Raw genomic sequence first — 69,206 nt, 5'->3', positions numbered from 1 at the left:
CGAAAGACTCCGGTATGTGGTCATGACATCCCGGAGAAGGGGCTAGCAGCTTGGGCTGATGTCAAACCCCTTGCAAGGAGCCTGCCCCGGCCAGGGCCCCGACGGCTCCCTGAGTGGCCCAGACCTTCCCACGCCCACGCGTGGCCACACTCTCCCCCCTCTCTTCTCTCCACCCAGAGTCCTGCCTGTCCCTCAGGGCACAGCTCCCAGGTCACCTGTATTAGTCCTCCATTGCTGCGTGCAAACCCATACACTTGGCCGCTCCCCCCCACAGCCCTTTCCGACCTCACCGCACCGCACCGCAGTGAGCCCGCTGAGCAGGCGGGGGTCAGGGGGGCCTCTGGGGGCCTTTCCCGGCTTTTCCCCTGAGGCTCTGGGGTCCGCTCTGCTCCCCAGCTCGTCCAGGCTGCCGGCCGACCTCAGTTCCTTGCAGTCGTCGGAAGGAGGTCCCTGTTCTCAGTGGGGGAGCTGAGACAGAGAAACAGAGGGGCCCCTCGGCTGAGACGCCCCCACACCTCACGTCTCCTCCTTCTGCCACAGAAGACTCGGGGGTTCGACGGGGCCACACGGACAAGCTCCCTTGTGCAGGAAGGCAAGACCGTCCTGTTCCACCCACGCTCAAAGGACGTGAGGTTACGAAGGGTGGGGGGCCACTGGGGTCACTCCTAGAAATCGGCCACCGCACCCGTCCTCCAGGAGTTCTTCTACGGCCCCTCTCAGCGAGAGCTGTCTCCTTCCTCTGAGCCTCGACGTCGCGATAGTGAAGCCACTGTGTCCCCCCCTGAGCCACCGTGATGCTGTCCTCGCCACGGAGAATAAGGGCACTGGCCTCACTGACCCACCGCTCCTCTTCCCCAGTGCTGGTTCCTCGTCATCTCTGAGTATTTTTGTGCCACAATGTATTTTGGTTTTGTACTAGATTTAAATGCAGAAAGGCTCATAAAGGGCACATCTTAAAATGTTAAAGAAAAAGCGCAGAGCCAGGACAGGAATGAAGTCCCGTGGGAGAGGAGGTGAGTGCCAACACTCCAGGATGGCGACCGAGGGGCACGCGCTATGCCCTAGGACGCCGTCCTTCGGGGACTCGCACACACCCGGGCAGTTTCGCGTGTGTTCCTAAAGTGGACATGAAGATTGGAACCTCTAGATCTGCATGATTTTGTGGGGGTTTCTGGGTCCGGGGGACAGCGATCCATTTTCAGAGATCACTTCAGGCCCGTACGGGAAGGGGACCAGTCACTTACTCTTAAGTGACAGTTTGGTTGAGCGTATGACCTTTTTTCTGGGAAAGGATTCCCGTAGAAAGACCTTTTTTTAAAAAAACACCAGGGGCGGGGCGCCTGGGTGGCTCAGTCGGTTGGGCCTCTGACTTCAGCTCAGGTCGTGATCTCACGGTCCGTGGGTTCGAGCCCTGCATCCGGTTCTGTGATGACAGCTCGGAGCCTGGAGCCTGCTTCCGATTCTGTGTCTCCCTCTCTCTCTGCCTCTCCCCTGCTCATGCTCTGTCTCTGTCTCAAAAATTAAAAAAACCCAAAAAACCCCACAAAAACCACACACCAGGGGGCACCTGGGTGGCTCAGTTGGTTGAGCGTCTGACTCTTGGTTTTGGCTCAGGTCATGATCTCACAGTTTGTGGGATCAAGCCCCGCGTCAGACTCTGTGCTGACAGAGTGGAGCCTGCTTGGGATTCTCTCTCTCTCCCTCCCTCTCTTCCCCCCCTGCTCGCACACTCTCTCTCTTAAAATAAATAAATAAACTTAAAAAAAAACCTCAAACACTCAGAAGATGGGAATATAGCCATAAGTTGCCCACGGGACACGTCTTGTACATATGGTGACTGTGAACGAGGCTCAGAGGAACGAGGAACGAGGAACGAGGAATGAGGCTCAGAGGCTCAGAGGAAGCCTGAACGAGGCTCAGGCTCTACCGTGTTTGGCCCACGGTAGAAACTTTATTCAGACTTGCCCCAACAGTAACGTTAAAATTTAAATCCAGCCACTGTACAGAGTTCATAATTACACGAGAATGTGTCATTTTTAATCCAATGGGACTTTATTTTTGCAAACGTTTTGAGTTATAACTTGTTAATTCCATTTCTTATAGTCTGAACTATTTGTACGATCAGACCGTTTGCAAAGTGTTTTTACAACTGCAAGTAGTTCCCTGGGCCCTTCAGCCCCTGGAGGCACCCAGACTGGGAGCATAAGTCCGCTAGTCCCTGGGGCCATCGTAGAAACCGCCAAGAGGCGCGCCTGAACTGCCTCTTTGCTGCTGGGTCCCGGTGCAGTGCCCCATGGACCCGGATTAGGTCCGTGTAGCGTCATGACCAGTACGTAACCTGAGAGCTAAGTGTCGTTTGCCATTTTACAGATGAGGACACTGAGGTTTCCAGAGACTGAAATCAAACGGTCCAACGCCACACGGTTATTTAAGTGGCCGATGCGGCTTCCCACCGGGTCCTGTGTGACACCAAGTCTGTGATTTTAGACACCCTGGTTTATAAGTTTTCAGAGACTGAAGTTCTTTTTTTTAATGTTTATTATTTGAGAGAGAGACAGAGAGAGACAGAGAGAGAGAGAGACAGAGAGACAGAGAGCAAGCAGGGGAGGGGCAGAGAGAGAGGGAGACACAGAATCCGAAGCAGGCTCCAGGCTCCGAGCTGTCAGCGCAGAGCCAGACACGGGGCTTGAACCCACGGACCATGAGATCGTGACCCGAGCTGAAGTCGGCCACCCAACTGACTGAGGGCCACCCAGGCGCCCCTCAAAGACTGAAGTTCTTAAACACCAAATAGGCTTTATTTTAGAGGCAGGCTTTGGCCGGTGAACTCAGGCTTGTTGAAAATTCCCTCGATTTTTTAGTGCCCTATATCTTTTCAAAAAGACTCATTGTCAGACGGGCTTAAGATTCCTGACTTAGGTTGCTGGCGTTACCCGATCCCGTCCACCATGATCTGTGCACGCCTCTCGCCGTCCTGAGGCCGGGCCGGTGTTGGGGGCACAGACTGACCGACCGCCCCATCTACTGGTCACATTCGGCCCATGTCCCCAGCATCACAGGCTGCTTCTCCAAAGACACACGTCCTAGAGGTGATGGTGTCACGGTGCGTGTGGCTTCTGAGAGCAGCTGTGTGGCTCAGCTCTGGGTCCCCTGTGCCCCGGGGAACAGCCAGGCTGTCATGTGGTTCAGCGAGTCTGTTAGCCTCCCCAGAGAGGCTCCCCCTGGATGCCCATGTGTCCCTGCCGGGACTGTTGAGGCCCTGCCAAGGGACACTGTGGCTTGTAACCCTCTCGTGGGCGCCTGGGACTTCTGGTCCCACCTTAACTAGGGTGGAGAATCTGCTCGTTAGTGGACACCTGTGCATTTGTGTCCACACAGAGAGCCAGATAAGTGGATTCCAGTCCTCACATGCTTCTAGGGGATGATGAAACCCTTCTTGAGGGTTTTTAGGGCATCAACCCCCCCCCCCAAGGGTGCACTTGAGCAACCAGCAAAAGTGATTGCAATCCTGTGGGGACCCACAGAGTTACCGCTGTTGCTGTCTCTGCTCAGGCATTCCCCCCCCCCCCAGGCCTCCCCTCGCTCCAAGAGACCCACTCACTTCTGGCCAGAAGCATGAATTTCACTTCTTGTACTTCTGGCCGAGTGATCGGGATGCGAGCTGCCTTCCTGCCAGAAACAAGTATTTCTATTTCAGACACTTTAACAACGCACAGTCCAGGGCTGTGGTCCTGAGGAAAAAGAAGCTCGTGAGGTCAGCCCCGTTTGCCCTGACTCTGTCTGGGGATACCTTTTGGACTTAGTGTCATCAGGCTCTGAGCTGGGGAGGCAGAGGTCAGGTTTTAAGCTGTTGGTGTGGCTTGAGTCCAAGGCTGAGCAGGGGACCGGAGAGGAGGCAGTGGGGGGCCATGGATGCTGTGGGACATAGAGGTCAAGGGACAGCATGGACGGCTCAAAAGTAACCCCACATGTATGTGGTTAATTGATTTTTGACAAAGGGGCAGAGATAATTAAACGGGGAGAGTATGGCCTACTTCACTAGAATAAACCGGAGATCCATACGGGAAAAAAAAAAAGCTTATGACCTTATTTCATAATACACACACAAAGTAACCCAAAATAGCTTGCGGGTTTAAATGTAAAAGGCAAAATCATAAAATTGACATAAAAAATATGGAAGAAAAACTTTTGAAACCTTGCGTTAAGCAAAAAGCACAGAAGGCACAAAACAAAGAAAAAAGTGATAAATTGAATTTTGAATTAGAATTTCACTTTTTGAAAGACACCATTAAGGTCCTCTGTCCCCCCTCTCTCTGCACCGCCCCCCCCCCGCCCCCACTCACACTCCCTCTTAATCCAATGTAATATGACAAGCAACGCAATTAAAATGGGCTGAAGACTTGGTTCGATGCTTCACAAAAGAAAATATACAAATGGCCCAAAAGCACACGAAAAGAAGCTCCTCATTAGTCATGAGACGATGCAGACGTTCCCAGGTATATGTAGCACCTGGTGCTCCCGTACGTGGCTGGCGGGAACGTGAAACGGTATAACCACTTTGGAGAATGGTTTGGCAATTTTTTAGAAAGGTAAACAGACATGAACCAAACGACCCAGCAGTTCTGTTTCTAGATGTTTACCAAAGAGAATGAAAATCCATACTCAAAAAGACTTCACCACGTGAATGGTCACAGCAGGCTCGTTGGTAGGAGTGGGGCCAGGGAACAAGCCAGATGTCTGTGAGGGGAACGTTTGGACAATGAGTGGTGGTCGGCAGCAAGAAAGGGTCACCGATAGAAGCAGGAACGTGAATTTCAGCAACGTCACGCTGAGCAAAAGAAGTTTGTAGACATGGAAGACACAGCAGCGTTCATGCTGTTGGGTTTCATATCTCTGACACTAGAGCCCGTTAGTATAGGAAGTGGATCTGTGGTTGGCAGACGCTGGGCTGACCGGTGTGCGGGGGTAGGACGTGGCTGTGGCGGACCTGCCGGTGTTTATGAGAGTTTATGCATTTGTCAAAACCCAAACAACTTCCTGCTTAAGATGTGCGACGCCCTGAGTGGCGCTGATTAAACGGGTAAAGTGTGCATAGCGGGGACAGCTTCTCATCTGCACGAGATACTCACGTCTCTGAGTCCCCGTCTGTCTGTCTGCAAACTGGGACGATCACTGCATCGATTTCACAGGGGTGTTGGCACAGTTTAGTAAGATGCAACGTGCTGTCCTCTCAGAATCTGGCATGGAACTTATCATCAGTGGGGTTTTCCCAATGACATCATGCAGGGATGTGGTTCCTGGCTCATTCACTGACCAAGAGCTGCCTCTGCAGACCTGGGGGTGGACAGGCACGTCCGCCCACCAGCCATGGGTCACACACATCACACCCTGGACAAGCTCCTCCTTTTATGCCAGCTCTCAGCAGGGGAGTGACATCACCTTCCTGCCCCAGCTGCGCTGTGACATCTGCATACCTCGATCCAGAGAAGGCACCCAGCCTTGTGGGAAGAAGTGAACTTTCTTTGGGATGGTGGCTGCCCCGGTGAGACCCAGGCTCATGTGATTGCAGTGGACTCATCGGACCCAGCGACGTATCGGCACAACACGTGTCTCTGGGATCCGTGCGTGCTGTCCTATGTCACTGAGTGTTGCTGCCCTCCTTGTCTGTGACTCCTGCCCGCCGTCTGCCCTGACACTCGCCTCAGGATTCCTACCCCATGACAACGCCCGTGTCACTGGCCCCCGCCTCCCCTGTGCACTCCCGCTATGTCACTCCTGAGCCGTCTGCCCCGCCCCACTCTCCTGGAGTTGCCTCCAGACTCCAGTTCTCTGCCCACACCTGCGAGGAGCTGGACGGGTTTTGTTTTGTCTGTCTGTTTGTTTCTTTATTTTTGAGGGGGGAGGGGCAGAGTGAGACAGAGGATCCGAAGAGAGCTCTGCGCTGACAGCGTCCCCCCCACCCCCATGCAGGACTCGAACTCACGAACCCGTGAGATCATGACCTGAGCGGAAGTCAGATGCTTAACTGGCTGAGCTCCCAGGCGGTCCTGGAGGGGCCGTTGACCTCAAGCCAAGCTGAACTCCTGACCTCAGGCATCCGAGCTGCCTCCCCTGCGGCCCACATGGGGTTTCATCTAAGATGAGCGTGGAGGGCGCGTCACAGGGTGAGGGTGAGGCCCAGGGCGGGGTGCAGGGGTGAATAACGGGGTGAGGGTGAGGCCCGGGGCGCGAAGCCGGGTCTGGCACTTCGTTTGTCTTTGTGTGTCCCGTCCGAGGGAAGCCCTTCCGCGTGCGGCTTTCCTCTATTTTGACTCTTAATTCCCCTCCTGGGGTTCTGCCCAAGTTAACTTAAAAACACAGCAGGCCATGACAGCAGACGGAATGTCGTGCTCGTTCCTTTGGGCAGTTTGCCGAGGGGCAGAGTGTGGCCTCAGGCAGACGTGGATCCGACCATCAGCTCTGCTGGATATCAGCTACACGACCTGGGGTGACATCTTCCACCAGCCGCCAGCCGCCCTGGGCTTTCTGCACCCAGGGCGCTGGGCTCACTTCTGCCCCAGGGTTTAGCATTTGCTGTTCCCTCTGCCCGGCCCGGCCCGTTCATCCCAGTCTGCTGAGGGCGGTTCCTTATTCAGATCTCACTTTAAATGCCATGCCTTCAGATGGAACTTTCTGGACCTCCATTTCTAAAACACTCACCTCATCTGATCTCGACGGCGTCGTCTTAATTCCTTCCCAGCACGTGTCCTACTTACCGGTCACCCTCGGTGAGAGCGAGAGCATCCAGAGGTCAGGGCAGGGTGGCATCCGCCTGTCTCACCGCGATTTCCCCAGGGCCTAGGGTTGTCCTGGCACGTGTGGTTCTTAGTAGTTACTGAGTGGATCAGAGAGTCTGTGCCTCAAAGCTTTAGCTTCTCTGTCTGTACGATGGACGTAATCGTACGTCCCTGTAAAGTTGGCGAAAATTATAAGAGAAAACGTTGTGCACCTGAGTGCAGGTGCAGAAGGGGTGAAGGGCAGCAGGGCAGTGAAGGGTCAGCGGCATAGTGATTAAGAACACAGACCCTTAGGGGCACCTGGGTGGCTCAGTTGGTTGAGTGTCCAACTTCGGCTCAGGTCACGATCTCGTGGTTCATGAGTCCGAGCCCCGCATCGGGCTCTGTGCTGACAGCTCAGAGCCTCATCTGCCTGCTTTAGATTCTGTGTCCCCCTCTCTCTCCGTCCCACCCCTGCTTGTGCTCTGTCTCTCTCTGTCTTTCAAAAATGAATAAATGTAAAAAAAAATTCAAAAAAAACAACACACACAGACTCTAGGCTCAAATCCCAGCTTCTGCCACTCATCAGCTGGGACACTCCAGGCCAGTCACTTAACCTCTCTGGGCCTCAGCTTCCTCATTCATAAAATGAGGATAATTAAAGCACAGCCTCACGGCTACCGTGGCGATGAAAAGACTCCCAGCACACGGGGTTTTTAAAGTCACGCCTTCGCCTCAGTAAGCGGACCTCATTCCACACAGATGCGTCCCAGGAAGGTCTCGGCTCATATCAGACATTCGGTAGTGTCTACTGAGTTTACCCGAAAAGCTGTACGCAAATTTATTTTTTTTGATAAATAAAAGCATATATTTTTTAAGTTTTCTTTATTTACTTAAGTAATCTCTGCACCCAATGCGAGTCTCAAACTCACGACCCCGAGATTAAGCGTCGCATGGTTCCCTGATGGAGCTGGCCAGGGGCCCCAGCAGAAGCATATTTAAAAAAAAAATTTATTTATGTTTATTTATTTTTGAGAGAGAGAGAGAGAGAGAGAGAGAGAGACACAGAGCATGAGCAGGGGAGGGGCAGAGAGAGAGGGAGACACAGAATCCGAAGCAGGCTGCAGGCTCTGAGCGGTCAGCACAGAGCCCGATGTGGGGCTCGAACTCTCGAACCACAAAATCATGACCTGAGCTGAAGTCAGACGTTTAACCGACGGAGCCACCCTGGTGCCCCGCCAGTATTCTAATATTCTAAGAGAGACCAGGAAGAAATGCATGTACACTTCTCACTGTGGAATAAGGGCTCCTTTGCGCAGGGGGCACGGAGGCCACGGCAGCCTCTGCAGATGGCCACGGGCTTCATGGCGCCTTCTCAGTGGAAGCATCTATTGTCTGCACGTTAGAGCTAGATGTCTCTTGCCCGTCCACAGTGAAGCCTCAACTTAACCTTCTGAAATGTATCTCATCAAGGAGATTTTCTTTATTTTCAAGCACTGTTAGAATTATAGATACAGTTCTTCACGGACGCCGCCCCACGGGCAAGTGGCGTTCCAGCAGTGGGCTCGGTTCCGTGGATCTTCTGTCCCCTTCAACCCGAACCTCCTGTAGGCATTTATGAGATGGTACTTTGGGGTGATAAATATAATCTGTGGCCAAGGGATTGGGAAAACGTACAAAACATTGGCTGCTTAGCGGACTGAGCCACTCAGGTGCCCCAGAACATTGGCTGCTATGGACTAGTTGTGTCCCCTCAAAACTCACGTGTTGAAGCCTTAACCTGCAGCGTGATGGTATGTGGAGGAGGGGCCTTTGGAAGATAATCACGCTTCTGTGAGTCACGGGGGGTGGGGCCCTCGTACTGGGAACACCATTGGCGGGCACCTTGGTCTTACACTTCCTGGCCTCCAGAACTGTGAACAAATAAGTCCCTGTAGTTTCTGCCACCTGGTCCGTGATTTTCCGTTACGGAAGCAAGCTGACTACTGCGGTGGCTCTGACCACATGAGCTACAGACAGACCAAATCATTCATCGTCCACTCTTTTGTTCGCACGCTAACCCTGCACTAGCGTGTCCCGGGCCCCGTGTTAGGTAGTGAAGAGTCAGTAGTAAACAGGGATGCGTCCCTGCTCTACCGTTGGCGGTCCTGTGGGAGAGACACATTAACTGAATGACACTGGTGATGCAAACCAGTCTGAAGAGGCAGTGGTGACAGGTGAGGTCCTTGGGGCTATGCTGCAGCCTGGACTGGGGGCACCAGGGGGGCAAAGACGCTGTAGCTGGGTCTCAGAGTGGGAGGGGTCTGGGGAGGGGGACAGACACTCAGGGCCTGGACGAGGCGTTAAGGAGGGGCTGGAAGCGGCCCGTCCCCCAGCCCACGTGGTAGCACGAAGGACAGCGGTGGTGGTGTCCCTGGGGACACGGCGAGTGGACAGAGCTCGCGGCCAGAATGCGTGTCGGAGGTGAGGACAAGAACGTCGAGCATGGTTCGGGCGTGTCTGGCCTGAGAAAACGGATGAACACTCGTGCAGATACCGTAGAAGCCCGGGACTGCGGAGAGGGGCCATGGGTTGGGTTTTAGACAAGTCGCACTTGCAATGCTTTGAGATGGCCAAGAGGACCGTCCAGCAGGAGCTGGACATGACTGGACAGGGTCCCCAGCCCGTTCAGTGCAACTTTCTGTGACGGTGGACGTATTCCGTACCTACGCGGTCTAGCATTGTAGCCATGACCCACACGGGGCCATGTACATTAAACTAATTAAAATTAGCAGTTTACAGCTAAAACTAATCTAACGCTGTATGTTAAGCACACTGGCAATAGAACGTAAAAAGTTAGGATCTTAGCTTCTTGGCTGCACCGGCACATTCCATGGCTGTACGCGGTTTGGGACGTCGCGCTCGGCAGTGCATTTCTGGAGCCCAGAGAAACCTTCCAGGAAGAACACACAAAACTTCAATCCATGGGGAGGCAAGGTCAAGGCTGGTGACGAAGAACGCCCTTCAGAGACAAAGAGAAGGAGCGGTCAGAGGAGGAGGAAGAAACCACTGGAGCGCTGTCCCGAAGTCAAGTGTAAAGTGTGTATCGCGAGGAGGGGACAGGCAACATCTCCGTGCTTCTGGAAGGCCAAGGAAGACGACTGAATGTGTTTACTGCACCCGTGAGATGAAGATCCCTGGTGACCTTGGCTGTTTCAGGGGAGGCCTGGGGCCGACAGGCCAGCTGCATAAGGGGAGGCGAGGTGCTGGAGAGAGAACTGAACGGAGCGTAAGACGTCGCGAGCTCCTTGCTCCCTAAGTCGTCAGTCAGGCAGGGAATTATTTAAACAAATCAAGGGACGGCCAATGGCACAGACAGAGGTCTTCGAAGCCCCGAGAGTGTCCTACAAAGTTACCAAGCTTGAGTCTTGTCAGGAACACAGGGAGGTACCCACCGCGGCTGGTCCTGCGGACCCTAACTCTCGGAGGCCAGGCACGAGCTAGCCCAGGCAGGGCCTCGGAGGCCGCGTCAACAGCATGCTGTCCCAACAGCACTGCACAGCAACTGAAGGCTTTCATTCTTCTGTTTTGAAAACATCGTATTATCTTGGGGTGCCGGGGTGGCTCAGTCGCTTGAGCGTCTGACTCTTGATTTCGGCTCAGGTCGTGAATCTCACTGTTGGTGAGTTCGAGCCCCTCATCGGGCTCCCTGCTGGGCCAGGAGCCTGCTTTGGATTCTCTCTCTCCCTCTCTCTCTGCCCCTCCCCCTTGAACACATAATAAAAACATTGTATTAGCTAGAAGCTAGAGCAAACACAAGAAGACAGAAAAGTATAATAAACGTCCGAGCACGACCCCAGTGCCCTTCGACCCTCTATCCTGCCCATCACAGGCCCACCTGCCTCACTGAAGATTTTTAATCGTGGCAGTGACACCCTTCCACTTCTGCTAAAAAGGTCATTGTTGCTGCTAGAGCAGGGGTGGGGGGGGCCTTCCTCTTTAAGGAGCCAGATGGTACATATTTTAGGCTTTGCAGCCCACACAACTGCCATCACGACTACTCAGTCCTGCCTGCCGCGGTAGATGATACGGAAACAAGTAAGAGCGGCTGTGTTCCAATAAAACTTTACTTAAGGACCCTGAAGTTTGAACCTGATTTTCGCTTGTCACACAATCTCCTTTCTTTGCTTCCTCCCCGCGACCCCAACGGTTGAAAAGTGTGGAAGCCATCTTTGCTCACAGGCAATACAAACATGGGCGGAGGGGCCGGATTTGGCCTAGAAGTTGCCAACCGCTCGGGTGAGACGACACACCCAGGAAGACCCTCCCCAGGCTCCTGCGGGAGCTGGGGACAAAACTGAACCAAATCCGCAGAGAGAAGCGAGAAGGTAAGCTTACGATGGTGCTATTTAGGTACCATCAATTCCACATTTATTGATGACCTACTATGCCCTAAGCGCAGTGTTAGGGCTGAAGATAGACAAATAAATGAATAGCAAATGGTTTTTGCCATCGAGTCAATTTGGGGTGACAGGTGGCTTGTTTTCTATATCACATGGTAAGTCCCATGATAAATAAAAAAGCAAACAGTATACACGTGTACATATTCATATATCCATGCATATATATATATATATATATAAATGGCCACGGAATATGATGAGATCTGGATTAATTCTGCTTGAGAAACATCAAACATGACCTCCAGGGAAGGAAGGGCCTTCGGTTTAGGTAGGCACTTAAAGATGAGTCAAGGTACGGCAAGGGGGAAGGTATTTAAGGCAAGGGAAAAACATGGCTAGATGTCAGGAGGCTTCGGACAGAAGCCTGGGCCCCATCTCACTCTTGAATCATGGTCGCCTCGAGGGGACTTCAGGACTAAGTCTGGAGGCACCTGGAAAAACGGAGACTCTGACGCTTCAGGAGGGAGGGCATTTGGTGAAACCTTAAATGGTGTTACGTGGTCCAGGCCGGCTGCTTCCTCCACCTCCGATCTGACAACTCCCCTCCTTGGTCGCTCGGCTCCAGCCCCGCTGACCTTTTTGATGCTTAGGACGCCGCACACTCCTCCTCAGGCCCTTTGCCCTTGCTGTTCCCACCACCTGGAGTCTGAATCCCCCCTCCTTTGTCCTCAGATGCCCTCTCTGACCACCCTGTCTTACACAGATAATGTTCTCTTAGGTTTACCGGTCGCTTTCCCCTCCCCTTCTTTTACCGTCTAGCTCCCCACTAGAACACGAGCTTCATGACGTCAGAGTGTGTGTGCCCTTTGCCGTTGTGTGCAGACCAGTGCCTCGCAAAATACAGACATAAGAATGTCAGTGGGAAGAAAGTCTCGAAGGACACAGGAGGGTGGCCAGGAGTGCCAGGCCCGGGAGCTGGCCTTGCAGGGGCTAAGGAGGCCCCTCACCTCCCGAGACAGGGCAGCAGTGCAAGGCTTGGACCTGCCGAGGGTGTTGGGCGCTCAGGCCCAGAAGGTAATTAATTAATCGCACTGGGGGTGAGGTGAGCTTGTGCTACACCATCCAGCCTGGGCTGATCTCTGGAGGCTGCGGACGGAATCCCAGAGCAGGGAAAAGCGGGGAGAGGCCCCGGACTGAGCAGGCAGGTGCCGGCGGGAGTAAACAAAGTGAAACTTGGAAGGGACAAAGCAACCCATCCGAGAGCCAGACACGAACTGCACGGCATTCGAGAGAATGAAACCAAAGCGGAGACAAGATTTGTTTGGTTTCACGCTTCTATGATTAAAAAAAAAAAACAAAAAAAGGAAAACAAACAAAAACCAAACCCTCAACACAGGCAGCAGGGAGTTCTCATCGCTGGGAGTGAGTTTCGGGACGAGGTGCCAGCTGTTGGCCCCGCCCCTGTGTCCTTCCCTCTGCGCCCTTGGCAAGGGCTTTTGTGACAACAGACAGTAGTAGGACCGTGCCATCTTATTACAGATTTCCTTTCCTTGCTTCTATTTCCATTTTGGTCACTTAATTAATAAGTCAGGACTGTCCCTGCTCGTGCTAAATATAAGGTACTGTAGCATGTGACCTGCTGCGGGGGGATAGAGACAGCTTTTCCATTGTTGAGGACTGGAGGTTTAGGGACCAACGCCCAGAATTCTTTTTCTAGAAGACTGTGGATCATGGTATCTTAGACTGTTTCTGAGATTTCTTTGTGTGCAAGAAAATAACGAAAACCAGTGTAATAGGAGGTCTTTTTTTTGTGTTTTATTTAGGGCTAAATGGTCCCTTTATGAGCTGCGGGCTGCCAGAAAAGACTCCCTGTGCACAAACGTGCTGGCCCTCAGGGTGTGATGCCCCGCTCACGGGCTTCATCCCCCAAGATGAACACTTTGGACTTCTCCCTGCCTTCTCTCTCTCATAGTCCGTGTCTAACCTGTCAGGAAATTCTATGGGGCTGGCCTTCAAAACACACCCCAAACCTGACCCCCTTCAGCACAGCCAGGGGTCCTGCCCCAGCCACTTCCCAAGAGCTTTGCGCAGGTTCGGAGACAGGAGTCGGGTCATCTGTTCCACACCTCCCCAGGGCTCCCCATTTGGGCAGGAGCGAGGCCAAAGCCCTCAGGCCGGCCCACAGGTGGGAGCGCCCGCGGCCCGTGGGTCACCCTGCTGTCCCCCTGTGGTCTCTGCAGCTGTCCCAGAACAGCCAGGTGGGCTCCCAGCGAGGCTTTCACACTTGCCGGTCCCTCTTCCCAGAAGCCTTCCTTCCACTGCCAGGCTCAGGTGGCTCAGGTGGGGCTCAGGTGGCTCAGGTGGGGCTCAGGTGGCTCAGGCGGCCTGCCTGGTCACCGTCTGCCGAACCGCAGCTGCTGGCTCCTCCCCTGACCCCCTTAATTCTGTCCTTATAATCGAACTGGTAATTCATGTAATCGTTGGCTATTGATCTACTTCGCTATTGGTTTTCCCGTCCATCCGAGTTCTGTTTGATGCGTCGGTGGCACTCGGGACATCTGCACTCAGAACACGTGGCCAAAGTTTCATAAATTCTTGCTGAAACGAACCACGCGGTGGAGCCCCTTTGCTGAACTCAGGACCATGAACCTCGGGTTTGGAGAAGTCTGCTTTCTAATGGGATTAGCACACTTCGCTACTGCCAGGTGTGGAGACCGGGTGTACGGCGTGGGGGAGGGGGGGGTGTGTGGTCCTGGAGGCCAGGCGCAGGCAGGTGCTCTCCGCACCCCACTTCTCAGGCTCTTGGAAGAGGCCGGGCTCCGCGGGAGCGCCCCCCACCGGGGTTACACCATCCCCCACTCCGGGCTGCGCCCCCCCCAGGAGGTGACCCCATCGGGACTGCACCACCCTTCCGGACATCGCGCCTCCCCCCGGGGCTGCCCCCACCTGAGCATCCGTGAGCCCTGCAGCCCCCCACGGCCCGCCATCGGGGGCTGGGGTAGCGAGCCGAGTCCCCGACCCGCGTAAGCGGCAAAGAAGCGGCCCCTCCGAAGTCGCTCCACACACTTTTAGGCGTTTTGGAGGCTTGTTTATTGCGACTGCGATAAGAATACGCAGGCTCCACCCTGGGAGTCACTTTTTTTTTTTTTTTGGGACAGAGAGAGACAGAGCATGAACGGGGGAGGGGCAGAGAGAGAGGGAGACACAGAATCGGAAACAGGCTCCAGGCTCTGAGCCATCAGCCCAGAGCCTGACGCGGGGCTCGAACTCCCGGACCGCGAGACCGTGACCTGGCTGAAGTCGGACGCTTAACCGACTGCGCCACCCAGGCGCCCCTGGGAGTCAGTTTTAAGTGTATTCGTGTCTAACCTAAAGCCACGCAGACCTGAGTCCTACACTGGACGACGGGCGATGACCAGGGTGAAGGCGGGCAGTCGCGAGCCGCCGCGGTGGGACGCGGAACCCCGCCGCTCTTGCGCAGGCGCGTCCTCCGCGCCCGGTCTCGCCCCGCCCTCACAAGACGTGCGGAGGTGGGTGGGGCGGGGGAGCGCGGGGGGCGGAGCGTGGAGGGCGCGCGGGGGGCGGGGCGGAGGGCGCGCGGGGTGGGGGGAGCGCGCGCGCTGGGCGCGGGGGGCGGAGCGCGGGCCGTCGTGGGCTCTGAGGAGACAAAGCCGCGTCGGGGCCGCGGGGGGTGGGCCCTGGGCTCGGTGGCGCCCCCGCCCGCGGGGAGGGCTGCGCCGACCGCCGACGCCGCGGCCGCCTCGCCTCGCAACAGGTCGGCCGCCTTCCGGGAGCCTCGCCCTGCGCCGCCGCCCCCCGCTCCCGAGACCCGGGCGCCCCGCTCGGCTCGGGCCGCGGCTCCCATGCGGTTCGGGTCCAACATGATGCCGGTAAGCGCGCGGGCCGGCGGCTAGTCCCCAGGCCGCGGCCCCCTCTCCCATCCCCCACCCGCCCCCTCCCCCCGGCCCCCCGACCCCTGCGGGCAGGGAGCCGCCGACGCGCAGCCGCCCAAACTTTCCTGGCGCGTCCGCCTGCGTCCTCACTCCGTGCGGGTCTCGCGCGTCGAGACTTGGGGCCCCGGGCTGTCGGGTGCTTTGTCTTTTTAAAAACTTTTTGTTGGGAGTGAAGCGGAGCCTGTTGAGGTCCGATTGCCTGTCGCTCCTGGTGTGCGAGGGCGCCCCTGCGGGGTTGGGGGGTCGTCAGGTCGCTGGAGACCCGAGTGCCCGCGGCGCGTTCGGCCCTCGGCCCCCCCCCCCCGAGGCCCCCAACCCCCCCCCCCCCCAGCCCCCGGCTCCTCGAGCTTCTGAACCGCCCGAGCCCCAGGCCCCCCCCCCCCCAGCGCCTTGCTCCCCCTCCTCTGAGCCTCGAACCGGCAGGTTCCCTGATCCCGACCCTCCCCCTCCTCCAGACCCTGGAGGCCCCCGGCGGCCGCAGGGCTGACGCAGGAGCGCCGAGGCGCTTCCCTTCGGCGCCCGCGGGTTGGGTGGGGGGGCTGGGCTGCGGGCTCGTGCACGCGCCCCCCACCCCCCACCCCCACCCCCAGGAGGTTGTGCTCGCGCCTTTCCCCGGGTCCAGGGGTCTTTCTGCGGCCCGCGGTGTTTTCCTAGGGCTTCCCGTGTTCAGACAAAGGAGCGGGCAACTTTCCACCGTCTGCGGAACGGAGCGACGGCGCGTTTCGGTCGTTCGCAGTTACGGGTGCAGGGCAGAAAATTCTGTGCCCCGGCTGCCCACCTGGGTCCTCACTTTCACTGCCTCGGCCGACTTAGTTCATTGCGCTTGGTAATTGACTTTCGACGGCTTTGGGATGCTGTTTTGGCCCGCGAGGATTCAAGGAATTAGAGTGTGCGCGGTGTCCTGCACCCAGTTTAATTTAGTACCTGCTTACGAAGTCAGGTTTGTGATGTGAATGGACCATGGGGGAGGGTGAAGGAATTTGCAATTAAAATATGTATCCTGGGATTTACGTTTTTCTTTCTTTGGAAGTGACTTCTGCAGTCGTCTCCGAATTTTCCTACAAATTAAGGAGCAAGACCAGTACTGGTTGTTGCAAGGTGATTTCTTAAGGATGGTTTCACGGTATCCTTTGGGCTTTCTTAAAACTTGGGAGAGTTTTGGGGCGTCTGGGGGGCCCAGTGGGGTCCGCCTCCGACTCTTGATCTCAGCTCAGGTCTTGATCTAGGGTGCTGAGTTCGAGCCCCGTGCTGGGCATGAAGCCTGCTTAAAAACAAAACAGGAGACTTTTCCTTGTTGCCGCCGGACACCGGCTGACCAGTTTGTAAAGAGCTGCTGGCCCTGGAGGCTGGTACGGTTCTTCCCATCCGTGCACACCAGCCTGGAGCCAGAGCCTCGGTGTTTGCTCAGCCCCCTTTGTGACCAGAACTGCCTTCTTGTTTTGAAAAGTGATGCGTCTCCCGGTCTCACCATCTGCAAAATGGGGACGATGGTAACACCAGCTCTCAGGGTGGTTGTGAGGAGCGGGGTCCCTGTTTCTGAAGCCCCAGCTTGGGGTAGGTGCTAGATAAGAGCTCGTGCAGGATTTGCAGGACTGGCCACCTCAGACATTTGTAGCCTGTGTGTCACATAACCACGTGAAGCAGGTGTTCATTCGGTAACACCACTCTCTCTGTGTCTTTATCCTGTAATAGTTGGGGTGCCTGAAAATGAGCCTATTTTCTTAAATATATTTCTCCTCTCTGGCTTTTAATATACAGCACTTGGATTTTAATTTCAGCATTGAGCGAAGTTTTGCATTTTATTACTTAACCAGTTATTAAAAATCTTAACCCAATTTATTAGGAAAAGCGTTGTGATTAATATGAACAGATGGATCGGCGCAGGATGTCGACCGTTGTCTTGATGTGCTTTTTTTTTGTTGTGGTTAAATGTACATAACAAAAATTGCCCTTTTAACCATTTTTAAGTGTGTAGCTCTGTGGCATTAAGAACACATTCCATGCATTGCCCTTAAAGACATTCTGAAGATAACAGCTGGCTACTTAGACAGTGTTATATTAAAAGTGTACAGATAAATGTGTTTGTGTATTTTCTCACCAAATGGTAGAGAGTCAAGTGACTTTCATGTGGGACATGAAGTGATAATTGGACCCAAAACCAGAAGGGGACGGTGCATTTTAGTAGGCTAACTAAAAATAAGTAGGCAAACGCTGAGAGTCAGGGTAGAGGTAATGATAGGGTACAGCAGAGCAGGCGAGATCATTAACACTCGTTTCCAGATACCCACCACAGTGTCTCTGATTCTCTGATAATTTCTACAACTTGGTAAGAAGAAACGGATTAATGTTTCATCCTTGACACTTTATTTTCCCTCATTGAAGAACGAATTGTTTGCAGGTTGAGTGTCACTTTTTTTAAGTGAGCCATCCTCGTTGTATTTGGTTATCAGATAAAGATAATTTGATTAAAAGCAAAATTTCTCAGCTATTTAAAATTATATCGGATATCTTGTTTCATACTTTCATTTTGGAAAGCATTATATTCAAAGAAAGCACATATTCAGAAATATTTCTATGAGAGAGGTTAGCTAACTGAAAGCGTTCAGATATGACTTGATAAACATTTGTACCTGCTACCAAAATGGTAGATTAAAAAGAGCAAAAACCGGGGCGCCTGGGTGGCTCAGTCGGTTAAGGGGCCGACTTCAGCTCAGGTCACGATCTCGAGGTCCGTGAGTTCGAGCCCTGCGTCGGGCTCTGTGCTGACGGCTCAGAGCCTGGAGCCTGTTTCAGATTCTGTGTCTCCCTCTCTCTGACCCTCCCCCATTCATGCTCTGTCTCTCTCTGTCTGAAAAATAAATAAATGTTAAAAAAAATTAAAAAAAAAAAGAGCAAAAACCAAAACTACACACAGAACCGCACAGAGTATTCTGCAGAACCACATGGAGGGCCAGAGGACTCGAATTTGTCTCTGGTAGATATCCTCTCTCGGGCATGGATGTCCCGTGTCCCTGTGGCCAGCATGGGGGCCACCAGCCACCTGCAGCTTCAGCACTTGGCGTGTGACTAATGGGACTGAAATTTTAAAAAGATTACTTAGTTTAAATATATCTAGATAGCTGATGTGCCTGGTGGCCACTGTGTGGGCAGGGCAGTCTGACAAGGTAGCACAGAGAAGAACTTCACCCTTGAGTGATGTATTTGCAGCTTCACGTTCCCGTTAACGCTTTAAAACCAAATAGTGATGGCCTGTTTACCACTAATGACTTGGAAAATGTGTTTTCCAACTATTTGGTGTTCTCTTTGAACAAATCTCATCATACAGCCCTGCTGCAGATAATGTTTTCAAGAAAATGATTGCTTATTTTAAAAAGCTCAATTGACCTGATCATGGTTTAAGTCTTTTTTTTTTTTTTTTAAGTTTATTTATTTATTTTGAGAGAGAGAGAGCGCGCGGGAGGGGCAGAGAGAGGGAGTGAAAATCCCGAGTAGGCTCCACACTGTCAGCACAGAGCCCTATGCGGGACTCAAACTCCCGAACCGAGATCGTGACTTGAGCGGACATCAAGAGTCGGAGGCTTCGCTGAAAGCTACCCAGGCGCCCTGATCATGATTTAAGTTTTAAATTTGTGACATTTTACCTTCCAGTGCTGCAGAGGTGTCCTGATTATCTCTAGTTATTCCATGATGCTGCTGTAAGATAATATCTGATGGTCTGAGCTTCTAGTTTGGGGAGTCTAGCAAAAAAAAAAAAAAAAATGGGCATGGGGCACCTGGGCGGCTCAGTCAGTTAAGCGTCCAACTCATGATTTCAGTTAAGGTCATGATCACACACGGTTCGTGGGATCCAGCTCTGCCTGGGGCTCTATGCTGACATTGTGGAACCTGCTTGGGATTTTCTCTTTCTCTCTCTCAAGATAAATTAAAAAAAAAAAAGTGAGCCAACTTCAGAGTTAAAATAAAAATGGGTTCTTACAGTATCTCCTTTAGGAGTCTGACACCTGCTCAGTAGGATTTCTGTATTTCTATAGGAGACTGCACCTGGGGCACCTCACAGACCAAAGGCATGACTTCTGCTCACATGCTCATATTATTTTCATGTAAAAAAAGTCTTATTTGCACATATTTCCAAACTGAAATTAGGTGTTGAGATTACAAAGGTTTCAAGTTCTAGCTTTAGAACGTTGTATTTGTATGATTATACCTTGTGGTGAAAGAATTTCTTGTTGTTGAGTAAGCAAGCTTAGGTTTTATTCCAGAGTAAAGTTTAAGGTAGGTTCTCTGTCTTTATAGGATTGTAATTCTCAAAGGCTCTTAAACACATCCTCTGTTTTAAAAAATGTGGCAAAAACCTCACATTTTATGTGCTATAGTGAGATTTGTTGCCTTATGACTTCCGCTGTATTAATTAAAAGCTGAAAAGCATTAAAAAAATTTTTTTTTGCATTTTTATGTTTCAGGGGAACATTTTAGACTTTACAAAGAAACTGAGCACAAGCATACACCTGCTTGTATTTTAACAGCTGCATAGAATTTATTTATCTGGAAGGGACATTTATCTGCAGGACCCGAAAACAGAGGGTCATTTAGTCATGCACTGCTTCCAGGAAGAGCTGTTTTCTCTCCCTCTCTGTGTCACCGTCCCCCAAAGGTAGAAAGCAGCAGCAGTAAAACACGATCTCTCTCTTCTGAAGCCTGTAAGGAATGCCGAGACTTTTATCGTCCGGTGACCTGTCAGGGTGTGTGGCAGGCATTCCCTGAGTCTGTCCAAAGCCGACCTCACGCATCCTCGGCCCTGCCGGTGGGGGGGTGCCATCCTGGGCTGTGAACCTCTCACCAACTCCCACTACGTTATCAAAGGATAAGGAGAGTGGGAGAGAGAGTTTAGGAATCCAGAGTGTTCTTTTCAGCTCATGCCACTTAGTCAAGTCAAACATTATTTAAATACTTGCTTTTTGATGGTGTGCTATGGACTGAAGAGAGCATTTTTCTTTAATGAGTTGTAATTGAGAAAAGAAAACACAGGTGATAGACTCTGAAATATTTACTTACTTTGGAGTGCCGAGTGAGACATTAAAATTTTACATTTTGTTGGGGAGAGCCAAGGAGAGGCTGTGGTCAGGAGGGGATCCCCGCAGAAGTACTGAGCCACACGGAGGCATAACTCCAAAAACTTTCTGTGTAAGGTCTCAGCAAAAGAAAGTTATTTCAGCGGAGAAACGCAAATTGTAAACATAGATCATCTGTAGGAAAAGTAGCTTCCCACAACTTGTGGTCATTTTGATTTTTTTTCTACATAAAATATATCCAAAATCAAGTGACTTATTGGGATGCTAATAGGACTAGACATTTATTGAAAATATTTATTGAGCCAGTAAATACTGAACTTTTACTTCTGAAATGCCTACCTCACTGGTGTCTCTAGAAACAGGTTTTTAACTTAGTACTACTTTAAGTTTCCAACATTTCAAATAAAAGCATGTAAGATGCAAGTTGAGAGAAGCAGTAGAAAACCATAATGATGAACTGTTGCAGGATTCCAGTTTAAAGTGCTTTCCAGTCGGAGCTGGGTGGGACAGCTGGCTCGTCCCCGCAGCGGAGAGGACACTTCCTGAGTGACGTGTGTCCTGGGCTCCCGCTTTTTCCCCCGGGACGGGAAGCAGCCTCTCCTGAGACCGCACCGTGCCCGCTGGTGTAGGCTGGCCATCCTGTCTGGTTTCTGTGCGACCATGGGGGGTCACTTTCTCTTCAGGGTTCTGTAGACAGGGCTCCAAGGCGATGATGCCGATGATGCGGGGAAGGAAGGAAGGGTCGGGAGCGGCAGGCGGAGGGACGGGGACCTCCCAGCGCCTGCGAGAGAAGGGTCCCGGGTGGCACAGCAGTGGCCTGCCCAGCACGGTGTCGGCAGGAGGCCGAGATGGGCGCCGAGTGAGCAAGGAAGAGCGATTCAGCCCGGTGATGTGAGTTTATCGGAAGTAAACAAGGGACTGAATTTAGATGGAATCCCCTTAAATCATGGTGCCTCATTCTTCCCCATTTACCTATTGGTTGTATTTGGATGGCCACTCTGGGCCAGCTTCTGGTGAGAAAATACTTAGTAACCGTCTGCTGTGTGTGGGGGGCACTGGTGGGTGCAGGAAAGGGTACCCCACTTGCTGGGAGCTCCCCTTCCCTGAGCTAGTTTCGGGGTGGAAAATACGGAAGAGAAGGTGAGGCTGGGATTTCAGCAGGATAAGGTGGCCGGGATGGTCACTCTAGACTGGATGCGGGTTGGGCCGGGCCTGCTGAGACGGAGTGGAACCTGTCACCTAGTCAGAACCGCGGGCCTATGGAGCCTGTCACCTAGTCAGAACTGTGGGCCGCGTGCATAGGCCGAGTGGCCTGCAGGGAATGCAGTGCCCCTGAGGGGGGACAGCAGGGAGGGGCCGGCATCTCCTCGATGAGCACAGACCCCTGCGCTGCTGTGTGGAGAGTAGGTTGTGGAGGTGCGGGGAGGGAGGAAGGGGAGGAGTGGGGGTGGAAGGTCCATGGACAGCTACCTGGAATGGGAAAGAGCCACACCTTGTCACCCCAAGGGCCCAGCACATAGTGTGAACTGGGCGTGAACTTGTCAACCTTAGGTAAAGCTGGCAGGAATGTGTTTATTTGGAAATAACAACAGAGAATTGCAGGTTGGGGACAGGCTGGCTTTGGGACAACCATAGGCAAGTCCAACAAAGAGGAGAGGAACGTTATTTTATGGACAAAAAGGAAGTTGGGAGGGGTTGTTTTGAACCAGAGTCCACTGGAGAAGCAGCGGGGTTGAGGGTGATGGTGGTTTCTCAGTGGCTGAGCTGTGGGGGGGTTGGGGAGGGGTGTCTCTTCTCGGAGATGCCCGCACATCTTCCCCATGGCGCCTGGAATTCAGGATGCTTTCCTGTTGGGTCTGTAATTGACAGTTCTTCCTGTGATTGACCTTGAGCGGTACAGCTCCCCCTTCCAGCCTCCCCTTCTGCATCCAGAATCCGCTTTAGGGATGTTTCTCTGTATTAATCTTCACAACACTCAATTGACACATCTTGTCACCTGCTTGAATAACTTGCTCGGGTGGTACAGATGTGGAGAAGTGTCAGGCTGAGAGTGGAGACAGGACGGCCTGCCTGGGGTTGGGAACAGGGCCGGATGTAGTAAGGGGAGACCTCTCCGAACCCACAGGCTCCTCCCTGCGGGACTGAGGGGAAACCAGACTTCGTAGAAGAAGAAAGTTCTAAAGAGCTCAAGACGAGCCTACGTCTCTGTGGTTCTGTGAAACCGAGCGGGGCCAATCCGGTTTCCTGAGGAAGCCCTAACCTTGAAAACGTTTGACCACGGGACTACACCACCTGGACGGCTTCTGATGGTTTCACCTAAAAGTTCCTTTACCAGTTGTTTTTAATTCCAAGATGCTTCGTTTTATTGCAGAGATACGTGTAGCCTGACATCTGGGAGATTACAGTCCGAGTTGCCGTAGTTCTACAGGGTGTCCTGCCATTGCTTCTCTGAACCACAGCAAGATGTGGAGGGCTTGTGATACGTGGGTAATTGTTAGTAACTTGCTGATTTCCAGAAAAGGGGCACTGTTTTGGGTCACTTTCATTTTAAAGGCAGAAAAGTCTTTTCCCGGTACCTGTGGCTTGCTGCTCTCAGCAGCTGGAGACCTGGGTGTTGTGGCCATTTCTTTCTGCTTTTCCTGTTTTTTAATGTTTATTTTTGAGAGACAGAGAGAGGCAGCGTGAGCAGGGGAGGGGCAGAGAGAGGGAGAGACAGAATCCGAAGCAGGCTCCAGGGTCAGAGCTGTCAGCACAGAGTGCAGTACGGGGCTCGAACTCCTCAACTCGCTGAAGTTGGATGCCTAACTGACTGAGCCACCCAGGCGCCCCTTCTGCTTTTCCATCCCCCGCGCCACCTGTGTCATGGGCCCTCTCCTGCGCTGTCACTCCGCTGCCTAGGCCCTCTTCTTGCCATCTTTGTCCCTGCCCTGCTCTCTGCCCCTTTAGTGTGTTCCACGCACTTCCTCCGTGTGGTTTTTCCTGAACCGAAGTCTGTGTCTTCCTTCTCCAGCATGCTCCAAGACCGATTTCTGTTATGGCATATGGGAGAAGCTCCCTCCGCAGAGACGGAGTGTCCGTCATCCAGCCCAGTGGGTTTCGGCCCTTTGGTGTCATCCGGACACTTCGTTCCAGGGTGTCAGGCCTCGCAGAGGAAGTGGTAGAGTCAGAACACTGAACAAGGCCGTGTCGGTCGTGCCGCCACTCGCTGGCCTGCCTTCGGAATTGTGTTGTCCTCCTAAGATCCGCTCACACCTGGGGTGTGCTCCCTGGGGGGGTCTGCGTGAGGACCGTGGGCAGGACTGAGGCCTGCGTTCCTCTTGTCACAGCAGGCATACGCCGTCGTACGTTTCTGCCCACGACGCTCTGCTCCCCGTGACCGTGACCATGCTGTAGCTGTGTGCGTGTGTGAGATGAGGCCCGTGCGCCGGGGCGTCCGCAGCATGCCTGTGCCTCACGGGCCGAGCGGTGACCCGTCCCTGCCTGTCCGTCCAGTCTCACTCCGCCTGCACGTCCCAGCAGCCCCGGAGTGCAGTCGTCACCGCACGCCGCTGTGCTTGTGTGCTGTGTCTCTGCCCGGATGTTCCTCTTCCTGCTCGGCTCACTCCTTTCGGTTCCAGTTCAGCGGCACGGTGACAGGGTGGCCTGTCTCCGTCCCAGGACGCTGTGCGCACCCCGCGGGCGGTTCTCCCGTGCGTCCGCCTGTCGGCCCTGCGTACACCTGTGCGTTTTGGCACCTGGAGCGTGCTGGACTCTCGTGGGGACTTGATGCACATCGTTCCGGCGATTGTCCTTGGGGATGCTAGTTCTCGCCCGCTTCGTTTATGTCCATCATTGGCTTGGCTTTGAGCTTCCTCAGAGTTCCCAGAGCTGACGTCTCGGAGGACGGAGTCGGAGGCGCTGGGGGGAGAACTGGAAACAGTGGGTTGCTCGTGCTCCCGGTGTCCTGGTGGATCAGGAAGATCGTGTGCTCGGTGAGGAAGAGCAAAGAACAGGACGAGGAAGTGCCTTTACGTGAAATGGCTGCGGTGCCCAGTTTAGAGGAGAGCATTGGCAGCGGTAGGGAAGGGGGGGTTGCAGGTGCGGAATGACGTAGTTCAGATTTTAGTCCTCTTACTTTATTTGTTGTTTATGACGGATGGTGAGTACAGAGTGGCCTGGAGCGAGTGTACTTGGGGTTTGAAGTCTGTCTAAGTCTGGTGTCGGGCACGGTTGAAAAGGAGGGAACAGGTTTTCCTTCTTTATCATTTTTGTTTTTAACTTTAGAGACCACAAATGGGGGAGGGGTAGAGGGGGAGAGAGAGAGAGAGAATCTTAGGCAGGCTCCATGCTCAATGTGGAGCCCGACGTGGGCCTTGAACTCGTGAACGGTGAGATCATGACCTGAGCCGAAGTCAAGAATTCAACACTCAACAGACTGAGCCACCTAGGCGCCCCTGGAACAGATTTCTCAAGTTACCCTCAAATAAGCAGAGTGCTCTGTTTCTTCTTTAGAGACGCCGTCTGGCTTTGAGAAAGCTCACGGAAGTTGCACCGTGTGTTCGTGTAGTAGCTCACTTTTTTTTTTTTTAAATGTTTCTTTATTTTGACAGAGAACCCCAAGCAAGCTCTGCTCTCTTAGTGCACAGCCCAAAGCGGGTCTGCATCTCATGACCCATGAGATCATGACCTGAGCTGAAATCGAGAGTCGGATACTTGACCGGCTGAGCCCCCCCAGGTGCCCCGGAGCTCACTCTGGGTCGTGTTTTGCTCTCCTGCTGACTCCCGTGTGCCGTGGAGCTTCGCATCTCTGACCCACAGTGTCCGTGCAGCTCAGCGAGCATGTTTGCGGTTTGTGATACTAAGATAGCAAGGTAGTTCGGGGGTGGAGGAAACCTTACGGCCAAAGCCTCCGGTCCTAAAGGAATGTGTAGACCAGTGAGGCAGATAAGACAGGATACAAACAACTGCAGTGTGAGTAGATGTTGGACAAAGAAAGTTTTCTTCTGGCTAGAGGGTGTGTGTGTGCGTGCGTGTGTGTGCGCGTGGAGGAGGAGGAGGAGCTGGAGGCACTTTTAAGGTCTCTGAATTATCCTAGAAGGATGGGGTGGCTTAGACGGTAGGGAACAGGGTGTAGGGAACAGCTGAGCTAATCTAGGGAGGTGAGTGAGGAAAATTGTGGGTGTTTAGATTTCTCATTTGGTGATTTGAGGCTGTCACTTAAACTACGTTCCATGAAATTTGGACTGTGCAGAGATAAATGCCAGGGCACATGGAGGTGGTGTTTCCATAGTGTTATCAGGTTAGCTCCTGGCGCCGTGATCGTTCCCGACTCAGCCCTCGTGTGTGGCGTCTTCCCCTGGAGCGTCCTCGCCCCTGCTGGCTGTGACAGAGGTCATTCAGCAGTTGGGACTGGGAGGGCTCAGAACCAGGAGCTTCTCCAGAGGGACTCCCGTTGGGAGGAGGACCAAGTCCCGGAGGTGACTGCTCTGTCGCTGCGGGTACGAAGTGGGGGTGTGATCTAACATCCGAGACCAGCGTGCAGCGTTCTGAGACCCTCTTTCTGTATGTAGAGAACATTTCTCCACAATAAAGTAGCCACTTCTACTTGTTTTACCGTTTTTTTTCTGGCAGGGTGATCATCTCAGACAGTGACGGCACTCTGGATGACACTCAGTGGGTCCTGAGTGTTCAGTGATTGGTATCGAGACTTCATGTGTTGTTGATTTCTCGATTCTATTCACTGGCTGTAGTGACCAAAAGAGTAAAAAAAAAGACACCCAGTGATGATTTTATGATTTTGTTTTAAATAAGTCAGATTTGGCCTTAGAAACTGATGGACTGATTTTGAAACACACCATAAGAAAAAGCAGTGCGCCTAGCGTAGGTCTCAGTGTCGCCGGCCCTTGGTGGAGCCTGGGACATGTAGCTCCTGGAAATTGGGGGGTTTTAAAAAGCAGCTTTAGGGCCTTGAGAGTAAACTGCAGGCGGGAGTCCTCGCGGCTTTCACGGCAGCGGTGCTGACTCTGAACACGCAGGATGGCGGCCGGTCCGGGGTGGCCAGCCTGGGAGGGGGCGGGGCGGAAAACCCCAGGAGCCGCGGAGGCCCTGAGCCTCATTTCTGCCTGGGCCCGGTGTCTGGGTGCGTTTGAGAGGTTGAAGAAGCTTTGGCTGATGTTCCTCGTCTTAATCGAGTCCCCTCTCTAAGTGATCGTGTGGAGGGAGGTGTTTGTCTTGAGCAGGTTACGGGAGGCCTGGTGGCAGTCTCTTCTGGAAGGTACTCGGGGGCCCTCCTCCAGGAGGGGTAGCGCACAGTGTAGAAGTGAGGTGACAGTTCCCGTTTCTCTCTGCACAGCCGAATATTAAAGCCCAAGCCATGCAGACCCTTCCCTGATCTTCCAGCTGGGAAGTCCTTAGCTGGCTGTCCTTCTGGCGAGTTTCCTGTGCGTTGTAAGGTCTGGGGAGGATTCATATCACCCCTTTCATTTTTCTTGAAAGGACATTTTTTTTCCCGCTCGTATTCTTTTTTCTCTTCGGTAGACCTGAGGCATTTCAGTTTTGAGAAGTCAAAACTCGAAGGTGTTGTTGCAAAGCTTTGTTGCCTTTCGGTGACCAGGAGCGTCTTCCGCTGCTGGTTCCTTTTTCTTTCTGTGGAACTTGACGTGGCTCTTTAAATCCCAGGAATAAAGTTTAGCCTCTGGCACAAAGTTAATTTCTTGTAAATGCCGTAGCCAGTTTTTTTGTATTTCCTCTTGGAAAAGTCTTCCAAATTTTAATCGGAGATAATGCCTCCTTGAAGATGAATCATTCTTATGTAAATAGCAGAACATTATAGTCACAGCGAATACAAGTCCTCTAAAAAGGGAGCTCTTAAAAATAAGTCTGTGACCCATTCTTTTTAAATGAAAATTGTCTGGGACTTTGGATTTTTGGAAGGGCAAGTCTCCTTCAGACGTGACTTGGGCACGAATGGCTGTGCAGAGTGTGGAGGGCTGGGCGCCACTTAGTGTGAGGAGTGCGTGTCTTCTCCGGAACCTTCTTTCCTTTCAGATGGAGCACCTGACGAAGTAGATGCAAATAATGATCGCAGTTGCATTTTTAATGAAGTGTTTTCACATTCTTTCATCACAGTGTATGTTAAGGGTACTTTTCAACTGAAATTACCGTGAAAATATATTAACGTTGAGATTGTAAAAATATTAAAGTGACATCTATCCCTTTTCTCCTAATCAGTGATTTTGTTTATTCCATACAAGCCAGTTTGTATGTATGTATAATTTAAGTGCTTATAATCCACAACTTGACGTGATTCTATTTGGTAACTTTATTTTCACCGCTGACCCCGTATTCATAGTAGTTGGTCGCTGGATCATAATCCTTCCAGCAAAGGTATTTAAACTTACTTTCTATGTCGCTGGATATTTAGTTTTCCAAATTACTGTTCATGGATCTAACACTGTAGGGAAAATCTTCAGGCATTTAGAACTTTTCTTCGTTTCAATTATTTCTTTGGGATGCATTACCGGATGTAAGGTCGTGAGGTATACGTAATTCTATGGCTTTTGACACATGACCATTTTACTTTCCAAAAGGGTTTTGACAGTTTATGTACAGTGCCATCATCATGTCAGGGGTGAACCACTGTCCTACAGTCTCATCTCTGTTGGATCTTTTAATCAAATTATGAATTTAATAGTTGTAAGCGGTACTTCATTGTTGTAATTTATTTAAAACCATTATGTTCTCCCAGGGATTGCCATTCGTGTTACCTCATGTCCTCCGTCTGTTCTGTCCTCTGCTCTGATAGAGTTTATTGTTCATTGAATAATCTCTTTGTGGCTCATCTGATGAAAAGTGAAGTTCCTGATTGACAGGTTGGGCAGGTTGGGCAGGTTAGAAAGAAGTCAGCATGTCTCTGCCCCTGAGAGGGGCTGGTCTGGGGTTGGCTTCTCCCGTCTCCCATGTTGTCCACCCCAGCGGTTCACGGTCCTGGTGCTGTAAGGTGCATCTGCGAGGGCTCACGGGCCTCCTTGACCTGGTTGGTGCCGCACACCTCGTGATGAACGTGGGTCACCTCCGAGGCTCCAGGAGGTGCAGCTCCGCCTGTAGCTGGGGTTGGCCAGAGCGGTCAGGATGGGGGAGCGGCTTCTGACGGCCCCATTTCTCTTGCTTCCCTGTGGGGAAGGATGTGATGACGTCATTTCCGTGTTCTTGAAAATACAGTGTTTTACCAATGTGTCGGGAAAAGATGGCATATTTGGAAGTAAGCTTACTATAGATTACTTTTTATTCTTATAATTTCCATTAATTTGTGCATCTGCTGAAACGTCAGTGTGTCTCCAGTCATGTTCGGTTTTTTCATTTCTGAATTTACATGTTACCTTCAGTCTCCTCCATCTAGCTTAGTAGTAAATTGTTGTCTCCTGTTTCCATGGGCAAATTTTGTCTCCCTTAGATTTTATATCTTACATAGTGTGAGAAATGAGCCCACCGACCCATTCAAGGGGGGGAAGCGGAGCCTCGGAGCACAGTGAAACGAGGCTTTAACGAAAGTTCTTGCAAGAGCAGGTGTCTGCCCGACAGGCACACCCAGGGCCGTTACAGCAGACAGTTTATCCCCGAGCGGGACGCTGCACCTCTGGCTCCTCATTGGCCGATACTGCAGAGGTTACAGCCTTCCCCGGAAGTCGCCTGTGCCCACGGAAGGCGAAAAGTAGTCTGATTGGGACAAGCGTACATTCCTTGAGGTGACACAGAGACTTCAGTTCTTTGGCGCATGCTCATTGCAAAGCCCGTGAAAATAAGCCCAGGAAACGGAGGGGAAGAGCCAGGAAGTGAAGTTTCCAGGGGTTTGGGACTCCATTGTGGGGAGGGAGAGGGTGTCACAATTTCCCATGGGTTGTAAACCTGTTGTTTACTGGACAGCACAGCTTTTATTCAGTATTTCCGAAAATGAATCATCTCATTTCTCACAATCCTCTTTGCTAAGTTGATTCGCTTTTCATTTATAGGTTATTTTGGGCACAAGACACAGACATTTGTTTCTTAAGAGGAATCTTACGCCCGAGGGGTTTGCTGTGGTCAGAAGCTCCCACCCAGCATTGTTCTAGAATATGTGTGCTTTGTTTTTTTTTTCCCCCCACTCAGGGACTTGAGGGCCTAACCTTTTCCCTCTCTGCCTACTGAACTCCATCTTTTCTGTCATATTCCCCCCTTTGAACATGTGACTCCTAACTGCCATTAGGAATTGGGACAACCCACCGTAACTGCTTCCTGCTAGAAGGGGGGCGGTGACAGGGGTATGGCAGTCAGGGCAGGTTCAGAGGTCGATCCAGAGGTTCAAAATAACGGGAGGGCATCAGGAATGTCTGGGCTAGTAGAATTTTCTTATTTTTCTGGCATATGCAGTGGCTTCTACAAATGACATGAAAAAAGAATATTAGACCAGCAAGCGTTAATGTTCCAAATGCAATGCCTCCTAGGGAGGAGGTCACACTATGGGAAGTAGCCATCCAGAGAGTCCCTGACGTGTGTGGTCAGGTTTTTGTTTTTGTTTTTTTTTTAATTTAACTAGCTTTTCCTCCCTCTTCCACATTTATTTGGATCTTTTGATATTATTGCTTAGAATAATTAAGCATTTGAACTAGTTTTTGGTTCTCGATCCTCAATCTTCCTTTGGCCATCCGGTTTCCATAGGAATAGCTCCACAAGGAGTATTTAACTTTACCTCGAGGAAAGATTGATCTTCGATATCCCGATTACTCTAAGTTCAAGCAGTTGTTTATCCGTCCTGGAGCTAGCAGCACTGTCGTCCCTAATTCAGTCAAGTGTCCCTTTCTAGCAAGGGAGTGGGGCTCTCTGACATTATCAAAAAAGAATGTGGGAAAAAAAAATCTCTCCACATGCACCCTGGGGGCTGAGAGAAAAATTTAGTCATACGTTTTCCAGAAACGCCTCTGTTAACGCTGTGTTTGGATGGTTGGCCTGGAGTGGAAAGGAGGACAGAAAAGGCGGCTCCAGAGTCAAGAAGGAACTCAATTCCTTCTGTTTCCAGAGTTACCTGAGGCTCTGGGTTTCCAGTGGACAGTTGGTTCGGGGGAGCCACCATGATGAGCCCCCAGGACCCATCTATTCCCTTCAGGGACACGGGTTATCTGAACCCTGGCAGATTGAGATCCCCGAGGGCATGCAGATCTCCAGTGACTGTCTCCACACAAGGGGCACAGCTTACGGGGTTTCCACTTCTGTTGTCCCCTCTGAGAACATTCTCGTTTCCAGTGCCCTGAATGGCCACGTAAATGGCGCTTGGTGCCAGGACCTCGGTCAGGAAGTCTGATCTGACATAGTACGCAAGGTTGCGATGAAGGCCTTAGATTTTTCTTTTTAGGCCTCCTTTCCTGTTCCTGATTCTCCTCTTGATCTCGGTTGTAATATATCCACTTGTTAGCTCATAAGAGCTCCTCCAGGGTCCCTTCCGGGCCAACAGCCAATTTTTGCAGCTTCCTTCGAATATCTGGGGCTGGTTGAGTGACAGATCTGTCCATTAAAATCATCTCAGCTTCAGGGGGTCTCGGCTAAATATAGCCGTATTTTAACCTTTAACCTTTCCAGGAAGGCTCTCGTCCTGCGTCTGTAAAATAGTGACCGACTTAGCATAATTTAAGGGTTTTACCTCAGGCCTCCTTTAATTTCTCCAACATACAAGCTTGGAAATGGTAGTGATACAGTTCCCCATTGGGATTATCATAGTTCCAAGTTAGGATGTTGGGGCAGACTCCCTGAACCCCAGTAGGGAACTGGGAGTTCTTGAAGGACCTCCAGCCCCATGGTAATTAAGGAGCTCCTCGTCCCCATATCTCTCAGCGGCTGCCAGACCACCACGCTTCCCTGTCTCATTAAGAGTCTGATTCAACAAAAGCATTGTATCTTTCCAGGTCAACTCAGGAACATAAGTAATATTCTGAAAAGTCTCTATATACCCATGAGGGTCATCAGAAAACGTACCTATTCTTTTATCTGTCTTAAATCTTGCAATGAAGAAGGTACTTGTAATCTTACGGTGGTGCCTCCCTGTGTCCCCCACTTCCTGCACCCTAGCTTCTTGTAGGGGAAACACACCTGTTACATTACGGGGAGGGCCTGGGTAAGGTGGGCAGCAGGGAGCAAAAGTGCACGGTTTTTAAGTCTGGATATGTAGATTGAGGACCTGAGCAGGAGGAGGTGGAGGTGGAAGTCTTCCCCTCCCCTGTCTCTGGTCTGCTGTGGGTGCAGCAAGGCGCCCTTAGTTCTCTCCTTTCATTGTTGTGGGCCCTTGGAAAGGGTTGCCAGTAGGCCGGGATCGACCTTGTACGTCCCTCGATTTTCTCTAAGGCTCCAAAAACACTGAACCTAGGGACCTTCTTCCTGTTTCCCTTCACATTTGCAAAACAGGTCAAACTGTAGGATAGCATTATAATTGATAACTTCCGCCTGGCGGCCAGGTTTCTTCCTCCAATTTGTATCAGGGCCAGGCCTCGGTGCAAAAGAAAAGGAGTCCCTTTTTCTGTAGGGTTTGTGGATCAAAACCGTGCCAGGTTTTCAGAATGCATCCTAAAGGGGTATTGGCCTTGGTTGGGGAATTGCCCATCTATCGGAAGGAGGAGGAAAAGGTGGCCTTCATCTCAGTTTCCTATAGCTGGCCAGGAGAAGCCTCATCTTTTGACCCTGTCGGCCAGGAGAAGCCTCATCTCCTGGCCCCGCGTTTTGGCTGTTTGACTGGTAACAGAAAGCCCTACTTTCTGTCAGTCTTGTGAGGTGCGGAGAGCAGTGGCTCCTACCCAGGCTTGACTCTGCCTCCGAGAGCTCATCTGTCTTCCCCAGTTTCTCCTCCATGCTGTATCCCGCCTACAGGACATTGGGGGGGGGGGTATGGACTGTGACCAAGCAAGACTCCCCTTGGTTGTAGGATGCACTGATTTTCTTTTGGCCCAACAGTAATTTACATATCGATAGTCGGCTGTTGAGGAGGGGTTAAAAGGGCCAAGGTCTTTAAAGGGGCCAAGGTCTGTTCCCCTGCCTTTTTCAGCAGTGCCCTCGGAAACATGTTCCAGCCATGTGGATATGCATTTTCGGCATACACTGGGCTAAGTGTAGCAAAATGGCCCCATGAATCCCAGTAAAAGCCCTTTGTCCGTCCCCCATGTCGTTCTAGTATGCTGGAGGAAAGGGATTATGCTCTCTGAGACTGAGGACATGTGGGATCTTCTTTAGTCCCCAAGGACTCTCCCTTGGGATGCCTTTTAACCCACTGGAATCCATTCAGATTGCAAGATCTAAAAACAAAACACGATGAAACTGATCTTTTTTTTGTGATACTGGCCTCAGTACTCCTTAGGAGATGAGGAAAAATGGCCCATTAACAGGACACTGCATTTTAATACAGATCTCTTCTGTAAGAAGTAGGGCAGGTGGACTGAGGTACCTCGTGTCCAGGCTTTCTGGCCTTCAATCAGGACCCAGAACTGAGGGCCTTTTGCAGACTGTGTTTGCCTAAATGTGCTGGCCGGTAAACTCCTTCCTGATACTGGATGATTGTCTGAAAAGGCCTCCGAATAAACCCAGGTTGTCTCTGGAGGCCTCGCGGTGCTGTGTCTGCGTCCTCCGCTTGGGGTCTGTGGTCCGGTCCCTCTCTGCTTGTCTTCCCAGAGGCTCCAGAGTGCCACATGGGGGGGCTGCGGGGTCAGTTCTCAGCTCTGAGTTCGTTGGGCTTCGTTTGAAACACTCTCTCGACTTGGTTGCTGGGCCTCACACTCCTTGGGGTAGTTTCTGTTTCCTTGCTGGTGCCTCAGTCCTTGGTGGAGTGCTTGCCCTCTGGGGGGGGTGGGGGGGGGGTGTCTGCAGGTCACGGGGCCAGCTCCAGGCACAGCCCTCGGTGCTCCTCAGTGTCTGGCCCCTCAGGCCTCGTGTTCTCTTGCCCCAGGCAGATGGTCGTGTGTGTGTGTGTGTGTGTGTGTGTGTGTGTGTGTGTGTGTGTGTTTGTGTGTTGCAGCCTCCTTGGCCAGTCCCTGTGTCTGGTAGGCAGCTCCCCTTTGACCCCGATGGTCCGGTCCGTGGGCGCTCCCCTGCCGGCCCCCTCCTCCCCTCCTTGAGGCTCTCCAGGTGCTGAGACCTCACATCCAGGCTCCCGCCCCTGCCCCGCGTTCCCATCCCGCCCCTGCCCCGTGCCTCCTGTTGAGCACATCTCCTGGCCCAGCCTTCAGATCTGTCCACGTCTAGCCGTTTTCACCACCCTTGCTGTTCCCTGCCGCTCGGGTCACCGTCCATTGCAGGTGCTGCGTGTCCCCTGTGTCTGTTCACGTAGTCGCCAGAATGATTTAAGTGACGTCACTTCACCTCCCTGTTTGGAATCCTCCAATGACCTCTTGTTAAAAAAGAGAAACGGAGATACAATTCACATACCACCACTCTGAGTGTGCCCTGCAGGGGTTTCTTTCCACCTGTTGTGCAACCGGCACGCTAATTCCAGAGCATTTTCATCACGCCTAGAGAGGCCCCGTAGCTGTCAGTGGTCCCTCACCGCGACCCTGGCCACCACTGGCGCCTCTGCCTCCAGTGGGCTCTCCACTGGAGTCCACATTCCTTGCTCTGGCCTTTGAATGGTGGTTTCCAGTCACGCGCAGACCCTCGGCCCCCTTCCCGGTTCCACGCAGGCGCTGGGGGTGCGGGGGTGCAGCCCTGCAGCCCGTGGCGGACAGCCCTCTGTCCACACCCTGGCATGAGGACCAGCGGCCTCATTGGTTCCTCTGTCCCTTGCTCTCTCTACGCTGACCCTGCTCTGCCCCGGGTGTGACCCAGCCCTTCCTCCAGGCCCTTGGGCTCCCTTTCCCCTTAGATGGCTGCAGACTGGGACCGCGCAGATGCGTGTGGACTGGAGGACTGTGGTCCTGAGCCCCTCCAGGTTCACTCTGCATCCTCCTTCCTGCCCTGTGCTCCCAGAGGTGGGGGTCCCTCTCCGCACGGCCCCCTCTGTTTTGAATTTTGTGCTATGTGCTGTGTTCGCTGTTTATTATTTTTTTTAATTTTTAATTTTTTAAAATTTACATCCAAATTAGTTAGCATATAGTGAAACAGTGATTTCAGGAATAGATTCCTTAGTGCCCCTTACTCGTTTAGCCCATCCCCCCTCCCAAAACCCCTCCAGCAGCCCTCAGTTTGTTCTCCATATTTAAGAGTCTCTTCTGTTTTGTTCCCCTTCCTGTTTTTATATTCTTTTTGTTTCCCTTCCCTTATGTTCATCTGTTTTCTCTCTTAAAGTCCTCCTATGAGTGAAGTCATATGATTTTTGTCTTTCTCTGACTAATTTCACTTAGCATAATACCCTCCAATTCCATCCCCGTAGTTGCAAGTGGCAAGGTCTCATTCTTTTTGATTGTCGAGTAATACTCCATTGTGTGTGTATATGTACACATATATATACACATATGTGTATACGTATATGCATGTGTATACACACGTGTATACATATATACATATATGTGTATACATGTGTGTGTGTATATATATGTATATACCACATCTTCTTTATCCATTCATCCATCAATGGACATTTGGGCTCTTTCCATACTTTGGCTATTGTTGATAGTGCTGCTATAAAATGGGGGTGCCTTCAAAACGTGTCCCTTCGAAACAGCACACCTGTATCCCGTGGATAAATGCCTAGTAGTGCAATTGCTGGGTCGTAGGGTAGTTCTCTTTTTAGTTTTTTGAGGAATCTCCATACTGTTTTCCAGAGTGGCTGCCCCAGCTTGCATTCCCACCAACAATGCAAAAGAGACCCTCTTTCTCCACATCCTCGCCAACATCTGTTGTTGCCTGAGTTGTTCATGTGAGCCATTCTGACAGGTGTCAGGTGGTATCTCATTGTGGTTTTGATCTGTATTTCCCTGACGGTGAGTAATGTTGAGCATTTTTTCATGTGTCGGTTGGCCATCAGGATGTGTTTGGAGGAGTGTCTATTCATGGCTTTTGCCCATTTCTTCACTGGGTTATTTGTTTTTGGGGTGTTGAGTTTGATAAGTTCTTTATAAGTTTTGCATACTAACCCTTTATCTGATATGTCATTTGTAAATATCTTCTCCCATTCTGTCGGTTGCCTTTTAGTTTTGCTGATTGTTTCCTTCGCTGTGCAGAAGCTTTTTATTTTGATGAGGTCCCAGTAGTTCCTTTTTGTTTTTGTTTCCCTTGCCTCCGAGTGTTCGCTGTTTATTAAAGGTGGTTTCCACTGAGGACTTAGTTTGTTCACTTGACGGTCTGTAAGTACTGAACGAACGGGAAGGATGTTGAAGACGTAAGCTGGCTGGCGTGGTGTATGCTGTGGAGGTGATGGCGGATGGACACTCCCTTGTCTCCGTCCGGCATCGTGTCCAGCTGTGCTGTCTGAGGCGGCTCTGCGACACGCAGGACCAGCTCCAGGGTTCATCCGTTCATACGCCGCCGCTGCGTGCTTGGTGCGCACCAGGCCCCGTGCAGGGTGCTGAGGGTGCAGCATTGACCGTCAGAATACCGGCCCGTGTGGAGCTGACCCTCTGGAAGGGAAGATGGAGAGAGCAAAGTTAAGTAAATATAATGTGCGCTACGTTAGTGACTATGCCAAGGAGAGCACAAAGCAGGGAGTATGTGCGCGGGTGTGGGTGGTATTGGGATTTTCTGGAAGGGTGGCCAGGGAAGGCCTCACTGGGAAAGCAACATTTGAGTGCAGACCTGAGGGGGGCGGGGGGGGGGGCAGCTTGGTGGGCTGCAGACGGAAGGGCAGGTGCACAGGCCCCCAGGACCCGGCATGCGTGCTGCGTGGGAGGGTCACGGACACGGGGCAATGGGGGGTGCTGGAAAGGTAACGGGGGCAGCTGCTGGTGTGCGCAGGTCACAAGTCAGCTAATCCACACAAACTTCCCACCTGATGCAGCCACAGCCGCAAAGCCCTGCTTCCTCCTCCCGAATTTACTCTGCATCCACAGAGTTGGGGGGTTCACACGCAGCACTACCCCCCCCCCCCCCTGCATTTTGTCACCAGATCTGGTCTTGTCTATGGAATATCTCCTTATGCACTGCCCTCATTCAGGCCCTCACTTGGTGCCTGAACTGCTACCTGCGGCTTGCAGGCTGCTGTAGAGAGCTGTCCTGAGCCGTTTGGGTGCCGAAGACTCTTACTTTGAAGGGGAGGACCGGGATTCAGTGATGTGATTTCCCTAAGGCGGTCTAACTAATTATTAACAGAGCTGGGGGTAGAGCCCAGACCTCCTGCCCAGGAGTCTGGAGCAGTGCCACCCAGCTCTCGGCCGAGGACTTCGGGACACCTGCTGCAGTCCGTACCCCAGAGGACCTCTTTGCACGCGGTAGGTAGACGTGGGGTTGGCCTCTGCACTCGCCCCTCACACCAGGGCTGTGGCTCTTCGGGGTTGGTAACCTGCAACAGCCTCTCGTCATTCTTACTTGTGATCCTGCTTAAAGTAAACAAAGCTGTTGTTTCCCAGATAGTAAAGTTTGGGTGACTGGCGCATAGAGCATTTCCCAGTTTTCCTGGTATTTTCCTGCCGTAGGCCGCAGCCTTAAGGGTAAGGCTGGATCGGAAGAGCAGAGTTGACTGTCGTTTTAGTGGCCAGGCGGGTCCTTTCCGTGAGTCCTCTTTGTTTATGAAGAGAAAACAGTGCCTGCTTCAGCTCTCAGGGTTGACGTGAGTCTCTGAGGTCCCACAGGGGGACGCGGGCCGGGCCAGGCGCTGGGACCTGTCGCAGCCCCTGGTGTGCTTAGGGCACAGACTGCGCACAGAATGTTCCTGCAGCTTAACGGACACCTTAAGCCCGTTGTTTACGGTAAAAGTGTTCCTGTTTTCGAGGCGCTCAGGTTCAGGGAGAGCACTGGTGTGGGGAACGCTGCCGAGTGCCAGCTCCGTTACTGTCATCTGCCCTGGTGATTCTGTCTAGGCTGCGTGGGTGTGCGTTCACGGGCTGCCTTTCTGGCCTGGTGAGGCCTGGCACCGTGTGTCTTTATTAATAGAGCTCGTCGGGGTGTGAAAACCGGATAGAGTTAGCTTGGAAGCTTCTCAGCTCATCCTGGGAGAGGGTGCAGGATTTTTCACGTCCTACGTATTGTTGCAACGGTGCCCACTGTTGTAACGTTTCTGGGTTACCTGCTCGTGCGCTCCGGTCTTCCGGGTTACTTTGCACGTGCACGTGCTCCTGTGCGTTGAGAGCTTGGACTGTCCGAAGGGGGGGACTGTGCCCTGCAGAGGACACGGGCGGGGCGAAGGAGGGGCTGCAGGGTGCCCGGGGAGTGCGACCTGCCGTGCGTGTGCCCTGTCCCGACCCAGCCCTTGTGGCGTCCTGCGCTGCCTTCTTACAGGGAAATGTGTGCTGCGGCTGTCGCATCCAGCCTGGGGGGGCGAGGGTGTCCGGGCAGGGGCAGCCGGGTGCTGTGGGTGCCGGGACTGCCCCGTGATCTCGCGTGTCCTCGTGCACGCAGTGCGCGTCCTGCTCCTGCTGCTGCTGGGTGGCCTTACAACCCGAACTTCTCGCGGTGCTTAGTGGTGGTTAATTATGTTTACAGAAGGCGTGCTGGTCCACAGGTTGACGTGCCAACGACTCTGCCTTTCTCTTTGGGGAAGTGTTTCCACAGGATGGATGCCCGCAGTTGGGCCTCTTTGAGGTGGTTCTTTATCCTGATGCCTGTCGACTGGCATGGAGGAGGCACCCTCGGAGTTGAGGGTGCCAGGGTTGCTTGCCTGCGTGGCTGGGCTGGGAACGGACGACATTTTGGGGGGTAATTGAATGGGTGTGAGAGTTTGCACTCTTTGCTCTATCAGTGTTAAGATACAGCGTCTGCTCTTAGAAGGAGAGGCTTTGCTAACGGGGTTAGATTCCAGCCTCTGCTGCCCGAGTGTTTACGAGGTCAGCCAAGTGTTACCCTAAGAGTCGTTCTGCTCGTACCTCGTCGATGGAGACTTCAGGCTGTAACGTAGGCATTTGATTTGATTAAAACGTTTTCGCCCCAAAAACACAATGGTTTGAGTAGGTGATACACGCGCGTGGTGTAAATACTAGATTTCCCTCCGTGTTCTGCCTCCTGCTTCCCTTCCCCACCTCTAGAGCGATACGTGTCACGTTCTAGGTCTCCCTCCAAAGAGCCTGCGCACGTGTGGTGGCCCGACTGCCCTCGGGATTGGTGGGCAGCTCTGTTTCCAGGACGGGTGGGGCACACACCACGAACCATATGAGTCCATGATAAACAGATGACAGACAGCGTCACAGAAAGACTCGGTTTGGCCTTTTGTGTGAGCCGGTTTGACCGAACGCCAGGGACCCCAGGGGCTCTGCAGGCTGTGTGCCGCGGGGGGCGTGGGGGGGGGATGGCTGCCAGCACATACGCACTTGGACGGGGACTCTGGGGACAGGAATGGACGCTGACAGCTGCTGTCTCTCTCTTGGCAGATGTTCCTCACCGTGTTCCTCAGCGACAACGAGCAGCACTTCACCGAGGTCCCCGTGACCCCCGAAACCACGTGCCGAGATGTGGTGGATCTGTGCAAAGAACCTGGCGAGAGCGAGTGCCACCTGGCTGAAGTGCGCTGCGGCTCTGGTACGAGGCGGGCACCCCGCGCGCCCCTTAGGCCGCGTTGTGGTTCCTGGATTGTAGACGTGGCGGCACACGTGCGTCGGGAGCGCGTCCGTCCAGCCGTGGTGTGACACATAAAGCCTTTCTGCTCTTTCTTTCCCTGCGATACACTGAAGCCGCCATGGTGTGCGCGGTCAGAGGACAGGCAGGTGATGCACCGGTGGAAGCTTCCGGTAAACCGTATGGTGCTCACGAGGTGCTTTCTGGGTGCTTGGACTTGACTGAGTTAGAGATGTGAGGCGTCCCGAGTGCATCGCCCTCTGCACGTGTTTGCAGGTTTTTAAGGAAGGCGGTCGGTGTGGCGTCACCGTGGTGGTGGTGGTGGGGGGGGGGATTGAGGTCTTGGGTATTGTTTTAAGCTTTGAGATCAATCCCTCACTCTAGTTCTTTGTATCTTTGTAGCTCTGAAGCGGGACAGCCTGCTCTTCTTGCCCCTGAGGAGTTTGTAGATGGAGTAATTTTCCGTCATTTGCCCCTCAGTCCTGTGCAGCCTGCATGAGCGCCCCCTGCCCCCCGGTGTCCCGGCGCCGGCCGCACACCGTGGGGACTGGGTCCACGCCGTTCCCGATGCTCCGGTGGCCCAGGCAAGACCTCCTGGTCGCCTTTGGTCGACTCGCTTACCGGTGGGCGTCCTAGAGGTCTCGTGCCCTCTCCCCGGGTCACTTCCTCCCTTCCCCCCCGCAGGGGAGCTAGAGTAGACCATTTGCTAGAGGGGCCCGAATGGTAGTCTGACTTTCCTCTTCTCAGTGACTTGCTTTCTGCTTAGAATCAAATCCACACTCTGATCTTGGACTGTGGCTGCCGGATACTGGCTCCTCCCCGTCCTCCTGCAGCTCTCTGGTGTTCCTGAATGATCCCCGCTCCTTCCCTCCTCAGGGCCACAGGCGCCGGCTCCTTTACTGCCTGTGTCGCTCTCCCTCCAGGTTTTGCCGCCTGGACTTCAGCTGAAACGTTACCTCCTGCTGAAGTAGCCGTGATGTCACCCTGATCTGCCCCTCTGCTAAGACACGTCACGCTGGTTCTTGAGCGTTCACGTCTCTTGCCGCTTTAATCCCCGTGGCCCCACACACGTGCACTTGAACGTCGCTCCCTAAGAGGAGAGGCCTTGCGTGTCCCTGTCATTGGTGTGCGCGGCTCAGGGGAGGGCCTGGGGTCTGGCGGTGCTCAGTGAGCACTTCCTGAGTGAATCCGCGCACTGCTGGATGCTTCTGGCAGCCTCCTTGCATCAGAAGTGACCTTGTTTATGGTTTACTGAGGTGATCGGAAGCACCCATTGTGCGCCCCTCGCCTTCTCTCCAGACCCGCCTGCCCTTCCTCCCTTTTCCTAGAGGAAGAGGCGTCCCTCTCTTTGCCGAGGCTCAGTGTCTCCCGGAAACTCTGATTCTACCTGTTCTTTCTTCTCTCGTGTCTTGCTCACTTGAGTTCCCTTTACTATGTGATGATGATGTTTAGAAGATTTTGTCTTCTAACTTATGTTTTAGTTTTTTAAAGTTATTTGGAGAAAGATAGAGCAGGTGGGGGAGGGGCAGAAAGGAGGAGACGAGTCCCAAGCAGGCTCCACACTGTCAGCGCAGAGCCTGACGTGGGGCTCGAATTCACAAACCTCGAGATCATGACCTGAGCCAAGATCAGTCAGAGGCTGAACCACCCAGGTGCCCCTCCTCTTCTAGTTTTTAAAATAAATGACAGCACCTGAACGTATTCTTTTTTGTAAAAGAGGAAATAATATAGACAGAATAGAAGCGCGTCCCTACTCCCATCCCTCAGTACTCCACGTAATTGCTCCTTTTTAAAAATTACTATTTTTAATGTTTTATTTTACTTTTTGAGAGAGCGTGAGCTAGCGGGGGTGGTGCAGAGAGAGAGAGGGAGACACAGAATCCGAAGCAGCTCCAGGCTCCGCTCTGTCAGTGTAGAGCCCGAGGTGGGGCTCGAGCCCATGAGCTGAGAGGTCGTGAGCTGAGATCCAGGGTAAATGCTGGGCCACCCGGCACCCCCCTGGGTTTCCATTTTCAGAGAATTGTTTCCCTGTAGCCGTTGCTCAGGTTTCCCTTGGCTCTTTTGCCTCTTGATCTGTAGGCGTTAAAACCAAAACCAACTACTCTGCGGCCCGGGTCTCTCTGTGTGATTTACAAGGCTGCTTCTTTACTTCGAGGCTGTGAACCCGCTCTCCTGGTCCGTAAAGCTGGTTTTAGTGGTTTCTGTCCCTCCCCCATCAGTCTGTGACTCGTGAGAGTTCGGGGGCCGGTTCTTGTCTCCAGACAGAGAGTGAGTTGTTCTGAGTGCCCCTCCGATCGGTGCTCTCTTCCTTCCCGATGTGAGCCGTCTCTGTGTACGTGGTAGATCTCGTGCCAGGTTCACTCCTGCCAGCTTCCGTCAGTCACTTGTGTCTTTTGTTCACAACAGAACCAAACTGTTCTAATTACTGTGTGGTTTTAGTGCGTGTTAGGGATCGGTGAGCCAGGTGTGCATTTCATTGTTCTGCTTTTTTTGTGTTTTCGAATATTTGTTTATTTCTGAGAGAGCGAATATGTGTAGGCGTGAGAGAGGGGAAGAGAGAGAGACAGAATCCCAAGCAGGCTCTGCACTGTCATGGGGCTCAAACTCACGAACCGTGAGATCAGGGCCTGTGCCGAAATCAAGAGTCAGAGGCTTGACCGGCTGAGCCTACCTCCCCACCCCACCCCCAGGCACCCCTGTTTTTTCAAAGAATACCTGAGCTGTTCTTCTATATATATATATTTTTTTCAGATACAATGTAGAAGGACCTTAAAAGGTTCCAGGAAAAATCCTATTGGGATTTGGATGGGTTGTTGTGAATTCATAATTCATTTGAGGGTTGCTGGTGTGGTGCTGTGGTTAGGAGCAAGATCTTGGGTATCAAGTCCTGTCTCTGCCCTTTACTAGCCTTCTAACGTCACCGTCCTCCCCGGAATCCCTCCCTGGAATCCATGGCAGGCCCCGCTCACCTGGGGCAGGGGGTGTGGGCAGGGGGTGTGGGCAGGGGGTCTGCAGAACCCGAAGTGTGCTCCTGCACTTGCGGTCAGTCCTCCCGGCCAGCGGGACCCCGGCTCCCAGACCTGCTGAGCAGTCCCCCCATGGGGACTGGGGTTTCTTCACTTCCTTGACTTGTCTCTTGGCTCCTGGAGCCTGGGGGTTTCATCTCATTTTTCTGAAAGCGCGCGCGTGTGTGTGTGTGCGCGTGCATGTGTGCCTATGTTGGGTGAGGAGGTAGAAGGTCTGCTCAGAAGTGCTTTTGGGGGTGTCTTTCTTGTCAGGGGTGTTCCTTTTGGGGGGTCTCAGAATTTCTGTGGCTTGTGGAAGAGACGGGACCTCCGAACTCCGCGTGTTGTTTTACCGTGACTGGAAGCACAACTGTACTTTGTTGGAGCTGACGGGACTGAGTTCAGGGTCAGCCCACAAAACGGGCTGCCTGTTCTCCGCCCTGTGGTCGCTGCAGGTGCTGGCGTCGTGGTGTCGGTTACTGGCAGGCGCGCCGAGTTCTCGCCGGCCGCTTCAACGTCCTCACGTTGAGTAAGTAGCACACTGACGCCACTGGAGCTGCTCCGATTGGGAGCAGTTGTGTCCGCGAGCAGTAGGTTTGGTGTTTATATCCAGATCCTGGAGATGACAAGGTATTTTGAGGGGAGCTTACAACCATGGTTTCTCCTGAATTTCGCATTTATTAGAGTGTTTAGCTGTGTCCTTTTGTCTCTAGAAAAGTTTGACAGCTGTCGGTCTCACCGGAAGAGGGGCCGAATAGACATGCAGCGAACGATGTGGGGGGTTGGGGTACCGGCCCCCTGGGGCACAGTTGAAAACCCACATGTGACTTTCAGCTACCCCCAAACTGCTTACGGCCTGCTGTTGCCCGGGAAGTCCAGCAGCCCATGTTATGTATGTCGTGTGTATTACACACTGTTCTTCAGTCAAGGAAGCTAGAGAGAAGATGCTAGTAAGGAAATCATAAGGAACGTGGAGTGCCTGGGGGGCTCAGTCAGTTAAGTGTCGTCTTCGGCTCAGGTCATGATCTCCCGGTTCCTGAGTTCGAGCCCCCACATCAGGCTCTGCACTGACCGTGCAGACCCTGCTTGGGATTCTGTTTCTCCCTCTCTCTGCCCTCCCTGGCTCACATTCTCTATCTCTCTCTCAAAGTAAAGAAACAGTAAAAAAACGAAAAACCATAAGGAATATTTACAGGACTGCCCTGTATTTATCAAAAAAAATTCCCGCGTAAGTGGACGTGGGCAGGTCATAGCTGTTACTCAAGGGTCTATTGTGTTTTCAGTGCAGTAAGCAGCCTTTTGTTAGGAAACGGGTATGTCTGTTTTTTTTTTTTTTTAACATAGTTTATAGAATTATAACTTAAAAATAGCCTAATAGGAAGACTAGGCTGTTTGGAAAGTTATTTTTAATTTCTTGTTTGTATGCTTAGAGAGGCCTAGAACATCCGAGTTAGAAAGGACCTCAGAGACCATCCTGTGTCACAGTTGACAGACTTCAGAAACCCCTCGAGGTCACCGGCGGCTAGTCCATCAGGCACTGAGCTAGAGTCCCGTGCTCCTGGCGGCCGGCCCTGACCGGTTCCTCTTTCCTGTGCCCCCCGGTTGGACACGGACTGTGTGGAGCATCTGTGACACTATTTCTAAGGGCTCTTTTATTTTACTTTTTAAAAATTTTTTTGAAGTTTATTCATTTTTGAGAGGCGGGGGGTGAGGGACAGAGAGAGAGGGAGACACAGGATCCGAAGCAACTCCAGGCTCCGAGCCATTAGCACAGAGCCCGACGTGGGGCTCGAATTCACAAACCACCAGATCGTGACCTGAACCCAAGTCTGACACTTAACCGACCGAGCCACCCAGGTGCCCCATCTAAGGGCTCTTTTAATGGGAAAAAAGTTATCTAAGACGCTAAGTATTCCCATCAGCAGAATCTGCACGAAGGATGGGAGCAAATGCCCTTCGTTGGACCTGCAGGTCACATGATGTGTTTGTTTCCATAGAGCGTCCGGTTGCTGATAACGAGCGCATGTTTGAGGCTCTGCAGCGGTCTGGAAGTCAGAGGAACGAAGTTCGTTTCTTCCTTCGTCACGAACGGCCCCCCGGCAGGGACACAGGTGGGTAGCGTCGTGTGAATCCGAACAGGGCTGTGGACTTTGCTTGCTTTGGAAGGGGTGGGGGGTGTCGGGAGCCTGGTGACTTGAGTGACGGTGCAGGAGAGGGAGGGAGTGGAGGCCTGAGGACGGCCCAGCTGCCAAGACCTGACCGCCAGGGAGCCAAGGGTGTGGTTTGCTTTGATTTGTGGTGTTTGAAGAGGGGAGAATCGGGCGGAAAGGAGTCCCTAGAGCAGGAGGTGGAAATTTGGGGGCGGCGATGTGTGCTGGTGGGTCCCTGAGGAGCGGCGCCCTCAGCCCGCGAGACCTTCTCCTGGGTGCAGAGGGAGAGAGGACAGATACGGTTGGCGGTGGTGTGGGGTCTGGAGGAGGGGCTTCTGGTCGTCTTCTCTGAGGTTGGGGGGGGGGGCACAGAGGCCCACGTGAGCCGTCACAGGGAACAGAAGAGCGTCAGCCACGGACTCGGGACACCGCGGATCCCAGACCCTGGGCTTTCCTTCTAGCCGGGCTCTGCAGTCCGGATGTTGGAAGAAGACGATTAGATTGCCCCAGAGTTGGGGTTTTGCCGGCCCAATCGGGAGGAGGACACGGACGGCATCTGAGCTGGTGGGAAGGGGTGGAGGGGAGCTGCAGGGAGAGGCTAGGCAGGGGAGGAGACTGCGGTCCCGGGTTCCTGAACAGGTGCAGTGACGGGAAGTTAGGGTCCAAACCCAGACCGTTTAAATTCAGGATCCCAGAGGGAGAGCACTTGTAGGGGATTTGGGCCAGGAGATGAGCCAGGGTTAGGGGCTGAGAGGCGGGCTTTGGACGGAGGCTGTGGGGGTCAGGTGGTCACAGCTGTGGGGATGAGGGTTCTCACCGGGGCGTGCAGATGAGGTAAGGAGGGAGAAGACGCCAGTGGAGGGACGCCGGGCCGACCATGGCTGGACCCTGAGGGTGGAGCCGTCCTGGGGACCCTGAGGGGCTCTGTTCCTGGGGGAAGCCCCCCGATAAGTGGGAGTACTAGGTATTTCTAAAAGTGTGAGAACCTTTAAAATGGGAACTTGAGGGTTTGTGATCTCAGGACATTACTCTCGTGAGTAGGAATGTAGGAAACAGGTGTTCGCTATCATGTAACATAACATCTCGAGTTTACTGCCTTAATCCGAGCGCCCGCGTGGTGCCCAGCCATTAGAAATGCTTACGTGTGGCGTGTGACGTAGTGTGGCCTCGTCCCCACTGCAGGAGAGCGTGGGCACGCAGGTGACCTGCCCTGCCCGAGGTCACACGTCTGGGGCGGAACCTGGAGCACAGCCGAGACCCCTCAGTTGGGCTGGCCACACGCTCTCCATCCTCACTGCTGTCTGTAGGTGTCCTTTAAACCCTCACTTATTTTGTTCCCGAGCCGCCTTTCTTGTAGTTGTAAATTGGCGTCTGCAATCACATTTTTGTTTTGTCTTTTACTTACATTATCGCACACATCCTCTGGTAATAAGTTGAATTTTACCTTTTCACCCAACAGTTCCCATGTCTTCTGGGTAGGTCGTGGGTAAATTATTAAATAGGAGTGCAGTACACAGCCTCAGTGTGTCTGTAAGGTGAGAAGCCCAGTCCAAAGATCGAGGAGCCGTTTACATTGTCGCACACACCAGGGCCCCGCAGCGTTCGAACTGGGCCGCAGCGGCATCCGCCAGTGAGGTGCGAGTCTGGGTTAGGGGACGCCCGTCCTCTTCCCTGTGCCCTTGGCCCAGGACCTGGGCCTCTGACTCTGATTGAGTCCTGAACATGCTAACGAGACACTGGTTGCATGCCCTCTCTTTGAGGTGGTGAAGAAAGCAATTACTCTTAAGAGGCAGGTTTTTTTTCTTGTGGAAATATTGTGAAAGGTGACTTGAGCCGCGTTGTCAGAACTGAACAGTGTTTTAAAAATAAAGCTAGTGCGTTCGCGTTAGGTGTCCGCATGATACCTGGCTCTGAGGACAGACGTTTACTTATGGGCGCAGGAATCTGTGCTGAGCTTCAAGTAGGTATAATAGACATTTAATTGAAAAGAAATTTTAATTTAAAATTTCTTGGGAGATCTGTGTTTTCTAATATACGGGAAGTACAGATATAAGCTTGATTTTCTATATTTAAAAAGCTGTTGATATTTCAAATTACAAATTTCTTACACTGTATCAGTTTAACTTTTTTTAAATTTTTATTTTGCAAGAGAGACTGAGCACCAGCGGGGGAGGGTCAGAGAGAGAGGGAGACACAGAATCCAAAGCAGGCTTCAGGCCCCAGAAAAATTCTTTTTAGCCAGTAAAGCGGAATATACAGTGTTCTGTAGTTAGTATTTTCCCAAGTTAAGAAAATGGAAAATTTTTTACTCAAATAAATGGGGAAGTACTTCATAGTACTTATGAACTACCATAAAATGTCCCCAGTAAACCAAAAATATTCAAGACGGCTCTTAACTCTGTTTTCAGTTGCTTCTTTTCAGTGGAAGTTACAAACACACCTGATGAGCACGGGGGAGGATGGATTTAATTTTCACTTATTTCTTTCCGTGAAAGTTGTTGATCTCACAACCGACTAGCTAAGTGGAGAGCCAGGAGCAGCAGTGTGAGCAAATGATGGGAGGTGTTTTGTTTACGGCGTCCTTTCTGCTTCCGGTATCCAGGAGCGATAGTGACAACCCCAAGGTGACCTGCTCCTTCTGGCACCTGTCCGTTCTAGCATTAATGCCTGGTTTTTGAATTTTGTGCTTAGTGAGTGGACCAAGGTCTCAGGATCCAAGTTTAAGAAGAAACGGTGTAAAAGTTCCTGGTGAACATCGAAGGAAGGAGAATGGCGTAAGTGATCGTTTTTTTGTTTCTATCCGCGCCGCACGTGTGCCAGTGATCTGCTGTTTTGACCTTCAACTCGCATTCATTATTACTTTGTTCTCCAATGGGTTATGAAGGATGGCCCTCTTCTGTAAAGGTTATTGTAAATTTATTTCATACAAAGGATTGATTTTAATGATCTCGGCATGGGTGACTGTCGAGAGCAGTTTTAGATGCTGGAAATGCCTCACATTCAGAACAAAGCAAATGTTGAGCAAGTAATGAGTTTTAGTAAGTATCTTTGGGGGCACCTGGTAGACATTTTCTTTTCAGAGCTCAGAATTTGTAATACGGTTAGGGATTCGCCTCGTTATCTTTCCCCAGTCTATGGTAAATTTATGTGAGAATCCAGACCATTTGCTCCTCTTTCCCCAAATTCTCCTTGTTTCTCTTAGATCTTACACTTCTCTTACGGGGCTGGAAGGCTCAACGGTCTCAGCCATTAACAGGATTTGAGTGCATCTTGACACAGCGTATCTTCCCCCCTCACTGGGTTCTTCTTCAACAGCTTTATCGAACTATAGTTGACCCACATACAGTAAATTGCACATATTTCGAGTGCACAGTTTGGTAAGTTTTGACACGCGTACACACCTGTGAAACCGTCACCACAGTCAAGATAGTGACAGTGTCCATCACGCTGGGTTTCTGCATGTCCTTCTATAACCTTCCCTTCCTGCCTCCCTCCCCGTCCTCAAGGACCCCCTGTCTGCTTTCTGTCGCTACAAATTACTTGTGTTTTCCAGAACTTTACATGGATGGAATCCTCCAGTATATAGTCTTTTTGTCTGAATGTGCTCAGCATAGCTATTTTCATCCCTTCCGTCCTGGAGGTCAGTGGTTGGTTCCTTTTCATTGCTGGGACGCACTCCATCCGCACAACATGCTGATCCACCTGTAGACGGATGTTGGGCTTATTGCCGGTTCTGGTTAGTCTGTATCCAGCTGTCATATTTGGGTCCTAGTCTGTGTACGGGCACGTCCCTTTAGTTCTCTTCAGCTACTAGGAGTGGGGTGCTGGGTCACGTGGCAGGTGCTGGTCACTTTTTAAGAAGCTGCCAGACTGGTTGCCAAGGTGATTGTTTTATTTTCCGTTCCCATCCAAGAGTTCCAGTTGTTCTGTGTCCTCGCCTGCATCTGGTGTGGTCAGTCCTGGTAATTGTCGCTGACCGGGGCCTTGCGGTCCCCCGAGGCTTCACCTCGTGTTTCTCTGACGGCTTGTGGTGCACACGCTTATTTGCCACCCGTGTGTCTTACTTGGTGACATATTTGTTCGCCTCTTTTGTTTATACTTTTCCTTGTTTGTTTGTTTGCTTTCTTAGTACTGAGTTCGAGCACTCTATTCTGGATCCGAGTCTTTTATGAGGTATATGCTTTGTAAATATTCTCCCTGGTCTGTGACGTGTTCCTAATTTTGATAAAAGATAGTCGCTCAATTGAGAAGTTTTGTCGTGTTCTTTTACATTTAATTTTATGACCCACTTTGAACACTTGGCTGTGGTACGAGGACTCGAGCTCGTGCTGTTGTGTACGCGGACGTCCAGGTGACCAAGCTGGATGCCTGTTGGAAGGGCCGTGCTTTCTCGCTCCAGGGCCTTGCACCTTCGTCTCAAGGCCGTTGCCCCGTACACGTGGGGGTCTGTCCGTGCTCTCCGTTCCTCTGTCTTGACCGTGCTGTGTCGGTCACCAGAGCATGGGGAAGTCTTCCGGTCAGGCCGTGTGACTTTTCTGAATTTATTCCTTTTCAGGTTGTTGTGGCTGTTCTAGATCCTGTGCCCTCCCTTATGAGAGTTTGGAATCTGCTTGTTCATTCACACACACACACACACACACACACTCACACACAAGCCTACTGGAAGATGCCTGCATGGCTTAGTTGACTGGGTGTCTGACTCCTGATTTGGCTCAGGTCACGATCCCAGGCTAGTGGGATTGAGCCCCGCGTCGGGCTCTGCACTGAGCATGAAGCCCGCTTAGTATTTTCTCTCACTCTTGCTCTCTCACCCCCCCACCCCTCTTCCCCACTCGTGCGCTCTCTCTTTCTCTAAAATAAAAAATAACCTTTAATCCCTTTTTAAGAATTAAAAAAAGCCTGCTGGGAGTTCACTTTGCCGAGTGTACAGGTCAGTTCGGGAAGCGTGGTCATCTTGCGGGCGTGAGCTTCTGATTCACGAGCATGTCACTTACCCCAGCTTCATTCAGGCCTTTCTCTCAGCAGTTTGTGAGTTTTCGGGGTGCAGGTCTTGTGCATCGTGTTAAATTTATTCCTAAGTACTTCATGGTTTCTGTGCTACTGGAAACGGCCTTTAAAGATGCTTTTCTAGGGTACCTGGGTGGCGTCTGTTAAGCATCCGACTCTTTGTTTGGGTTCAGGTCGTGATCTCACGGTTTGCGAGATTGAGGCCCGAGTTTGGATTCTCTCTCCCTCTCTGCCCCTCCCCATGCATGCGCTTGTGCACATGTGCCTTCTTTCTCAAAATAAGTAAACGTGAAATTTTTCCTCAATTTCTGGTTGTCAATATATAGAAATACAGTTGATTTTTGCCTCCTGATCGTTTATCCTGCAATGTTGCAAACACCTCACTAGTTCTGGAGGCTCTTTTGTAGACTCTGTAGCGTTTTCCTCACAGATCATGTTTTCTGTGAGTCAAGACAGTTTACTTTCTTCCTTTCCAAACTGGATACAACTTCCGGCCTTTTCTTTTCTGTTACCGTGGCTTCGAACTTCTAGGAGCGTGTTGAGTAGATGCTTTGAGAGTAGACATCTTGTTTGTCCCTCATAACTCAGTGTATCTTGAATATTTTTGATGCTAGTGTCATATTAAAAAAAACCCTTTTTTTAAGTTTATTTATTTTGAGAGAGAGAGGGAGCATGGAAGGCAGAGAGACAGGGAAAGAGGGAATCCCAAGCAGACTCACACTCTGACAGCGTGGAGTCCGATGTGGGGCTCAAACTCCCGAACCATGAGATCATGACCTGAGCAGAAATCACGTCACTTAACTAACTGACTGAGCCACCCAGGCGCGCCTCGCTAGTGTCATGTTTTTAAAGGTCGTTGTGATGACTGTGTTCTAGGTTAGCCGCTGGTGCCCCAGCGTCATGTTTAGTGTGATCAAATGTTATTTTTCTAGTATAAATTAACTACAGAACAAGGTAATTCTAAGTAGTTCCATTTCGGCCACCGACTACTGAAACTGTTTACTTTTACATTTATAACTTGAAGAGTGCTGGTCTATTGGTACATTTTATGTCTGAACGTAATAAGTCACTGTGGGGATGTTAACATGAAACTTAATGGTCTCGTTAATATTACGGGAGAAAAACGGCCGATTTTGGCGTGATGGGTTCAGGTGCGGCTTAAGCAGACCTTCGCGGATCATTTCGTGGTAGCTGGAGCGCTTGTGGTTTCGTTTGCAGGCTGGCAGCCCCGGGATGGATCTGACTCTGGCCGAGCTTCAGGAGATGGCGTCCCGCCAGCAGCAGCAGATTGAGGCCCAGCAGCAGATGCTGGCCACTAAGGTAACGTCTCGTTGGAGGACGGGCGGGCCCGCCGTTGATGCGTGAGTGAGGCCGCTCACGCTGTGCGCCGTCGCCTCCCAGACACACGAGGAGACTGCAGCCCACGAGGTTCCTGCTTCCCGGAGCCTGCTTCTCTTTGCTGCAGCATTTTCTGGAAAGCCTTAGATCATCCCCCGCGTTCAGGATCGCTGGACCCCCGATCCTGAGCAAAATTATTCCTGTCGTGTGTCGGTAACAGAGGAAGAGCTTAAGGAACGCTTCCACTTGGCTGGTGGGAACCGCTCCGGACTGGCCTTGTCCTGACTGGTTGCTAAAGCGAGAGGGACTTTATAGTCAAGTCCTGCTTAACTCTGTCCCCTTCTGCGTCGTGACACTGATAACCGGCTGTTTGCCCTCTTCTGAGACATCTTGCCCCCACAGACTAATGCTCATCCTGGCCTCGAACAGGTGAAAAAACAAAAGAAGCCTCCATTACCTTCCAGACCAGTCTCCCTGTTCCCTCTCCTGCCGGCCACAGGTTTCTGGTCTAAGTCATCAGACTTCCTCCAGAGAGGCTGGGAATCGGTATCTTGGGGTTTGCAGGCTAACGGTCTCAGCTCTATGGTTGTAGCACTAAAATGGCCGTGGACGCAAACGAATGGATGGCTGTGTCCCCCAAAAACTGGACTTGTAAAAGCAGCAGGCTGGATTTCACCTGCCGTCCCTGGTCTGAACACTCAGTGTCTGCACCTGACCAGTCTTTTAGTGACTGTAAGTTCACTGGAGCTAGGGTACCAGTGGTGGTCTGGCGTGTGAGGTCCCCAGCGACACGCCCTGTGGCCCTCCTTGTCATAGTGCCAGGGCTCCCATGTATCCGTTTCTGTCTCTGATGCCAGGCACCGGCACCTTCAAAATCCGGTGTAGCATTGCTTCTCAAACTTCAGTGTGCATATGAATCACCTAGGGGTCTTGCTAAAAATGCATGTTCTGGGGGCGCCTGGGTGGCTCTGTCAGTTAAGTGTCTGACTCTTGATTTTGTCTCAGGTCATGATCTCACGGTTCGTGGGATCGAGCCCCATGTCGGGCTGTGCTCTGACAGAGTGGAACGTGCTTGGGATCTTCTCCCTCTCTCCTTGCCCCCTTCTGCTCATGCGCTCTCTCGCTGTCAAAATAAACACTTAAAAAAAATGCATGTTCTGGGGCACCTGGTTGGCTCAGTTGATTAAGCATCCGACTCCTGATTTCAGCTCAGGTCATGATCTCACAGTTCGTGAGATCAAGCTTTGCGTCAGGCTCTGTGCTGATAGATAAAAATAAGGTTGAGTAATAGAACAAATCTTCAATTTTGGGGACTTATTTCGAAACTATTCTGTGTTACTTCTGTTTCAGGCATATTCACTTGAGGTTACTCTTGATGATAAGTTGTGTGACTCTGTTACTCGATTTTAGTTAAAAATTTTAGTATGATAGAATGTTACGCTCTGGTTTTTTAGAGCGTTAAGTGGTTCTTCACCTCTTTCCTAAGTGTGTGTTGAGTGTGCACTAGCTGTGCAAGGTGCTGTGTGAAGAGAGTCACATCTCACGGTTCGCTCCTTGCCGGTCGCCCCGCTTTAGAGCTGAGGAAGGCGGTGAGGTTATGCGGTTTGCCCAGTCTTAGAGCCAGTAAGTGGCAGCACGCGGGTTGGGAGTCCAAATCTGGCTCCAGAGCCGCCTTTGTAGCGAGCGTGTCTCTGTGTGAGCTTCTCCTAAGCGTGTAGCCACGGCCCATGAGAACCAGTTCCGGATCGCTGTTCGCTCGCGGCATGAGAACCACGGGGAATAAATGTGCTCGTTCCTGGGTCTTGTCCCCGTGAGAATGGAGGGCCGGGGCCGGGAGCGGGTGCCTCGCGGGCTGGCCTGGCTTCGTTCCGGGCTGTGGCGCGCCTGCTGGGAAGGGCGCGCTGACCGTGGCCTGTGTCTTCAGGAACAGCGCTTGAAGTTTTTGAAACAGCAGGATGAGCGCCAGCAGCAGCAGGCTGCGGAGCAGGAGAACCTGAAGAGGCTGAAGGAGATCGCGGAGAGCCAGGAGGCGAAGCTGAAGAAAGTGAGGGCGCTCAGGGGCCACGTGGAGCAGAAGAGGCTGAAGAACGGCCGGCTCGGTGAGCGGAGCCCGGGGCGGCCGGTGTGGGGGCGGCGGCAGGCGTTGCCAGGGGTGAGAGCGGGACGGGACCGTGTGCGCAGGGACCTCAGAGTTGTTGGAAAGCAGAATTCCCTGCAGCTTGGACACCCGTGAATAGGAGGAGGTAGCTGCTGGGCGCTTTCGACGAGGTTCCAGGCTCACCTTTGGAAAATGTCCCAGTGGTTTCTTTGGGTTTTTTCCCCTCTAAATACTTTTTGACCGGAAGTTTGACGAAGGATTTTTATTCATAGAGTACGTCTATTACAATACCACTTAATTACAATTTTAGTGACTTAACGACTCCCTCTACCGCTTTTATAAAGCGCAGATTCAGAGTCCTAAATACATTTTGTTGTTGCCCAAGTTTGCAGTTGAGTACTCGAGATCCAGGTCCTGCCAAAGTCCCCTCCAGAGGGAGGCTCATTCAGAACGCGTCTGCCGATTCCAGCCGCCTGTGATTCCAGCCGCCTGTGAAAGAGAAGGCTTCGGGGCCTTTCTGAAATGTCTGCGCTGTGTTCCGAGGCTCGTCGGAAAGCCAGGTTGCCTGGGAGCGCTCGTTCGTAGTTTTCTTTTCAGCCCCGGTTGCCTTTCTTCTTGTCCCTCCAGTGGAGGAGATCGAGCAGATGAACAGCCTGTTCCAGCAGAAGCAGAGGGAGCTGGTTCTGGCCGTGTCCAAGGTGGAGGAGCTGGGCAGGCAGCTGGAGGTGCTCAAGAACGGCCGGCTGGACGGGCGGCACGATGGCAGGTGCGCCGCGGCCGAGCTCGACCGCCTCTACAAGGAGCTGCAGGTGAGCCGGGGGCGCTTCACCCCGAGGTCCGGGACGCACGTCCGAGTGCCCCACGTGGGAAGTCGGGGGCCTCCCTACAGCCGCGGCCGCGGGCCGACGTTCACGTTACACCAGGAGGTGGGGGGGGGGGCGGGGGCCCTGCGGTTTGGGAAAGTATGGAAGAGGGAAGCGTGCGATTGTCTGGGAAATTTTCTTCCTGCTCCCTCCCGCGCCCCCCCCCCCCCCCATGCAGTTACGAAACAAATTGAATCAGGAGCAGAATGCCAAGCTGCAGCAGCAGCGGGAGTGTCTGAACAAGCGCAATTCCGAGGTGGCAGTCATGGACAAGCGTGTGAACGAGCTGCGGGACCGGCTGTGGAAGAAGAAGGCGGCGCTGCAGCACAAGGAGGGCCCCCCGGTAGGTGGGGTAGGTGGGGCGCCGGGCGCCTGCAGGGTTCCGGGGCGGGGGGCGGAGCGGGGCCACAGCTCCCTGCCGGGCGGACGGAAGCACGGGCCCGTAGACGGGAGGGAGGTGTCCCGGCCTGCTCTGAGTGCAGTGCCGTCTGGGTCGTCACGCTGAAGGACCTGTGCCTCTTCCCAAGGTTGACGGAACCCCGCCCCCGCAGGGGCTGCCGGCACCCAGCCGCGTGGCCGCGGTGGGCCCCTACATCCAGTCGTCCACGATGCCCCGCGTCCCCTCGAGGCCGGAACTGGTGGTGAAGCCCGCTCTGCCTGACGGCCCCGGGGCCCTGCAGGCTTCGGAGGGGGCGCTCAGAGTACACACGCTGCCCAGCACGCGGTCTGCGGCTGCCGCCCAGGCCAGAGGTGACTCGGTCCCCCCGGCCCTCCGCGGCTCGCCCTCCTGGCCTCATTGTCCTTCCCCTGGCTTGGGGGTTTCACAAAAGGTCTTCCTGTCCCTCGTTCGGGTGCAAATTTTAAGAACCTCCCTGTGGTTTTTGCTAGTGCAGTGATAAGTTTCTTAACCCTAAATGATACGGTTCTGTCTGGGAGATAAAATGTAGTATTATTTTTGGAGTGAAAATTGTTCTCGATTCTTTCTTGTTAATAAGGAGATTTTGATCTGATCTCTGTAACTTGACAGCTTTTCTTTTTGTGTAAAACCCCGTATGTGGGCAGTGGTGCCGTGTTTTCAGAGGGCAGGGTGGTGAGCGCGTTCTGCTGAGAGGTGTGTGCGCTGTTCACACGTGCTTGTGCCTGAGAATCTGCTTGCTAGCAGTTTGTGCGATAAAAGTAAACATACTGGAAGCTTACGGTGAACCGACAGAGGCTCCTCGTGTCCGTGACCTCGGCGTTCGGTGCAGTCCTCGGGTGCGTGTGGAGGTGCAGGCTGGAGTCTCGTGGCAGGAGGAGCAGACGGAGGGAGGGCTGTAGTAAAAGCAGGGTAAAGACGACATTTACAGGCCTCGTTCAGACCCCTGCAGGCAGGGAGCAGCCGGCTCCGTCTGACCGCTGTCACGTGCGGGAGACAGCCAGCTTCACGGTCACTATTGTTTGCCCGCGTGAAACATTAGAGCTGCCCTAGAGCTGCCCGGTCCGGGTGTTACTGTGGAAAGAACTGCTTTAGTTTTGCCTCTGTGAGGACAGAGCTGTGGCCTTGATGCTTCCTTGTCTGTGGGGAGAGAACCTGAGGGCGCCGATCTGTGAAAGACTGATCGATGTGCACAGTGTTGCCTTTTTTGTTGTGTGTGTGTCATTGGTGTGTGAGCTACACCCGGAGTCCTGGGGCCGCCAAGTTGGAAAGTGTTTTCTCAGTGCGATGGTGACCGAGGGGTAGCGTGTCCTCGCTGTTTCCAGCAGATTTTCTGTTTACTGTGATTAATTTTAAAGAGTTCGAGTACATTTAATTTAGAAATAGAAAGTCCAGTATTTTTCTAAGGAAGTTTAGTGGGATTGTTGTAAGTCTGAAATATGAAGTTGGTTTTATTTTATTGTTACGTCTTAAGTTTTTTGTAATGTTTGTTTATTTTGAGAGAGAGAGAGAAAGAGAGAGAGACAGAGCCTGAGCAGGGGAGGGGCAGAGAGAGAGGGAGACACAGTATCTGAAGCAGGCTCCGGGCTCCGAGCTGGCAGCACAGAGCCCGATGTGGAGCTCAAACTTACGGACCCGTGAGATCCTGACCTGAGCCAAAGTCAGACGCCCAACTGACTGAGCCACCCAGGTGCCCCTTGAAGCTGTTTTTAGAGATTAAACCCTGTGGCCAAAGGAGCCATTGGAGGTGCCTTTCCAGCGCCGGCTTACCCGTCTTGCTTTTCTGCATCCTAGGCTCTAAAATCCATCCACTCAGCCCTGACTGGAGCCCCCCAAGTGCAGACGTCACCGTGAGCCAGCCCTCCGGGCCTGCACCCACCGGCTCTGGGCGGGCCCTGGACCAAGGTGGGGACCGAGGTGGGGTTCGCATGTGCTGTCCGCAGCGCTCTAGTCTCTAGCTTGTTTTCTCGTGGGTTGGCACTGGGGACGGTGTTTACTTCCAGACCACCTTCTTTTGTCTGGGGATTAAAGTACCAGCACGGCAGCATCTAGGTTATTCTGTAGTCGAGTTAATTTAAAAATAAGAGAGCATTTAGTGGCTACAGAGTTTCAAAGACTTTGAAGAGAGAGAAACTTCTGTGTGAAAAAGAAATTGTACTGCAAACAGCTTGAATATCCATGTGATTTTTTTTTTTTCTGTCTCCAGTCGACGATGGAGAAGTTCCCCTGAGAGAGAAAGAGAAGAAAGTTCGCCCCTTTTCAATGTTGGACTCGGTGGACCAGTCGGCTGGCCCTGCCCCCTGTGGGGGTCTGAGGAAAAACCAGAGCAGTGAGGACATCTTGCGGGACGCTCAGGTGCGTTGGGACGGCTCAGCGTTACACCCGCCCCGTACGTGCCCCTCGGAAGAGAGGATATTACATGAGGGAGAGCAGGAAAACAAACCAAAATATATCTGCAAGATGAGAAAACAGAACAGAATTTGGTGATTTTAAATTCTGCGGCTTAAGTGTCTTTGTGGTCTCACCCCGTGTTGGAGAGCGGCTGCTCTGCCTGCTGCTGGTTCATGTTTCGCGTGATTCTCTAAAAAACTGAGGGTGCGTTGAAGAACAATCGTATTTGTGTCCTTCAGTTACCTTGGTTCTTCAAAACTGGGAGCTGAGTTTATGTCTGTGACGGTTTTGTGTGTTAGAACCGCGGCCTTGGACGGCGTGTTGCCCGAGGCGGCGGCCTGGTTTGTGTCCATCCTGATGAGTGCAGAGGATGTTCGGTTTGGGGGCCGCCGAGTACGTAAGGTGGCAGTTGAGGTTTCCGGGCGGGCACCCAAGGGTTCCTACGTAGGAAGTGGCAGCAGGGAGTCATTCGGGGCAGGGATGGTGTTGCATTACTGAGCTTCCTTATTTAATGTGGTTAAGTTCAGAGATTTAAAACTTCTTAGTGATTTAAAAACGTAGAGCTAGTGTTTTTAGCGTGACTTATATTGGCGAAATGAGGTTGTCTAGACATCCCGCGGACCCACTGAGGCAGTGTTTTGACTGGCTTTGTACGTGTGTGTGTTACAGGCTGCAAATAAAAATGTGTCTAAAGTACCGCCTCCCGTTCCGTCAAAACCAAAACAGATTAATTTGCCTTATTTTGGGCAAACGAGTCCGTCACCCTCAGACGTTAAGCCGGACGGAAACCCACAGCAGTTATCAACAGCGGCTGCATCCGTGGGAAATAAACCCAAAACAGCAGGGCAGCAGCGGGGTCTGCTGTCCCCCGGCACACCTTCCGTCGGCCAGGGCCCGGCCCTCGCTCCAGCTTGTAAGCAAGAAAGTCCCCCTGCGGCCGCCGTCCGGCCCTTCACTCCGCAGCCTTCCAAAGATGCCCCTCCTCCGCCCTTCAGAAAGCCCCAGACGGTGGCCACGAGCTCCATATACTCCATGTACACGCAGCACCAGGCGCCCGGGAAGAACTTCCAGCAGGCCGTGCAGAGCGCGTTGACCAAGACGCATTCCAGAGGCCCACACTTCTCAAGCGGTGAGCTTCTGGGCCCGGTTTTCCCCAGTGCGGGTGGCCGCGGGTGACGTGGTCATGTCCTCCCCAGAGCTGTCCTCTCTCGGTACACAGCGAGATGGCTTTGTTCTCGGGGTTTTGTTTAATTTGCCTTCTGTTCTCAGGAACCTTAAACAGGTGAAACGTCCGTTAAACGTCAGCCCACTGCAGTAGGCGCTGGGGAGCGTAGGTGATAGATGACCAGAACCCATGGCGGACATGGCTGTTTGCACGGTGGCGACCCCGTGCACTTGTTCCCTGCTCCTGGTGGGCGAGGCGCACACAGGCGGTCCCCACGCACCGGGCCACGTCCTCGCTGCGGGTCAGACCGCACACATGCCCTTGGTGCGAGGAGGCCTGGATAGCTGCCCCTGCGTGCTGTTCAGAAGAGCGCTCCTTCCTCTGTTTCAAGCCGTTCTGATGAGCACAGAGCTGCTAGTTAAACATAAAAGCATAAAAAGATACACAGTCTGTTAATTTCTGAGAGTCATTAGTTTATAAAACTAGAATAAAGTTCACTCTCTTTTACTGAATGAAATTGGCTTTCTAGCCGTGAAATCAGCGTGCAGTTGTGGCCTGAAGTGGCCCGAAAGTGATCAGACGACAGACACGTCCCGCACGTGCCACAGCGGACTCGTCCTTAGTGAGGCCTGCTGACACAGTGATTTGGGAATTGGATAGCTCTGACCTAATCAGAACGATAAGGGGAAGGGTTTGGGCAAATAGAAGTGGTTCTTGAGAACTCAGGAAGCCAGATATGATTTTCCACGTGGGTTTGCTTTTGAAAAGTGGGAAAGAGAGGGTGGTGCGTGATTCCTTTTAATCTGGACGCAGGAGAGGATTACCAGCCCCCGTTGCTTTTATGCTCTTTTCACGGTTTGGCGTTTTAAGTTTGTGTGCAACAGCCAGTGATTGCTTAACAGTTACAAGGGCAGCATTTTCTTATCGGCACATGAAATAATGGCGTGTTACAGTCAGCGAGGGTTTTCATTCTGTCAGAAGTTCACTGTGCCGCGATGGAAGCCTTGCTTTGTCCTTCGTTGGGTGTAAAAATTGGTTGTGGTGCAGGGTGCTGGGTAATGACTGGAAAATTAAAAGACGTTTTAATTATCGTCAGCTGGGTCTGTGACCTGCCGGCTTTATTGAATACTGATCGGGGCTTCGTTTCCATTTTCCAATCAGTCTACGGCAAGCCTGTGCTCGCTGCTTCCCAGACCCAGCAGCAGCATCCGGAGAACGTCTATTCCAGCAGCCAGGGCGAGCCCGGCAGTCCCGAACCTGACCCGGAGCCCGTGGCGCCCGCTCAGGAGAACCACGAGAACGAAAGAATTCCTCGACCGCTCAGCCCGACCAAATTGCTGCCTTTCTTGTCCAATCCCTACCGGAACCAGAGTGACGCTGACTTAGAAGCCCTGCGGAAGAAACTGTCCAATGCCCCACGGCCGCTGAAAAAACGGAGCTCCATTACAGAGCCAGAGGGGCCCAATGGGCCCAATATCCAGAAACTCTTGTACCAGAGGACCACCATCGCTGCCATGGAGACCATCTCTGTCCCCTCGTATCCGTCCAAGCCGACTCCAGGCACGGCCGACTCAGAAGGCCCGGGAGAAATCCAGAATCCGTACTCGCATGTGGAGCCAGAGAAGGAGACGGTCTCTCTGGTTCCCGAATCGGTGTCCCCGGAGGAAGTGGGGAGCACCGGTGCGGAGAACGGCGACATTCCAGCTCCTTCACCAGGCCTCGACTGTGTGCCCGAAGGAGTCCCAGACGGCAGCCCACGTTTCCAGAATAGTGTGGAAGAACCGAGAGCAGAGACTCCGCACCTGCTCGAGGTGTACCTGGAGGAGTACCCCCCGTACCCGCCCCCGCCGTACCCGACCGGGGAGCCAGAAGGGCCAGGAGAGGACTCTGGGAGCCTGCGTCCCCCCGAGATCACGGGGCAGGTCTCTCTGCCTCCTGTAAGTAATGTGGCGTGTCACCTGGTCCCTTCAGGAGCCCCCCCCCCCACCCCCGCCTCATCACGGTGTCCCAGGTGGTCGACTGGCAGAGCTCCGGGAACCACCTCTGAGTTCGCAGGGTCGTTTGCCCAGGGCGACAAACGTGTCTGCAGCCCACCTTTTGTTTCACAGCCCCCTCAGCGCGCAGTGCGTCTCGTAAGTGTCCTAAAAATCCGTTACATTCAGAGTACCTTTACTTTTTCATTACTTCTTTTAATATTTATTTTTGAGAGAGCGTGAGTGGGAGAGAGGCAGAGAGAGAGACACACACACACAGAATGTGAAGGAGACTCCAGGCTGTCAGCACAGAGCCTGACACGGGACTCGAACCCGTGAACTGTGAGATCATGACCTGAGTCGAAGTCGGACACTCAACCGACTGAGCCCCCCAGGTGCCCCAAGAACAACCTTAGTTTTTAGGGAAGAGCCCTTTTCTCTGTGAAGAATCAGAGTTCGGTTCTTTGCGATACAAACCACGCTTGTTTCGTCGCCTGCGGTCGGAGGTTAACCTTGAGCCCACACTGTACTCAGCCTGGTGTGCGGTTCCCTGCAGCTGGTGTAAAACAGCGGAAAGGAAAGACGTCTCACACCTGGTTTGGCCGTTCCCCCCCACCCCGCCGGCCATCCAGTCAAAATGATGTGTCCTCTCAGGGACGGAGGAGACCGCAGTTAGTGACCGCGTCATGCTTTCTGCTCAGGAGTCTGTGACCGTTGTCCCGGGAGAGCCATCCCCTTCTTGCTTGGGTTCGAGTGACCCAGGGCAGCTTGTGTCTGCTTGTTCGCGAGCGGGCGCGGGGCCCCTGCCCCGCACGGCCCCCGCGCTGCGCGTCACGGTCACGTAACGTTCACACTTCCCTTTTCCAAGAGACGACATTTTAGTCCTCGCGCGTCAGTGGAGTGATGGCCGCACGTTTTCCGCAGCGCCGTGGTTGTCCACCCCAAAACCGCGCCGCGTGTGTGCAGCACGGCGCACCTCCACGAAGTTGCCGCTTTGCTGGCTGTGTGCGAGGCGCTTACCGTATGCGGTGTTAGGGCTGGTCTTCGCGAACTCGCCGTATGTTTTTTAAGTCTGGCTCATTAACGGTCGAAGGGCTTGAGTAGCTTACTCGTGTATCTCGGAGCGTAGTTAGACTTTGAGTAGACGGCAGTGACGGCGTTTTAAGACCGGAAGGTTTCTTCACAGTGTATCTAAGGCAGATGATCATATTTCTTATTTCCTTAATTCTGTCCGCTCTCCCCCGAAGCAGGCGTTTGTTGTTACGAAATGGTTGAAAGGGAGGGAGTTGAAGAAGCCACATCACTTGGATTTAAATTCCAGCCCTGGTGTTTACTGGCCGTGTGCCTTGTTTCCTGATCTGTAAAAGGGGGTAATGGGGTTCTCGTGAGGAGTTCACGAATGATCGTTCATTAAATGTCCGCCCAGAGAACTGTGTGCCCAGTCTGTGGGGTCTGTCGCACTAAATAGAAAGGGAACCCAGAGACCAGTTCTCGACCCAACGGCAAAGCAGCCTTCTCGCCATCGCACGTCACACCCTTAGCTCCAGCCGTGGTGTCTTGGGTCACCCGAACGGGACACGGTTCAGTTCTTCCCTCTTCGTTCATTAAGCTGTATGTTACGATACATGTCCGTGTCTGGATGATGTTACGTGTCTACAAAATGTGCCAAGTGTGTGTTTGTGAAGCCCCTTTCGCTCCCCCCTTCCCTCGCTCTCCGCGCTGAGACCAGGGCCCTGACTTCACACCTTTTTTCTGCAGGGCAAAAGGACAAACTTACGTAAAACTGGCTCTGACAGGATCGCCCATGGCATGAGGGTGAAGTTCAACCCCCTGGCCCTGCTCCTGGACTCCTCTCTGGAGGGGGAGTTTGACCTCGTGCAGAGAATTATCTATGAGGTACCGTCTCATGATATGACCTTCTGTCCCATTCGGACCTCCGATCTGAGAGAGAGGAATTGCATCTTTAAATCGTGGGGGTCGGGGCGAGGTGTCGAAGGGTGAGGTGTCGGGACAGGCTGTGCCGGTGGAAGGTGTGACATAAAGTTGGGGGCCCTCTGGGGTCTGGTCTTTCTCCGGGAGATCTCCACCCTCTTGTACAGTTGTGCCTGCATGGGTCCGGACCGCACAGGGTTCATGGTCGTGCCTGTGTGGGTCAGGACCGTGCAGCGTTAAACTGCAGGTGTGGGCCTTATTTCAGAAGCCTGCTATTTAAAATATTTTTAGTTGGTCTGTTTTCCTTTCCATGGCAAGTGCACCTTGTCCTTAGACACTAATTTGTGGTGGGAGTCGGAGGGTAAGTAAACATCAGTGACTCTGAGGGTAGAGTTTCCGGCCCCTCTTCATGGGCAGGAGCCTTTTTATAGTGAGCGCCTGCTTACTCTAGCTTCCCCGCCGCCCTCGTTTCTAGACTTGCTCTTGGTAGAATTTTCCTGGCTCCTGAGGTTTAATTATGACGGAAAATAACCCCGAGAGCCTGCGTCTCTTCTCTTGATCCTGGACAGCTGGAGGATTGTGATCTGAACGGTGACAGAAGTGTGAGTGACAGTCACCCTTCTTCTCGATGTCACAGGTTGATGACCCAAGCCTGCCGAACGACGAGGGCATCACCGCCCTTCACAATGCCGTGTGCGCGGGCCATACAGAAATCGTGAAGTTCCTGGTGCAGTTTGGTGTGAACGTAAATGCCGCAGACAGTGACGGATGGTAAGGTCCTCGCTGACCCCTGCCCCGGCTTCAGGGTGTCACCGTGAGGGCCCTGCCGGGCGGTGAGAGCATCCGCGTGCGTCCTGCCACGGCTCGTGCCCAGACTCCCCTCTCGCTCCCGTTCTGGGGCACGTGGGGTGTTGGAGTTTAGTAATTAAGTAATAAAAACAGGAAATGTCACAGCCGCACGCAGTTAGTAGACTCGAGCGAGTTTGAGAAATGCTGATTTAAGCAAGGTCCCTTCACCCACGAAACCTCTGTTTTTTAATATACTGCTGTCCATTGCACGTCTGCACGAGGGAGTCGGGTCTGTAGACTTTCCCAAATACACGTGACCGTGGAATCCATTTTTTGTGGAGCATTTTGTGAAATGGTTTTATGTGCATAAAGCATAGGAGGGACTGTTATAAGTGATGAGTGTTCCTCATGCGATAATGGATTGTTACATAACGAGTTAAAGGTCTTGATAAGATATTGTCAGCCCGGTAACAGTAATAGAATGGAGAGTAAATTGTGTAATTTTTCTTTCTTTCTTTTTGGAAAAAGAAAATTTTAAATTATGATAGGCTCTTTTTTGGAAGAAGACTTGTTTTTTTCCGTATAGGATTTTTAAAAACCTGGAATCCCGTGAAGATATTTATGCAGGTATTTTTATAGCTTATTTTTCTGATAACGTGGTAAGCGGCTGCACGATGACGTCGGCTTTACCTCGTGCACAGGTGTATGTCACGTGCGTGCACACAGGTGCAGAGTAGCCCTGCATTGCGAGGAGTGGCTCTCTCTCTTGTTCGGCACTTAGATCATCCCCCAGGTGTCTGTTCCAAAGCATTTGGGTTACAGTTTTTAAAAATTACATTTGTAAAAGTAACGCGTATGCGCTGTGGAAAACGTGTGTAAGAAAGGGAAGTGAGAAGAGGAGATCAGCCACTCGTACCCCACAACGTAGAGAGAGCAGCATCAGTGGTTCTGAAGTATATTCCTTCAAAGCTTACGTACGCGTATGTATTTTAGCCTAATTTTTTGGTTTAACTTTATGCCGTAAGCAAAACAAATTTTTTAAGTGATCTCTGCTCACCGTGGGGCTTGACCTCACGACCTGAGAACAAGAGTCTCACATTCCTCTGAGCCAGCTGGCCCCCGCCCCAAAACAAGTTCTTAATGTGTCATAATGTCTTCGTTTCCCTTTTATTAGGAATGCATGTATGGTTTTTCATTTTTTAAAACCACGCACTTAACAAATCTGCAGTAATCCCAAAGTGAGCGTTGGGGGGCTTAGAGACTGTGCCCTCGAGAGGAATAAAAAGAGGGGAGAGAGGAAACAGGTGAAAGCGTGAAACCTGTGTAATTCGGGGCCTGGTCCACATCCTCCAGTTCACGCTTGAGCTGGGCCGCGGCGCCGGGTCCTCTTCCTCTTCCGTGGGTCTGGATCACTTAGCGCTCGCTGCAGACATCTGAGGTGCTGGAGGGGACTCTCCGTATGGTGTCTGTGAGTCCCTGCCGGCCAGCTGCCGAACAGACTGAAACGTGTGCGGTTGACAGTCCCTGTTATCGTCTGCATTGAACTACCAAGGTGTTTTTTTTTTTTACCAACCAAAATTCACCTTGGATTTTAACAGCCGTTAAGGGAAGGTAGTTTTCTGTGTGCACCTTAATTTCTTCAGAAGCGGTAATGACAAAGGAACACGTAAAGGCCCATGTTTCAAGTGCAGGCCTATACCGCAAAGACGGTCGTGCCCTCCGGTCTGGCATGGCCGGGCGCTAAGGCTGGCACTAACTAGGCAGGTGCTCCAGAACACATCCGACCCTTTCTGAGACGATTGCACGGATTTCCTGTCCTTCACTCATTTCCTTGATTCCCCTGGCCCTCCGCGCTGCCCTGCTGGGCGCCCGGTGTGGCCTGTATGCAACATGTCCCTTTGTGGCTGTCGGTCTTCGGCAGGTTCATGTGTCCGTGTGTAACTGATACTGTTTTTAAGTTTATTTGAGAGAGAGAGAGAGCGCACAAGAGGGAGAGGGGCAGAGGGAGACAGGATCCCAAGCAGGCTCCACGCTGACAGCACAGAGCCCGACACAGGGCCCAAAGCCACGAACTGTGAGATCGTGACCTGAGCCGAAATCAAGAGTCGGACGCTTGACCAAATGACTCCCCCCCCCCGCCACACACACACACACACACACACACTCACACACTGAGGCGTCCCCGTGTGTAACTGATTTCTAAAACCATGTGTAAGAGGTTTTAGGAGAAAGGCCCAGACCATGTAGTCCGGAACACTGTGGGCAGACAGCCCAGCCCGTGGGCGTGGTGTGCACGGGAAGGTCCTCCAGCACGTTTGCCTCGTGTCCCCCCAGGACCCCGCTGCACTGCGCGGCCTCTTGCAACAACGTGCAGGTGTGTAAGTTCCTGGTGGAGTCCGGAGCCGCCGTGTTCGCCACCACCTACAGCGACACGCAGACCGCCGCCGACAAGTGCGAGGAGGTGGAGGAGGGCTACGCCCAGTGCTCACAGTTCCTTTACGGTTCGCGACAGCTGGCTCGAGTGTGGGGTTACTGCCTCCCTTTGCCCGGAGTTTCTAGGGTGCAGTTGCCAAGTAGCTTTAGCATCCGGGGAAACGTTTGTGTGTTGTGCGCGGTCCTGGCCGTTGAGCACAGGGCGGCCTCGGAGGCAGGGACGGATGCGGCTTCTGTGCTTGCTCCGGGGGCCTCTCCCAAGACTCAGAGAAGGGAGGCTCCGGGTGTGGGCCCGGCGGCCCAGGCGTGTCCGCGCAGTCAGACGTTGGGGCTCCGTGCCTGGGGCACCGGGGACGGGAGGTGTCGGGGGGTGGGGGGCGCGTCGGGCGTCGGGCCCTGATCCGCTGGCTCCCCCGTGATTTCAGGAGTGCAGGAGAAGATGGGCATCATGAACAAAGGGGTTCTGTACGCGCTGTGGGACTACGAGCCTCAGCACGGCGACGAGCTGCCCCTGCGAGAGGGGGACTGCCTGGCCGTGCTGCGGCGGGAGGACGAGGAAGAGACCGAGTGGTGGTGGGCGCGCCTGCAGGACCAGGAGGGCTACGTGCCCCGCAACTTGCTGGGGGTAAGTGTGTCCTCTGCGCGACGGCGAATCCTCACGTTTGGACGGTGGCGGGTTCACGCGTCCGGCCACATTTTCCGTGTTGGCGAGCCACCGGGCACGGTCAGGGTCCCGTGCTCTTGGAGCTCCTGCGCTCCTCACGGGACCCGGGGCTGGACCGGGCAGGGCACTGCGGGCAGGAGTCACCTTCTGTCCTGGATTTAGGTGGAGGGGGCTCTCGGGAGCGTTTTCAGGGAGGAGGCCGGGAGAGCGGGCAAGAGAAGGGAGGGGGCGTAGCACTTTCCGGATGCTGCACTGCTGACCTGAGTGCCGTGGGCGCCAGGGCGGGACAGATAATGGAGAGCGAGGAGAGGACCGACGTGGGAAGGTGGAAGAGCCCGGCCGGGGAGGTGATGATGGTCAGCAGCGTGGCTCCGCGCAGTCACCCTGCACCTGGGCGTGGTGGGCGGGACCGGAGGGCCACCACCTCCTGAGATTGTTGAGGCGTCTGATGGGCAGCGAGGGGGAGAGGTTTTTATGGGGGTTTTCATCAGGTCGGACCCACGAGGGCTGAGTGGCACGGAGCCGCTCCGGTGTCTGGGTCTCTAGCCAGGGCTCTGAGCGCGAGCGCTCCGCTGCCCCGTGTTACCCTGCCGAGTGACCGTGGTGTCGGAACCTGGCTGCCTGGATTCCGACCCGCGCCCCCTCCTGACCCTTCTTGTCGGCTCCCTTGTCTCGTGTGCCGTGTGGGTGACCTCGTGTGTCCCGACTGCTGCCCCTGCTCACCACGTTTATCATTAAGTAAACCTTTGAGCCTGGATCATATTCACACATGTGATTCTGATGTAAATTACAAAGAATTGATGAAAGTTAAAGTAAATTTGGCCATGGAGCCCTTTGTTTATTTATTTTTAATTTTTTTTAAATTTTTTTTTGAGACAGAGACTGAGCGTGAGTGGGGGAGGGGCAGAGAGAGGGGGAGACCCAGAATCCGAAGCCGGCTCCAGGCTCCAAGCTGTTAGCACAGAGCTTTATGCGGGGCTCGAACTCCCAGACCGTGAGATCATGACCTGAGTGTATGTAAGTCGGATGCTTACCTGAGGTGCCCGGGCCACGGAGCCCTTTAGACGAGCTTTTCCAGTGACCCGACCAGAGTTCTATCCAGCCCGACGGAGTCTCTGCAGCCGCCCCCCTGCCGAACATGAGCAGCAAATACTAGTTCTCCCTTTTGACGTTTCCTGCCTCTGAAAACCTCTCAGAATTAGTTGCTTATTGGAACCTTTTGTTGTGATTTTCCAAGCGGTCCTGTGACTCCTGAACAGAGGAGGCCGCGTGGCCCAGGTGCTCGGCCCTCGGGAGGCCCGCGTCAGGCTGGGTCGGAGACGTTCGTGTTCATCCCAGCCTTTTGGAGGTCTCCCCGGGGTAGAAGTTGCCTCTAAGTAACGTTTTTTTTTGGTTTCCTTTGAGTTTAAAAGAAAAAAGGAACTCACGTAAATGTTGAGTTTTTAATCAGCGGTTCAAATTTGAGTCTAGAAAATTGTATTGACCAGTTGTTTTCTCGGAAAAATCATCTTTTGTGTGGTGTTGATCACCCGTTTTTCAGTTTTGGCTGGAGTCGACTCCACTTTCTTTCGGCAAACCCTTTTTCCCGTTGTGTAGGCGGGAGGAGGGGGTTGTTCACTGCGCCAGCTGGATGACTCGTTGGGCTCGCCCGTGGCTTCAGGACCTTCCATTCTTCTCTCCGGCTCTTGTTCTAGAAAACACAAACCCACAAAAATCCCCACACAAAAACCTCCACTTATCCTCCCTGAAATCGGCAGACTTTGAGTCTGTGGCATCCTGTCGCCCAGTCTCCTGTCACGGAGTCGGGTCTGTTGTCAGTGAGGTTACAGGAGACCCTGATCTGTCCCGTCCGCTCGGGAAGCTGCAGGCCGCGCGGGTGGGGCCGGCGCTCAGCGCCACCTGCATTTTTACGTGGGACCCCCTGTGACTTTGCAGGGGCGGTGCCGAGTGTGAATCTTGTGTCCTGGGGCCGCGCTGGGTGCCTCACGTGCAGAAAGAGTCCTTTTCTCCGTTTCTTTCCGGTGACACCAGACCCCCACACTCGAGGTTTTGTCTCTGCAGCATGTAAATCATTTCTCCGTTCTCTTGCAGCTGTACCCCAGAATTAAACCCAGACAAAGGAGCTTGGCCTGAACCTACGGAGTTTTAGTTTCTGAAGAACTCCTCTGTTATCAGTAAGGAGAAGTGACGTGATTGTTTGTGGCAAACATTTCACAAGACTGCTGACGACGTCACTGGAAGGCATCTGGAATGGGCTCTGGAGGGAGGTGAAGGGTGTGGGGAGTTGGCTCTCCGAGGGGGACCTCGGCATGATAAACTGGCCGTGCTGTGCTGGGGAAGCATGTTCCGCGGAGCAGAGGACAGACAGCGACGTCCTGTTTGTCTGAGAGAGAAGCGGGGCCGCTCCGTGGGCTCCGTGTCCCACCTGCTTGCTGTCGGTCGGCGCGTCCTCTGCACCCGCCCCACCGGGAAGGACCAGAGCCGTGGAGGCGGCCCCGGGACCTTGGGACACAGGCCACACGCTCAGAACCACGTGTTGGCGGGTGTGGGCGGCCCTTCGTGTAGGAGTTTGTAGCGTCTTCGGAGTCACGTGTGGAAGGAATCCTGGGACCGAGCCACAGCACAGCTACCTGAATGTGGAATCTGGTTTTTAGGGGGATTTGGATCTATATTTATTGTCTTTTGTATCCTGGAAATTGGAGACTCGCTATATAGACTTAACCATGAAATTTATCAAGATCGTTGCTGACTTTAAAAACAATTGTAATAAAATTAAACTTTTTGACTCTAAGCTTTTTACTGGTTTCTGTTCTTTGTGTCATGAAAAGCCTTGTTGAAGCTCCCACGCTGTTGGGAGAGTAGCGGTTTCTTCCCCGGCCGTGTGGCTGCAGTGAGGAGTGAGGTTCTTACAGACGGCTGGGTTTTGAAATTGGTGAGCTCTGCGGTGGCCCTGATCGGGAGCCACGGGGACAGCCGGTGGCCCCGTCCCCACGCCTCTGCGAGAGGAAGGGTCTGGTGTTCGTGGTGCTGTCTGCAGGGATTCACCGGACAAGAACTCAGACTGAGTCTGCATTGTTTGTGATCCGTTACCTGGTTTGTGAGTCGTTTCGGAGCCCATGGCTCCGTGTGGCGGGGTCACCGAGTAGGAGCCACGCGGGAAGGACCAGCCGTGCGAAATCCCGGCCTGTTTGTGGGCAGCTCAATTCCAGCAAGAAGGCGGGGGAAGAGCCAACAGGCCACGCTCTGCGGGTAACAGAGAAGGAGGTGACCCCGAGGGCTGGTCACCAGAGGACCACCCTGCTGCTGCCCCCAGCCTGGCAGGGTTTGGAGGTGGGGCTCATGTGAGGTCACCAGGTTAAGTTCCCCCTCCCTAAGGCATTTGCTTCCCTGGAGGAGGAAGGGACCACCTCCCCTCCCCATGTGAGGTCACCACGAGGGGGCGGCCACAAGCGTGCCACGAAGGGTCCCGCACCCCGGCCTTGGACCCCCCAGCTCCCCAGGACAGTGAGGGGGTGTGGGGTGGGCCCCCGGTGGGCGCTGCGGTAACGGGACGGCATGGATTGCTGACCTTGGACAGAGTGGCTTCCCCAGGGGCTGCCGCTGGGTCTGGCTGCAAGGAGGGGGGTGCTGGTCCTGGAGCCGCAGGGGGATCCCCGCTAGGGGGCAGTTTTAAGTGATCTCCACGACCCCGAGATCACCCGCTGCACCGGGCCCCCGGGGATGGGTGATTTTAAGCGCATAAAGCGACAGGAAGCGAGCGCGACACCTGGGTTGGTGGTTCCTGGCCACCAAGCGACCGTGACCCGGCCGTGCCCTCCACAGCGGCCTCTGCGTGCACCTGCTGGTGAACCGTGATCATCCATTGTCCCCTCAGCCCTATACCCACGACGTGTTTTCTCTTTTGGTTTTTACTTGTTTACATCTTACCTGAGGTCTGCGTGGGAAGGTTTGCAGGTACAGAGAAGGGTCTGGGGTCGGGAGGGCGCAGACGCTTCTGGTCTGGCTGTGGTGTCTGTCGTGCTGTGGGCGCGGGGCTGCCACGGGAAGGACCCCGGGGTCGGACGCGGTGGCCCCGTGAGGCATCATCACAGCCGCAGTTTAGGTTTTTGTAGAAGGAACAGGGCACCTGGGCGGCGGGCCCCGCGGAAGTGGGGCTTTTAAAGGGGGCGGGGGCACATCTACCTTCTCGCCGTGAGGGAGGCG

At 53.0% G+C, this 69,206-nt stretch overlaps 1 protein-coding gene and 2 long non-coding RNA genes across 8 annotated transcripts; 2 read left to right on the top strand and 1 right to left on the bottom strand.

Annotated features, from left to right (window-relative positions):
• Positions 1-4,620: 4,620 nt before the first annotated feature.
• On the bottom strand, positions 4,621-10,395 carry LOC123382848. Its single transcript, XR_006591917.1, has 2 exons — positions 8,520-10,395; positions 4,621-6,947 (listed from the first exon to the last, which is right to left on the bottom strand). It is a non-coding gene; the product is annotated as an uncharacterized LOC123382848 (long non-coding RNA).
• A 4,392-nt stretch (positions 10,396-14,787) lies between these two features.
• TP53BP2 (tumor protein p53 binding protein 2) lies at positions 14,788-67,794 on the top strand. Of its 6 annotated transcripts, none has more exons than XM_045049150.1 (18): positions 14,790-15,027; positions 38,597-38,744; positions 43,783-43,896; positions 46,627-46,709; positions 50,161-50,262; positions 52,205-52,379; positions 53,006-53,187; positions 53,420-53,584; positions 53,769-53,991; positions 55,451-55,573; positions 55,863-56,011; positions 56,774-57,176; positions 58,374-59,149; positions 60,944-61,081; positions 61,755-61,888; positions 64,241-64,407; positions 64,765-64,964; positions 67,095-67,794. In XM_045049150.1, the coding sequence occupies exons 1-18, from the start codon at positions 15,001-15,003 to the stop codon at positions 67,134-67,136; spliced, it is 3,351 nt and encodes a 1,116-aa protein (XP_044905085.1). In that variant the 5' UTR covers positions 14,790-15,000; the 3' UTR covers positions 67,137-67,794. The 6 variants fall into 6 exon arrangements, with proteins under 6 accessions (XP_044905086.1, XP_044905085.1, XP_023103408.2 ...); XM_023247640.2 differs by having other exon boundaries at positions 14,791-15,027; positions 56,717-57,176; XM_023247641.2 differs by having other exon boundaries at positions 14,792-15,027; positions 55,451-55,561; positions 56,717-57,176.
• On the top strand, positions 15,500-16,925 carry LOC123382885. Its single transcript, XR_006592006.1, has 2 exons — positions 15,500-16,030; positions 16,121-16,925. It is a non-coding gene; the product is annotated as an uncharacterized LOC123382885 (long non-coding RNA).
• Positions 67,795-69,206: the final 1,412 nt, after the last annotated feature.

This window comes from Felis catus, chromosome F1, assembly GCF_018350175.1.
Source record: "Felis catus isolate Fca126 chromosome F1, F.catus_Fca126_mat1.0, whole genome shotgun sequence".
Taxonomy (NCBI): Eukaryota; Metazoa; Chordata; class Mammalia; order Carnivora; family Felidae; genus Felis; species Felis catus.
This window is presented reverse-complemented; position numbering and strand designations above follow the sequence as displayed.

Bases quoted from the DNA above. Each gene is read 5' to 3' on its own strand.
- TP53BP2 (XM_023247640.2), top strand. From the start codon at position 15,001: ATGCGGTTCGGGTCCAACATGATGCCG. The intron at 43,897-46,626 runs GTGGGTAGCGTC...TTTTGTGCTTAG, and splicing joins GCCCCCCGGCAGGGACACAG to TGAGTGGACCAAGGTCTCAG. The intron at 59,150-60,943 runs GTAAGTAATGTG...TTTTTTCTGCAG, and splicing joins GGCAGGTCTCTCTGCCTCCT to GGCAAAAGGACAAACTTACG.